The 72,089-nt window shown below is 37.6% G+C and overlaps 1 protein-coding gene across 1 annotated transcript; it reads right to left on the bottom strand.

The window, feature by feature from the left end:
• Nucleotides 1-32,483: 32,483 nt before the first annotated feature.
• Tbx18 (T-box transcription factor 18) lies at nucleotides 32,484-66,717 on the bottom strand. The gene is made up of 8 exons (XM_048353886.1): nucleotides 65,711-66,717; nucleotides 64,431-64,635; nucleotides 62,351-62,452; nucleotides 58,410-58,581; nucleotides 48,726-48,893; nucleotides 45,179-45,243; nucleotides 37,395-37,489; nucleotides 32,484-35,231 (listed from the first exon to the last, which is right to left on the bottom strand). Exons 1-8 carry the CDS (start codon nucleotides 66,015-66,017, stop codon nucleotides 34,507-34,509), a joined length of 1,839 nt encoding a protein of 612 aa, XP_048209843.1. The 5' UTR covers nucleotides 66,018-66,717; the 3' UTR covers nucleotides 32,484-34,506.
• Between the last annotated feature and the right edge of the window lie 5,372 nt (nucleotides 66,718-72,089).

The raw sequence follows: 72,089 nt of genomic DNA, 5'->3' as shown, positions 1-72,089 counted from the left end.
AGAAAATCCTCACCCAGGCACATAACAATCAAGACTTCAGATCTCAAGAATAAAGAGCAAATTTTGAATGCAGCCAAAGCGAAGAAAGAAATTTATTACAATGGGAAGAGGATCCGAATAACAGCAGACCTCTCCACACAAACCTACCACGCACGAAGAGAATGGAAGAACACCATCCAAGTCCTACAGGCCAACAAATGCCAACCTAGAATAAAATATCCAGCGAAGCTGGAGTTCATATTCGAGGGGAAAACCAGATCTTTCCATAGCAAAGAGGATCTAAAGGAGTATGTGAATAATAAAAACCTGCCCTACAGCGAAATCTAAGAGGGGAACCCCACCCAACAGAAATTGTACAGGACACACAGACAGAAACAGAAAGAAACTATAATAGCCAGAGCCCAACAGAAAGAGCAGCTCACTAAAGACAAGAAAAAAAAAAAAAGAGGAAAAACAGCCTAACAAGAAAATTGGAGAAAAAACACTCTTATCCTTGATCTCTTTGAATATAAACAGTATAAACTCTCCGATAAAGAGGAGCAGACTGGCAGAATGGATCTGCAAACAAAAAGTTGCCATCTGTTGTCTACAAGAGACCCACCTTACAGCAAGGGATAAAAACAGGCTCCAAATGAAAGGATGGAGCAAGATCTTCCAAGCAAACGCCCCTACCAAAATGGCAGGAGTAGCCATCCTGATCTCAGACAAGCTGGACTTCTCATTAAAATCAACTCAAATAGACAAAGAAGGGTCACTACATTTTAATACAAGGAAAAATCCAGAATCAAGACATCATGGTGATAAATGTATACTCACCGAACAAAAGAGGCCCTACATATGTCAAGCAAATTCTCACAGAACTACAGAACAAGATAGACCCAAACACAATCATAGTGGGTGACCTTAATACCCCACTCTCTCCAAGAGACAGATCCAACACCCAGAAGATTAGCAAGGGAGCTGAGGACCTAAGTAACACCTTATCCCAAATGGATATGACAGGTCTATATAGAATCGTCCACCCTACAGAGAACCAATACACCTTCTTCTTAGCACTCATGGATCATACTCCAAAATAGACCATGTCATAGCCCACACAAAGAACCTCAGCAAATACAAAAGTATTGACGTCATCCCATGTATTGTATCTGACCACAGTGGAATAAATGTAACCCTCCATAACAACGGTTGCCACAGAGGCTATACACATTCTTGGAGGCTAAACCCCACACTGTTTTCCAACACTTGGGCCACAGACCAAATTAAAGATGAAATTGACAAATTCATAAGCGACAATGACAATGAAAATACATCAGAAAGAAACCTATGGGACACAGCTAAGGCTGTACTAAGGGGCAAGATCATCACCCTCAGCACTCAGATTAAAAGAATGGAAACAGAGCAGGTGAATAACCTCACTATGAAACTAAAACAACTGGAGAAACAAGAAATGATCCAATCTAAAATGACTAGGAGGAGAGAGATCACAAAGATAAAGAAGAGATAAATCTGATTGAAAATAGAAAGACCATTCAACAAATAAATAAGACTAAAAGCTGGTTCTTTGAGAAAATAAATAAAATTGACAGACCCCTCGCAAGACCTACAAGAAAAAGAAGAGAAGAGACTCATATACCTAAAATCAGGGACTCCATCAGAAAAATTACAAGTACACATGATATTCAAACAATCATGAGGAGCTATTTCCAGAACCTCTACTCACTAAAAAACAATAATTTTACAGCAATGGATCAATTCTTAGAGAAGTATAAACTGCCCAAACTGAATCAAGAAGAAACAAATCAAGTAAATAAAGCAATCACTTACAGCGAGATACAGGGGGTAATCAAGAACCTCCCAACAAAGAAAAGCCCAGGCCCAGAGGGATTCACCAATGAATTCTGTAAAACCTTTAGTGAGGTGCTAATACCAATACTCCTCAAACTCTTCCGTGAAATAGAAACAGAGGGGAAAAATCCCAAACTCGTTCTATGAAGCTAATATCATACTCATTCCCAAACCAGGCAAAGACCCAACAAAAAAAAAAGAGAACTACAGACCAATATCACTAATGAACTCAGACGCAAAGCTCCTCAATAAAATATTAGCTAACAGGATCCAGAAACTGATCAAGAAAATTATACATTATAACCAAGTAGGCTTCATCCCACAGTCACAAGGATGGTTCAACCTCTGTAAATCAATCAATGTAATTCAACACATAAACAGAACTAAAATCAAGAATCACATTGTTATCTCAGTCGATGCCCAAAAAGCCTTTGATAAAATACAACATCCATACTTATTAAAAGCTCTGGAGAGAACAGGAATAGATGGAACATTCCTCAAAACAATAAAAGCCATATACAACAGACCAACTGCCAATATCATATTGAATGGAGAAAAACTTAAATCATTCCCCCTAAACTCAGGAACAAGACAAGGATGCCCACTCTCCCCAGGTCTTTTCAACATAGTGCTGGAATCCCTAGCCATGGAAATAAGGCAAGAGGAGGACATCAAAGGGATCCACATCGGCAAGGAAGAAATCAAGCTATCCCTATTCACAGACGACATGATCTTCTATCTGAAGGACCCAAAAAACTCAGTCCCCAAACTCCTACACCCAATAAACCATTTTGGCAAAGTAGCAGGATATAAAATCAATCCACAAAAGTCAGCAGCTTTTCTGTACACCAGCAATGTACAAGCAGAAAAGGAAATTATGGAAACATTTCCGTTTACAGTAGCCCCCCCCAAAATAATAATAATAAAGTACCTAGGGATTAACCTAACCAAGGACGTGACGGACCTATTTAATGAGAATTATAAAAATCTAATAAGGGAAATCAAAGAAGACACAAGGAGATGGAAAGACCTCCCATGTTCATGGGTAGGCAGAATCAATATAGTGACAATGGCCATATTGCCCACATTGTTATACAAATTCAATGCAATCCCTATCAAAATCCCAGTTACATTCTTCACCAAAATAGAGAAAACAATTCATAAATTCATATGGAACAGCAAAAGACCTAGAATAGCCAAAGCAATTCTAGGCAAAAAAAGCAGTGCAGGAGGTATCACAATACCAGACTTCAAGCTCTACTATAGATCCATCATAACAAAAACAGCCTGGTATTGGTATAAAAACAGACTGGAAGACCAATGGATTAGAAATGAAGATCCAGAAATAAAACCGCACTCTTACAGTCAGCTGATATTCGACAAAGGAGCTAAAGACATACAATGGAATAAACATAGCCTCTTCAACTACTGGTGCTGGGAGAACTGGGCCATATGCAGAAAACTCAAAGTAGACCCAAACCTATCACCATGCACCAAGATCAACTCAAAACGGATCAAGGACCTCAATATCAGACCTGAATCCTTGAAACTACTGAAGGACAGAGTAGGAAAGACGCTAGAAATTATAGGCACAGGAAGGAACTTCCTGAATATAGTCCCAGGGGCACAATAAATATGGGAGAGACTCGACTAATGGAACTACTACAAATTAAAAAGTTTCTGCACAGCTAAGGATGTAGCCACCAAAATAGAAAGACAGCCAACCATATGGGAAAGGATCTTTACCAGCATAACAACAGACAAAGGCCTAATATCTGTCATCTACAGAGAACTCAAAAAACTAAGCCCCTCCAAGCCCAGTAAACCAATTAGGAAATGGGCAAAGGAGCTAGAGAGACTTCACAAGAGAAGAGATAAAAATGGCAAAGAAACATATGAGGAAATGTTCAACATCCCTGGTAGTAAAGGAAATGCAAATAAAAACAACTCTGAAATACCACGTCACTCCAGTTAGAATGGCCTATACTCTGAACTCAGGCAACAACAAATGCTGAAGGGGGTGCAGGGAAAGAGGAACCCTTCTCCATTGTTGGTGGGAGGGCAAATTCGTACAACCACTTTGGAGAACAGTATGGAGGTTTCTCAAAAAGCTCAATATAGACCTACCCTATGACCCAGCCATACCACTCCTAGGCATCTATCCTGAACAGCAGGTCCCAAGATTCCAAAAAGACATTTGCACTTCCATGTTTATTGCTGCACAATTCACAATAGCCAAAATATGGAATCAACCCAAATGCCCCTCCACAGATGAATGGATCCAAAAAATATGGTACCTATACACAATGGAATACTACATAGCGATTAGGAATGGTGAACTATTGTTATTTGCAGGGAAATGGTCAGAACTTGAACAAATAATGTTGAGCAAGACAAGCCTAGAACACAGAAAACAAAGGGGCATGATCTCCCTGATATATGACTGTTAAGATGGGGTGAAGGGGAGACAGTAGAGACCAGGTCTGTGAAATAAAAAACTTCTCATCAAATGGTATTTCCCACAGGATTGGGTCAGCGACCCAACATTATGTAACTAAAACCAAACAACTACTCAACATATAAAGGTCAAAAATTGACCTCTCAGTGGAATACAATAGCTCAAAAGCTATGTATGTACGTTCATATCAGACTATTGTCGACATATTGTCTAATGTCGACATTACATTTAAAGCCCTAGGCGAATTTTCTTTGGCGTGGGCCACATGGCTACTGTATATGTTCTTGGTACATTGTGTATTGTATATATGTCTACCTGACCTAGGGAAGGGAAAGAAAAACAGGGTGTAAGATATCACAAGAAATGTACACACTGACCTACTATGTAACTGTACCCTTTATGCACAACACCTTGTCAAAAAATTTTTGTTTAATTAATAAATAAATTACAAAAAAATCTATATGTGCACTAACATTCCTTTATAATGAAGACACAATGGTTCCAGAAATAATAGAATAATAGCAAACATTCACATGGAAAATTGTCAGCTATTTTCTTCTGAATCAATCTACTGAACATCCTAGAAAATTTCATTACTTTTTATGTCTAGTGACCCTCAAATTTCTCCTTTGTAGAAATACTATTGTTCAGTTCATACTCCTGTATTTAATGTAATGATGCTGTGATTATACAATGCTGATTACATGCCAAGTATTGTAGTAGATGCTTTACATTTATGAGATAATTTAACCTCACAATATCTCTATGAAGTACGTGGTATAGCCATCCTCTTTGTATAGATTAGGAAACTGAGATCTACAGTTATGGAACCACCTAATTTTACAGCTCCAGAACTCAAGGACCTGGACTCACTTTTGGCCTAAAAATATGACAATAAAATCATACAGTAACCACATTGTCCCCATGCCTATAAAAGTGAAACAACTATCTCAGAATGCCACATAAAAATATAATAACTTAGAATTCCATTCTCTATATGTACCACATTTTCTTGATCCACTCATCTACTGAGGGCCATCTGGGTTGGTTCCATGTTTCAGCAATGACAAGTTGTGCTGTGATGAACATTGTTGTGCTAGTGGCTTTAGTGTGTTTTTGTTTGTAGTCTTTTGTGTAGATGCCCAAAAGTGGGGCTGCTGGGTTATAGGGGAGCTCTATGTTTAGCCTCATGAAGAATCTCCATACCGCTTCCCTGAGTGGCTGAACCAGTTTACATTCCCACCAACAATGAAGTAGGGTTCCCTTTTGGCCACATCCCCTCCAGCATTTGTTATTATTAGTTGTTCTGGTAATGGACATTATTACTGGGGTGAGGTGGAATCTCAGTGTTGTTTTGAGTTGCATTTCTTTTATGGCCAGTGATGTAGAGCACTTACTTCTTCATGTGTCTCTTGGCCATTCTAATTTCCTATTCAGAGAAGTCTATTTTTAGGTCTTTGGCCCATTTGTTGAGGGGGCTGTTGGTTCTTTGAGTATTTGTTTTGGAGGAAATTAATTTTTTGAATTCTACACATATTTTAGATATGCGGTCTTTGTCTGTTGTATAGCTGGTAAAGATCTTCTCCCAGTCTGCGGGCTTTCTGTTTATCTTGTATCCTATATCCTTTGCAGCTATGTCAAGCTTTGCAGTTCATCGCAGTCCCATTTGTCCAACCTTTCTTTGATTAGTTAAGTTTCTGGGCCTTTATTAAGGAAGTTTAGTCCTGTGCCAAGGAGCCCAAGTGTTTCTCCTATTCCTTCTTGTAGTGTTTTCAGGATATCTGATTTTACTTCAAGGTCTTTGATCCAATGGAATTCTATGCCTCTGTCCAAAAGAATGATACTGCCCACTCATAAGGAAATAGAAGGACTTGGAAAAAATCATACTAAGTGTAGTGAGCCAGACCCAAAGTAACGCAGACTCTATGGTTTCCCTCATAAGGAATAATTAGTACATTTATAGGATATTCATAGCAGAAGATCACAGTAGCTCAATAGCTATGTCCATATGAACACATTAGATGATGCTAAGGAAAATGAATTCCAAGTTATGGAAATAAGTGGTATATCATTGTTTTAGTTATTTTCAACATGCCACCTTTTTTTTTCTCTTGTATTCCCTTCCTGTGGTTTTACCCCGCCTATTACTATAACTGGCCTTAATACCCCAGATGCTGTGTGTACATGTACTGGAACTAGGGAAGGGAAAGGGAATACCAAAATCGAGAGACAAAGGATAAAAAGAGAAACCATTGCAATAGCAATACTTACAAAACCAATTGGTGTAAACCAACTGTACAACTCAAAGTGGATTGAGGAGTGGGGGGGGGGGGAGAGAGACGAGAAATATGAGGAAGGATGTAACAAGTTGGATAAGAAATGTTCTCACTCACTTCCTTACATATGAAACTGTAACCCCTCTGTACTTCACTTTGACAATAAAGAAGAAAAAATATAACTTAAGGCATGTTAAGTAAAAAGCATTCATAAAAAGTTAAACTCTTTTTTTTCCCTTCTCTTATGGAGACTTCTGCACTTCAAGGAACAGTAAATCTGTGAGGATCCATATGAAACTAATGCAAAGTATATTCTCTTCTTCCTGTTGAAAATCAGAGTAAAATCAATATCATTATATTATTATTATTCTATACAAAGAGAAATTTCAGAATTTGTCTTGTTGTATTACAGGGTGAATAACAGTTTCTCTCATGGATAAAAGTTGGGCCACCCAACTCTCACAGTTTGGGTTTAAATTTTTTCTCTTTAAAAAAAAAGATGCAATGATAAAACATATACTATGGTTTGAGTTTGTACAGAAATTTCCCATATGCTAGGCCTGTGATTTTCTCATTAACCTCTTTTCATTCACCTTTTATTACGTAAGTAGTAGTTTTGTTGTCTGATGGTTGAGAACCACTATCATCATTTTACAAAAGCTTTAGTTATCTCAGAGATTAGTAACTACTACCATTCAATTTAAACTATCGTCCACATTCTGAGTTCCATTTTGCACTAAAAAATTTTGTGTAGGGGCTGGGAATATGGCCTAGTGGTAGAGTGCTTGCCTCACATACATGAAGCCCTGGGTTCGATTCCTCAGCACCTTATATATGGAAAAAGCCAGAAGTGGCGCTGTGGCTTAAGTGGCAAAGTGCTAGCCTTCAGCAAAAAGAAGCCAGGGACGGTACTCAAGCTCCACGACTGGCAAAAAAAAAAAAAAAATGTGTAAAAGAAACAAGGCAATTCCAATCTCAGTGGCTCACACTTATAATTCTAGCTACACAGGAGGTTGAGATCCGAGTATTGTGATTTAGAGCCAGCCTGGAAAGGAAACTCTATGAGACTTTTATTTTCCATTAAGCACCAAAGAATGTGGAAGTGTAGTTCTGACACAACTTATAGAATACTAGACTTAAGCAAAAAACTCAGGCACAGTGCCTAGACCCTGAGCTCAAGCCCGAGGACCAGCAGAAAAAAATAATAATAGTAATCTAGAAAAAAGAAAGAAGGCGGAATAGAGAAGCTAGGAACAATTTCAGTTTATTATAATCATATGTGTTTAATATAAATGTATACCATATATGCAATATATGGTATATATAAACTACATATATGCATATAGCATATATAGTGTAGATATAGTGTAAATAGTATATATTTATAGTTTAAATATAAATTATATATACTATTTATACACTATGTACTCTATATTTATACTGTATATAGTATAGATATGATTATGTATCATATACAAGGTTATATATTATTATTATTATACTAGGTTAGACACAGTTCCAGCTTACTAAAATCATATATATATGTATAGGTCTGCATATATATATACACATACATTGTATATATACATATACTATATGTGCATATATAAATTATGTATATATATTTCATGTATGTGCAATTAATTTCTAGATTAGTCAAAATTTATGTTCAATATGAAGAAGTTAAACAAGAAGAAATATTTACAGATTTCACATGTAGACAAATCATGAGGAAGAGAAGAAGAGTAAGTATTACTCAAGACTAAACATAATGGAAAATCATAACTCAACACTATCTAGAGGAAATTTTTCTTGAGAAAAAGATTTCTAAATGGATTGGGATTTGGTTTAGCAAGACAATCAACAAGAGGTAATCTTGAGAGGCCACTTCATCCTTCATTCCAGTGGAGGCCAAACTGTGTTGATGTATAAATGTACCTCCTGGTTTCCAATTGTTGTTCTCACTCCGCAATGAAGCATGAAGCCTGGGAAACCACAGATATTTGAATCTATGAAGGTATTTTATTTCTACTCTCTGGAGCTGTAGAGTGAAAAATATACAAAGGCACTTTGTCTTAGTCTCAAAGGCTTGAACCTTCTCCTTTTTAGCTTCAGGCTCATTAACTTGATCTGTACATAACTCAACTACCACAAAGAGTTCCTTAGCATACATATTGTAGGTCAGGTAGAAGATAGGTGGGATTTCTTCCCTCTTCACAGGCTATACACCTTATGTTTCTATTCTTAACATTGTAAAGACAAAACTATTATGATGCAAAGCAGCAACAATCTGTCTTGTTAGACCTTAGCCTCCATTCTGAAAAAGAAAAAAAAATGCCTCCTCATTTGCCCAACATTCATACACAGACACACATACACTTTTTCTTTCTGAGATGATCATAATAATTTTGATTTCATCAGGAGTGAATCAGTCCCAAACCCTTCTGTTGGGTGAGGGAAAAAGAGGCCGAGTGATGAATTCAGGGCTTCCTAACATGATTTTTTTCTATCTCAATTCCTTAGAGACCTTCCTCTACAATTTTTTTCCCAGCTGTACTTAGAAGCTGTAACAGATCCAGAGACTATTTTAGAACCTCATTTGTATTGTCCTGACACTCAGGAATCTAGTTTCTGTTACAGAGATGTCATCAAAGTTGGTGGGCTCAAAACATGACCTACTTTTTTAAACCCGTCTGTTAGAAGCCTATAGATTTTCTTGATTTGTTTGTTTCTGACTGTCTACTGAAAGGGCAACAGCAACATTCTCACTTTCCAAGCCCACCCTCCAAATAGTAATAAACAGAATGCTCATCATGAAGGGGCTGAGGTCTTCCAAATATGCAGCAAGCGCACACACACACACACACACACAAAACACACACTTTCTTCTCATCTTCAGGAAGAAAAGTGAGAGAAATGTTTAGTGTTAAGTTTAATTCTAATATTTTATTAAAAAATATCTAGGCTGTTTCTTTACAAAAACCTCACACAACATCAGAAAGAAAAGCCATTTAACTCGTCCTGATTTTGTCACTTTGGGGTTATTATGTTATTATTTCCACTAGCAATGAGGTTTCTAATGTCACATACCCAAAGAATGCAGATTGGAAGGTTGTAAGTTGAAGTTGATGAAATACTTAACATTATTCACTACTGCCTTTGGGTCGGTGAGTCACTCTTAGATATGTCTACTCCAGTGATGTTATCCTAGCTTCATGTTAGAGTCACACACCCACTGAAACTTTAATTTGAAAACAGGAAGAGAGGAAAAGGAACAATGGAGGATAGAAGAAAGGATAACACAGAAGGGAAAAAGAAAAGAAGAAAGGAAAAATAGAATAATTCAAATGAACTGGATATTCAGTTAGTTTATCTACCTGAAAATCAAATCTAATACTTATCAACACTTAGTTTCTTAAAACGTTGGTTGAATCCATGTTTTAGTTATTGATTCTGCACAATGCAGGGTGTTGCAAAAATACTCTGATAAAAATACTCTCTTTTAGATTCTTTTAATTAAAGCCTAGCCTTTAATCTATGATTCTGTAAAGAATATCCTCTCCTAGCACTGACCCATCACTCTTGCCAGGTAAGGGTCAGCACTAGTCAGGGGCTCTCTCTGGCTTTCTGGGAAGCTTAAGAGTCCATGATATACTTTTTATGACATACAAAATTCTTGGTATCTGATTCAAGTCTTCAATTTTAAATTCATCTTTCTATGCCTCAGTTTGGATGTTCATGAAATGTCTCTTCTACCTTCAAGACATGTATATTTTAGGTAAGCAATGAGAAGTAAGAAATGGGGCTGGGAATATGGCCTAGTGGTAGAGTGCTTGCTTCACATACATGAAGCCCTGTGTTCAATTCCTCAGCACCACATATATAAAGAAAGCCAGAAGGGGCACTGTGATAAAGTGCTAGCCTTGAGTAAAAAGAAGCCAGGGACAGTGCTCAGGCCCTGAGTCCCAAGCCCCAGCACTGGCAAAACAAACAAACAAACAAACAAAAAACAGTAAGAAATTAAACCTGTACTATGAAAGTAAAAGGTTTTCAGGAAATGTCTACTATACCGCAACTTATTTTATGGGCTGATCATAGTTATATGAATCATAGTTTGAAGGGAAAATATTGTGGTTAAATAAACCATATTCTACATGAGACTTTGCCTTAAAACTGAAAATAAAGGGGGCCAAGTCAAACATATGAGAATACACGTGTATTTTCTCAATCCTCTTCAGACAATTAGCTGGAGGGATGAGAATGAATAGAAGCAGTTTTCTTTGTGATTGTCTGAAAGTCTTTTGGTGTACAACATTCTCTGTGTATAAGTACTCAAATAGGCAAAATATGTTTAACTGTTCAAATAAAGTCTTTTAATAATCACCATAAAATATGATAGAAGCATTCCCTTTAAAGGCACCCAGGAAAAGTCACTCTCTGCTTTGCATGACAGATAAACTTCTGGTTTGTTCACTTATTTATCCAAGCCTGCTAATTTGGGTTGCTTTACTAATTTATTTTTAGTCTTATTTGGGGGCTCCTGAAATATTTTCACCTTAAAAGATTGGACTCCAGGAGTCTGTAGTTTTTATTTTATTTCTTAGCAGCTTTTAACGAGCACCGAAAAAGTCTCATGCCCAAATCTGATGAAACCAAGGCACAATCTAGGAGCTCAACTTTTACTTGCAATAGGCTTTAGACAATTCAACTGTCTCCTTCCGTGCATTCATTTCTGAATAGGAATAATAACAGGCATCCTCAATTATAGCACTGTTTCCTCAGTCATTAAATATTTATTAAGCTTCAACATATATGACACAAAGTTGGAAATGTATACCACACCAGACAGATACTGCCCCTAACTTTAGAGTTTTAATGTAAAAGATAAGTGGAGTGTGAACATGTGAGTGAGGTTACACGTATGAAAATTTCTTGTGTGTGATAAAGAAAAAAATGTGTGTGAAGGGGTGGGTGTGTGCTGAAGGAAAAAGCTAAAGGTAAGAATGGCACAGAAACATATGAGGGAATGCTCAACATCTTGGGCCATAAAGGAAATGCAAATCAAAACAACTCAGATTCCAGCTCACTCCAGTTAGATTGGCTAACATCATGAACTTGAATAAGAAATGCTGGCAGGGATGTGAGAAAAAAAGGAATCCTATTACACTGTTGGTGGGAATGTAAACTATTGTAACCACTAGGAACAGCAGTCTGGAGGTTCTTCAAAAAATGAAACAGATCTTCTCTATCACCCAGCCACACCACTCTGGGTATCTACCTAGAACATCAGTATATTGAATATCAGAATATCAGTATACCTAGAACAAGCCAGTATATTGTAAAGACAACTGCACATCCCTGTTCATTGCCACACTATTCACAATAGCCAAGTTATGGAAACAGCCCAAATGCTCTACAATAAATAAGTGGATCTAAAAAAAATGTGGTACCTATGCACAATGGAATTTCACACAGCCATTAGAAAGAATAATATTATGTAATTTGCAAGCAAGTGGATCAACTTACAACAAATCATATTGTGTTGTAAGCCAAGTTCAGAGAGACAAATGGCACATTTTTTTGTCACCTGCTGAAGCTAGATCTAAAAATATAGTAAGACATAAAATCATGCAAGACTAGGCGTTCACACACAGTGAGACTTAGGGGAGGAACACTAAGGTGCAATATGCCTATATGCCTCCAATCATATACACTATTTATCAAAATGTACTCTAAGAAATGGAAGCAGGAGTTTTTTTTAATTTTCTTGTTTTCTTTTTTTGTCTTGTTTGTTCATTAATCTGTCTTTGGACAGGTAATGCAGGGCACAGAAATGAAGGTACAAAGGAACAAAGAGGAAATAAATGCACAGTAGTGATGACTCACTAGACACTATACTGAGAATAAAACTTTTGGGTGAAGATGGGAGGGAAAATGGGAGAAAGCAAGGGGATGAGTGATATTATCCAAAAATAAATGTATTCATTACTTGACTTATATAAATGTTACCTCCCTGTACATCATTTTTATAACAGCAATTTTAAAAACTTTTTCTAAAAGAAATAGAAAAAAAAAGCTGGAACTAGATCCCATTTGCCTTGATTTTAGGTTACCTTTAGTCATGAATAAATAAAATACAATTGAATTTCAAAACTATTGGATTTCATACTAAGGGCTAGACATATTCTGCTTTTCTATTTGTACAAAGGACATCCACTAGCATATATGCCCAGGAATATTTGCACAGGTGATACACAAGATGACCCCCACAGGAGAATCAAGAGGAGATTAACATTGACAACACCCATGAGATTCTCATTTGTTGAGAATAATTTTACTACCTAAGTGCATAGCACTAGTATCGCCTTTGTTCTCTATGGTAGAAGTCAATGGGAGACTCAATTACAATAGTTATTTCTACTTAGAAAATACTTTCTCTGAAAAGAAGAATACACTTAGGTAACTTACAGGGTGCAGGATGGAATTTATACTATGTTAATATGCTCCAGCTATGAATCCTCGGGGTTTCCTATTGACTTTCTGTCAGTTTATATGATGAAGTGGCAATCAATTATGTGAGCTCCTTTATAATTTTTTAAGTGAACAATAGCTGTGAGTATTCATCTGAGCCCTAACTGTGTCTCTCTTGTTTGCTAAATCTAGGCTTTTCATCTTCCTGAAAGATGAAAGTCTACCATTTTAGCCTCAATGCTCCATAATATATGTGTTAAACTCACCACTCCTCATTATTTATTAATGTCAAGTTATTACACTTCATTGGATGATGGGGACTGAAGCCACACAGTGACAGATGCTCCAACGGATCAGCTTATATAATGAGAAGTTGGGTCAAAGCTGTCGAAAAGGGTGTTTTTTTAAAAAACATACTGACTTCAAAGAAATGAGTTGTGGCATCTGCAACATTTACGGAATCGTGCCAGTGGAGGCGAGCAGTCTGCAGACGGCAGCTCAAGACATGCGATGATTGGAGCTTGTGGCGCAGGGACTGGAACAACATCTGGACTGCAGCATGCGAGCCAGGACATTTTAAAAGAGCTCCTGTGGTGCCTCAAACTTTGATTTTACAGAGCTGTGGGGAAAGAAACAGGCTGCACTGGAGAGCTCATGTGTTTTGGCTCACATCTTTTGTCCTCAGTCACTGTGGAGGGCCCCACTCAGTGGGAGAAGCAGAGGGACACCAAGCACAGTCATTCTCTGTCCCCTGCTAGCTCTGTGGGGCTGTGCTGGGGTCTTGGCAGGCAATCCCTGGGAGGAAGGAGTGTTGAATCAGAAATGGGCCTCACCAATCTGTGAAAATTACAATGTAATTTTCTCAGTAAGAAACTTTCAAGGGATATGGGGTTCTGTTGTTGTTGGGGTTGGGGGGCATTGCACCAGTACTGGGGCTGGAGGGGTGCTTGCTCTCTCATGGTTTTATCTTCACTCAAGAGATAAGAGTCTCATGGATTTTTCTGCCCAACTATGGCCTAGAAATTATGAATTTTTATTGCTAGGTTGGAGATGTGGTCCAAGTGGTAGATCACCTGCCTAGCAAATATTTGAGGTACTACAGTTAAAACCTAGTATTGCAAAGAAGGAAGGAAAGAAAGAGAAAGAGGAAGGAAGGAAGGAAGGAAGGAAGGAAGGAAGGAAGGAAGGAAGGAAGGAAGGAAGGAAGGAAGGAAGGAAGGACGGAAGGAAGAGAGCCAGTTGCTGGTGGCTCACACTTGTAATCCTAGCTACTCAGGAGGCTGAGACCTGTGGTTCAAGTGGTAAAGCTCTAGCCTTGAGCTGTAGAGCTTAGGAACAGTGCCCAGGTCCAGAGTTCAAGCTCTATGACTGACAAAAAAAGACAGAGAGGAAGAATAAAGAAAAGGAAGGAAGGAAGGAAGGAAGGAAGGAAGGAAGGAAGGAAGGAAGGAAGGAAGGAAGGAAGGAAGGAAAGAAAGGAAGGAGGGAGGAAGGAAGGGAGGGAGGGAGGGCAGGGAGGGAAGGGAGGGAAGGAAGGGAAGGGAGGGAGGGATGGAAGGAAAGAAAGAAGGAGGAAGGAAGGAAGGGATGAATGGAGGGAGAGAGGGAGGAAGGGAGGGAAGGAGGGAGAGAAGGAAAGAAGGAAAGAGAGAAAGATATCCATTGTTGAATATCCTTGTATCCATTCTCAGCATCATGCTGTGATGGACTGTAAGATGGTATGCAAAAACATTTATTCACTATTTCCTTTCTAGAATATTTTCTTGAATACATATATTGTGGAGCTATTGTGTATATGTTTATAATAGAAGTACTCTCGGAGAGAGGAAAAGCGTCATGAGCATCGCATACTTATTGGATACTATGAAACCCTAAAGTTCCATGCCCTGGTGTAGGTGTGGGCAGCAGAGATCTTGGGTGCAGAACTTGACTATTCATCTTACAGGCTATGTGATCTTGGACACATCACTGAATCTCTCTCTGTTACTTAGTGCCTACATACACAAGATGGGATGCAAACAATAGGACCTGTGACAGCGGCCTGTTATTAAAAACAACAAATATAATAGTGCATATGGTGAATTCAGAAGTTTACACATAAAAAGTTTTTTATATGCTTTTAAATCTTTCTCTCCTTCCCCCTCTCAAATGAAAAGTGATTATTTCAGAACTGAAGTCATGAGATGTGAAAAGCCAAATCCTTCCCTTCATTTCTCCACCCTTCTGTCTTCCATCCGCACTTGGCCAAACTCTGTCCTGAATTTTCTGATGCCTGACTTCCTCCAAATTTTGGTGTGTGTTTTAATCAATTAAAACTATTTCCTCCTTTCTATATTCTATAAACTATAAATTTGGATAGTTTTGCCAAAAAAATAATTAGCTCAACTCAACAGCCCATGGCAGAAGTTGCGGTGTAGCTCAAGTGGTAGAACAGCAGACTTTAGAGAAAAGGCCAAGCAAGAGGACTAGACCTTGACTTCAAGTCCTATTATTGGCACAAAAAAAACAATTTATGGCACATGTTAATTCAGAAAAGGGAAAAAAAAGCCCTGGTTTCTGAACAGAAGTCCCTAAGTAGAGGAGAAGCCTGTGGTGGGGGAAGACTGACTGTTTAAATTTTCGATGACACCTGCTAAAATTTATACACTTAATAAAGTGGGCTTTGATGAATCAGATACACTGTGCTAGAGTCCATGCTAAGTGACTATGTGCTCTTGCCCTCTCTCTGACTCCCACACCTACTTCCCAAGGTGACAGTGGCACACATGTAAGTCAATTCTCAGGCTTGGATCATATCGAAGAAGTAGTATAAAGAAGAACAGGCCTACAGCAATAAGAAGGAGGCAAGAGGGTAACCTCCTAGCTCTTTGCTTTTCTTCAGCTTAACAGTCAGAAAGTATCTACTCTTCCATTCCAGTAGAAAACAAATGAGCCCACAGCAAACCCCAGGCTATTTATTCAGCAAAACAGACTTCTCCATAAAGACCAATTCCAAAGAAATCAGGGAGAAAAATACTGATTTTCATAATGACAACAGCTAGAGACTTCTATATGCCTCAAAAAAAGGAAGCCAAATATGCCTGCAAGAGCAAAGTGAACTTTAAACATACTTTAACATGATCACAATCTTTGTAAGAAATAAAATCTGATTCTATCTCTAAAAGTGACAGTCATCATGGTAGACCTTTTCATGTTCACATGTTTTAAGAACTGAAGAATCACCCCAATGTAGAAGCCCATAAATGAGTCACTTTGGAAACAGCACAGTTTTCTTTTCTTTTTATAAACTCTACAACAGCAGAAACAAATCATAGCCTTGAGAAGCCATAGTGATAATTCTTCTTATCCAACCTATTTTCACTTCAGGATGAAAGATAGTATGGGGCCCAGTGGTTTTTTTCTTGGAGTTTATGGTGGGTCAGCTAACCAGACAAGCTCAGCCTCCTCTTTGATATCTTCTTTTATCCCCCTTATCTAAACCAGCCTAACTTCAATTTTTATTGGATTTCCATTACTTCAATGTTCCTCATGGAATCTCAATTCCTGTCATTGTTACAGCTTATGGTAGTTTAGTACTTTGAACATCATTAATTATATCAAATTGCATCACACAGTCAGGCAAACTTCCATCCAAAGTTGCTATCTTGCCTGTCAGCCTAGAAGCATTGGCATGGTTCCCTCTGAGAGCCTGGATCATATCTAAATCCATGTGGCAGCAGGAAAAAAAAACCCAATCAGGACATGTGGAGAAGACTCAAAGCTCCATGCTTTAGAAATCAAGTAATAAAGAACCAACCATCAGGGTTGGGAATATCGCCTAGTGGTAAAGTGCTCGCCTCATATACATGAAGCCCTGGGTTCAATTTCTCAGCCCCACATATATAGAAAAAGACAGAATGGCACTATGGCTCAAGTGGTAGAGTGCTAGCCTTAACTAAAAAGAAGCCAGGGACAGTGCTCAGGCCCTGAGTTCAAGCCCCAGGAGTGGCAAAAAAAAAAAAGAACCAACTATCGCTGGGCAGCCTACAGGTTCCCATTTTTTGGAAAATTCCCTGTTGCCACACCACCTACCCAGCACTGTCCCTTCCATACGTCTATTACTTGCTAATTAAATGCCAAACTCAATGCCTTTTTATTTTCTTACACACATGTAACTCTTGCTTATTAGGTACACAGCAGATACTTATTATAAACCAAAAATAATTTACATGAATAGCAAAAAAGTAAAATAGGTTCTCTTAAGGAATGGGTTTATTTATGTACATGAAAATAAAAAAGAAAACTGAGATTGTTTTAGAAGGGAGAATGATAGAGAAGAGTTTGGATACACTGATCTGGATACACTGATGCATTGTATACATATGTGAAAATATAAAGGTGAAATCTTCCTTGTAAAAATTGAGAAATCTGTTTTGAACCCTGTGGCTCACACATGTAATCCTAGATACTCAAGAGGCTGAGATCTGAGGATCATGGTTCAAAGCCTGGGCAAGAAAATCCCTAAGAGTCGTATCTCCAATAAATTACATCCCCCTCCCCCCCAAATACCAACCAGAAGTGGAGCTGTGGTTCAAGTGGTAGAGAAATGGCCTTGAGCAAATCAAGCTCAGGGACAGTACCCAGGCCCTGAGTTCAAGCCCCAGGACTAGCAAAATAAAAAATCTTTTTTTAGAACCTTATGCATTGAGGGAGGGACAAAGAGAGTGATGGGAGGGATTTTTATTGAAATACAATATAAACATATATGGAGATGTGAGAATGAAGTGGTCCCTTGAGCAACTAATGTAACCTAATCATTTAAAACAAAACATAAGCACAGAAAATCTGAAAAAAATCCAAAACTGACTGTGGTGATAGCTTTACATATCTGTGAATACACTATAAACTGCTGACCTTATACAATATGAATAGGTACATTGTATTCCTTGTGTAGTATGTCACAATAAAACGTTTTCAAATGAAAAAAAAATCAGAAAATAAAACAGATTTTCATGGAATATGAAAAGAAGTATCTTTCCATTGATGATCATTTAAATTTAAAAACAAAAGCAATTAAACTATTTTTCTATTTAACATAACTTTACCATTTTGAAAAGGCTGCTTTGAAAATTTATTATCCAAACTTAAGTGTGTCTATAAGTACAAAAGTGATATTGCACTCCCCTCAAGACTTAACACGAATAAACAAAGTACATAAAATACCTTGTTAATAAGTTTTACATTAGTTACATGTTAAAATAATGTTAAAGATCCACTGGATTAAATGTTGTTAAAAGTTAATTTTACCTATTTATCAATGAAGCCACTTAAACATGTGGCTCCTGTTATAGCTCTACCGATCAGTGATCCTCTAGAAAGAGTATTACAAGAACTTAAACAATATTTTCAATATTGAAATACAGTGCGTAAGAAAATGAGAAAATACTTATCTAGCACAGCTGACTATGAAAAAAAATCTTTCCTGGGATTGACAATGCACTTATAATTCTCCATAGGTTCAATTTTCCATTTCATGTTCTTAATCAAATTTGACCTTGGGAAATGATACACTCGCAGCTTACTGGCAATGAGATGGGTGTTAATGCTCACTATTCAGTATCAATACTCAGTATCTGAACAAGATATCTGTTCATTTTCTCATCAGAATGCTTGAAATGGCATAGTACTAATAGTATTAATACTATAATAGTACTAATAAATGGCATATAACTAATAGCATTAAATGTCCCCCTCTGTAGTATTTGGAGGGGAAGGTGCTTAAACAGATGGACAGATTACAGAAAAAATTTATGTCAAAATGGTTCTTTAAAGTGGGACCATAGATCAAAGTTCACCACTGCCAAATATACAACTTGAGAACAAACTCAAGTGCTGCTATTAATCATGGTTTCTAGGGTTCTGGTGACACAGATTAAACTGCTGTGAAAAATACTGCTGTGCATCAGGCTCTCACAACTGTCATCAACACTTCTGCCAAGTGTCCATGCATCAGGAGAAAAGCTGCTGAGCATTTGCTGAGGGGCCTCTCACTGGGCTTAGTGAAAACTCTGGACAACAGTTTCAAGTTCATGACAGCACCTCAAAGCTCTCTGCAAGCCCCTTGCTTTCTTAGGTAAGAAAAATCTCAAAAAATTTGAGAAGTAGAATGTGGGGGCAAGTCAGATGATTGCAAGTACCACATTAAATTTTATCTACATTTAACTTACAGATAGGACTTCCCATAAGTGTTCTGCAAATTTTTTAATAATTTGTAATGTATCATATTCCAAGAGCATGCAGCAATGTGATTTTATTTTAATAGCCTTTCAAACAGAAATGCATCTTAGTTGATGACATCTCATGAATAGCATAGAGCAGAGAGAACCAAGACAGGACAGATAGCAGTGAGACCCGACAGACAGCACCAGAACAGGACAGACAGAAGGGGGATGGGGCAGATAGAATAGAAGAGACAGTGCGCTGTTCCATTTTTAACTTGAGTTCTTTATCCACTGTTAGAATACGAATTGACTCTAACTGCCAAATAAAAATGTCTTTTAGAAGACTACATGAAGACAAAACATTGCAACAAAGGCTAGCTATTGTACACACCAAAAGAAAGGGGAGGATGGGCCATACAATTGTTATCAGTCAAGCAAATAGTGACCATTGAAGGAATGTCATTCCACATTTGCTTACCAAGCAACCACTAAGACTTTATGAAAATAAGTGAGAAGAAGCCATGCAAGAAACGTTCTTTCTTAATAAAGCAAATATATTTGACCTTCAGAAAACAGGGACTTGGGAAAGTATTGCTATTTATATTATGTTAGGGGTGGCAGTATACATATCCAGGACTCAGTGAGCCTTTTTTCAACTATACTCCTCACCCAACCCAAGGGCATGCTCTCATCACACTGTCAATGTTCTTTCTTTGGAGAGCACTTACACTGCAGTAATTTCATATTTAGGTTTAGGGAAATTATATTCCTTATTCACCAACTGTTTCCATTATCTAGAATCAGGTCTAATTCATAACTGATTCTCAATAACTATGTTAAGTATTGGAAGAATGGCAGGAAAACTTATATAATTTATTTTCTGAAATCTATGAAGAATTTTAAGTCTCTATTACTAAGATTGATAGGTATAGCACTATGAAATTAATAACATGTATTGGACATTTGTATTGGCTTGGAATGTGTATCACAAAAATTGACCTTTAAATTACATTTAAGTGTATTTTTCTATGGAATTTAAATAGAGTCAATGTTGATGTGCATTCCCCACCACCATCTATCTCCAACTCTTTCACCAAAGCTCAGGAAACACGTACTCCCCATTTCCCAGCCTCTGGAAGCCATTACTCCACTTTCTGTCTCTATGAATTTGGCTACTCCAGGTACCCCATGAAAGTACACTCATACGATATTTGTCCTTTTGTATCTGACTGATTTCACTTAGCAGAATGTTCTCCAGTTTCACCCATGTTGTAACATAGACCAGAGTCTTCATCATTTTTAAGGCTGACTATATTCTTTTGCATATACAACACTTTGATTACCTATTCTTCCCTTGAAAGATGTACTTGTAGTCCTTCCATTTTCTGGTTACTTAGAATAATGCTTCCATGAATGTGGTGTACAAATATCTGTTTGAGACCTCCTTTTAGTTCTTCTAGGTATATACTCAGAAATGGAATTGCTGAATCCTATGGTGCTTCCATTTTTCATTTTTTTCAAGAAATCACCATGTTGTTTTCCACAGTGGTTACACCATTTAGCATACCCAACAGCAATGTACAATGGTTTCAGCATCACTAAATCCTCATCAATGCTTTTACTTCAAAAAGATATGGTATGCATGTTAATGGGTGTAAAGTCATTCTGACTTTGATTAGAAATTCCTAAACTAATCCTGTCGAGTATCATGCATATGCTTTACTAGTCATGTGCATATCTTCTTGGGAGAATACATTCAAATTCCTTCCGCATTTATATTAAGATTGCTCATTTTGGGTTCTTTATGTGTTCTAGATATTAATCCCATCATAGATACATACTTTGTAAATATATTCTCCCATTCTATGAGTTGTCTCTTCCTCAATTATTAATATTCATAGATGTACATAAGATTTTTTGCTTTGATGAAGTTCAATTTATCTTTTTGTGTAACATGATGTTTTCTAGCATTGAGATTACTGTGAAAACAATTCTAGAGTCAGGTGGACTTTAATTCACACTGGTTTTTGCTTCTTTACAGCTGAGTAGTACTGGATAGTTTAGTTCTTTACTTTCTCTCATTTATTTATTTATAAAGTTGAACCTAATAATATAGTATCTGTTAATTAAAATATGTAAAGGAGCTTTGAAACGATAGTATATGTTGTGGTATTGATCAATAATGACAATCATAAAATTTACATTTCAAGCTGTAGGATATTTCTTTGAGCCAGTTTATCTGTAAGATCCTTGCACTTTGAATGAAGTAGATTTGACCTTTAGGAGTTTATATTATTGTTCCCTTAAGCTTTTACTATGACAACATAGTTTCACAGAGAACTGGAAAAAAACTAATTTTCTCTGAAGACCTCACTATGAGAATTTTGAGGGTTTTGACACATATCTCCAGGAAAACCAACTTCATAGGCTAGCAATTTCATTCCTCCCCTTTCAATTTGCACAGAAAATTCAGTATCATCGAGACTTCCCACTGATCTGAACTCCTCAAGAGCCCACTCATGGGAGGATAATGTTCACTGGAAGCAGGTGGCAAGAGGAAAAAATGTTGTGTTGAAGGATCTGTTGTAATGATTGTTACTGTCAACCAATTGCTGTCTCTGACATAAACTTCACCCTAAGAGGACCTGGCAGCTGGGTCAACAGGCATCCACCTGGTTTTTCTCAGATTTTCTCTCATATGTCTTGCATCTCTACCAAAACAGAAAAGAAATCTGCAAGGAGTATTTTCTTTTTCCTTTTCTTTACTTTTTCTCTTCTTTCTTCTTTATCAGAATTATTTTCCTAATGATTATTATTGCTCTAGTTTCCTCTTTTACATGTTGCCAGACACCATGTAGTCCTTTATCAAATGGCCTCTCTTTTCACAGCTCGCTCTTTCTTATTTATTTATTTATTTATTTATTTATTTATTTATTCTAAAGGTGATATACAGAGGGGGTACAGTTACAAAGGTCAGGTAATGAGTACATTTCTTCTTTAACAGTGTCACCTCTTCTCTCATTTATTCCCAGTCTTTTCCCTCGTGACAGCCTTCCCCCAGAAGTTATATAGTTCATTTTCAACGTACTGTATAGTATCACTGCTACATTTGTTCACCCTTTCCCTCCATTTCTGTGCCTCCTTACCCTCCCCACCCCAACAGATAAACTTACATACAAGAAAAAAGGTACACATATCAAAAACAATGATGAAGAAGAAAAAAAAACCCCAAAAATCAAATTAACAAAATCTCTTGCTTCCATTTCTTGGAGTTCATTTCAATAAACGTCACTTTATATGATTATATGTGCATAGCTATTGAGCCTTTGTTATCTTCTAAGAATATCCTCCTTTGGTCTCACTGTGTGTTTACATATCTGTTTCATTTTTAAGATCCAAGTATAATTTTTTGCTTTTTACTATCCATTGTGTCTACTTGTAGATTTATAGGCATTTTATAATTACCACAAATGAAGGTAACCATGCAACCTATGTTTATTTGGGTATGGCTTACTTTAATTAATATAATTTTTTCCATGTTTTTCTATTTTTTTACAAATGGTGCAATATCATTCTTTCTTGTGGAAGTACAAAATTGCACTGTGTATATATAACACATTTTCTTGACCCATTCATCCACTGGGGGGCATTTGTGTTGATTCCTTAGCTTGACTTTGGTAACCTGCTGTGCTGAACCTGGTTGTGCTGGTAGCTTTAGTGTGGATATGTTTGTGATCTATTGGATAACTGCCCATGAGTGGAAGTGTTCACAGATCTTCTAGATCCATTCTGTCTATCATATAATCATAGTCATAACCTCTTCTTTAACATTTTCCACATGTAACCAGATGGTCTTCTGATGTGGCTTTGAACTGCCCCCAAATAAACACCTGTTCTTAGTCATCACATATCCAGCCACAGAATCTGACACACAGGAGTTGTTCAAATAGTGGTATGAAAGACAAGAAGAATGACTGAACTGTGAGCAGCTAAGCAAGTGGGTGTGTCAAGGCACTGAGAGGTCATTTTCAATGTCCTCTAACCTAACCCCTGACATTACAACAGATGCATTACATACAAGAAAAATATAAACACAAAGGTAAAAAAAGTAAAGTAATCTAGAGAGACAACTGATACCTGAAATCAAAGCTACAGTTCAAAGCTACACTGTGGAACTTTGGAAGGTCTCTTGCTTTTTCTGTACCTCCTTCTCCTCTCAATCTATGCCAGTTTTATCTCCAACCTCTTAGGTGACTTTTATCACTAGAATCCAAGGGTAAACAAACAAGATGATTCCTACATGTTTCTGAGAAAAAGAACAATACATGTCCAATATACAAGTGCTTTATTGGTCTTAGCTTCTCACCCCGACATAATGCCAGGGGCCAAGTCAGTAGCTATTCACATAGTGTATCTCCAAACAAGGAATTTCTCCAAAGCTTTTTGGATTACCATCAAGAAAGGAAAGTGAAAATTACCTGAAATAGTTCTCCTAACCCGTGGAGGACTAGAGAGATCTGTAAGTACTTTTTTAAAGCTTTATTATTCTAGAGAGCAATGCTTTTTTCTAGATGAAATGATATTTATTGCAGTGTCAACTCTCTTACCCAATACGTTAGAGTTGAGAGTATTGGTAACCTAATACAACAATCCTTCTGAGTCCCTGGCCTCTAACCACTAGGCTGTAACATATGCATCTCTTAGACACCTGAGCTTCTCTATCACTATCTCACTGTAGTCAACAACACATCTGTGGCTAGTGGGGTGTCCTAGGATAGAAAAAGACTCACTGTCCTTATGTTGTTCTAAACTAGACTGTAGAAGGTACTGGCAACAGAAATAGTCAACTCCTCAAACTACACTTAGTGCACTAAAGCTTCAAATTACTTGTGATAATTTCTTCTTTGAAGAATAGTTTCCCCTTTGGATTCACAACACATTCTGATACCTTTGGACCATGTTGATGATCAAATAGCCCCAATCTGCAGATGAGTATCTTCTATAGAAACCAGTCCCAGCTCTCTGTTCTTTTTTTGGGGGGGGTATTTTTTTTCTTATTTATTGTCGAAGTGATGTACAGAGAGGTTACAGTTTCATACGTTAGGCCTTGGGTACATTTCTTGTACTGTTTGTTCTACACAGGAGAAAAAACAAAGGAAGAAAAGGAAAAATCTTCCCCTTTCCTTTTTTTGCAAGAAAATGACAAAAATTCTTCACCAAGGGAAACCTCCCAAATCTGAGGTTTCATTCTAGGACTACAAATTTCATTTACTTATTTATCCAGCCACACATTTATGCATGCATTCTCTCCTCTATTACTCACAATTTATCTTTGCCAGGTACTGAGGCAAAGATAAATGAGATCCAGCTACCTATGATAGGTAGTCTGACAGTGTTACAGGAAAAGCATACAGAAAAATATACAGAGGATTGTGACAACCCCTTAGAGAAAGAATTTTTTATCTCCTGGTGAAAGGTTGATGGTAGAAACAAATGTTGGAAAGGAAGTCCTTGAGTAAGTCTTTGAAATTGAGAGTGTAGGTAGGGAAGGACAATGAAGACTGGGACAAGTATGTGGAGAGTGTACACTGTCACCATGGAACAGTGAGGAATGGAAATCTGAGAAATGCATATTTTTGCCTCCCCTTTTACTGTCTTAGAGATATGAGCTGCTACCTTTTTATCATGCTTAAATTTATCTCCATAACTATTGTATCTTAATATTTGGAGTATTTTAGCCACCAACTCTATCCTCAAGTCTAAGAATTACAATGTGAAATATAAGATCCTAGATTATGTATGAAGTGACGAAGTGAATATTGCACACAATTTGTTGCCACCGTTTGTGAAGATCAAGAGGTATAATGTGAATTTTATTGTAATCATTTGTGTGTTACATATGATCGTTTTCACATAGAAAGCAAATTTTAAGAGTTTTCTATCAATATGCTATGGAAATTTAGCCATTTAAGTAGCCATATGAATTGACCTTATTTTACTGCTTTTACTTTAACAAATACTACCCATAGTATGCTTTCTTATTTTCCTGCTTGTTATTGATTTGAAAGCTATTTAATTAAATATAAGTCAATCAACTGGTTTATTGTATTTTAAATATAAGTTGTACCTAGTCTTTGCCCACTCTTGTCTTAAGTTGTACTCTTCTAAATAAAATAGAAAATCTGAAAGTTAAAAAAAAAAGAAACCTTGCAAATGTTGGCCTATGGGGACTATCAAGGAACCTGCTGCTGAATTTTCTGAGTATCTTTTTCAAAGCTCCTAGGGAAGGTCCAAAGTGCCACCTCCACTGCAAGCAACTCTTACTGCCCTCTCTTACTTAATCTCAAACAATATTTCAGTTTCTCTGTGTGTGTCTGTGTGTCTGGGTGTATGTTTGTGTGCTAGTAGTTCCAGAGCTTAAACTCAGGGCCTGGGCACTGTCCCTGAGCTTCTTTACTCAAAGCTAGTACTCCACCACTTAAGCTACATCTCCACGTTGGAAGTTAATTGGAGATAAGTGTCTCACAGACTTTTCTGCCCAGGCTGACTTGGAACTGGAATTCTCAGACCCCAGCCTCCTCAGCAGCTAGTATTCTAGGCTTGAGCTATTATTGCCCTATGGCTTTAGGTTCCTTCCTTCCTTCTTTCCTTCTTTCCTTCCTTCCTTCTTTACTTCTTTCCTTCCTTCATTCCTTCCTTCTTTACTTCTTTCCTTCCTTTCTTCCTTCTTTCCTTCCTTCCTTTCTCCCTCCCTCCCTCCCTCTCTCCCTTCCTTTTCCCTCCTTTCTCCCTTTCTCTCTCTTTCTTTCTTCTTCCTTCTTTCTGTTTTCCTTGTTTTTTTCTATATCTTCAAGATAAAACTGAGTATGTAGCAAACATTCATAGAATTTCTGTCTTCTTTTCTATATACTAGGATTATCGAACTGAGAAAAACAAAATGAACAGAAGCTTTGAAGGGTCTGCAATTACATTTACTGATTGCAAGCCTGAGAGCATTGTCACATTCCTGGCAAAAATGCCTTTAAAACTCTTTATTGATGCAAAATGAGAGCTTCTATTTGATTTGAAAAACAGGTGGTTCAACTAATTTTATCTTGAAATTCAATTAAGTAAATTAAAAAAAGGAAAGCCACTGAATACTTCTAGAATACAGTTTCAAATGTAAAAGTTGAAAAATGTATCGTGTATTAAATAATTCACAATTCTGATTAGATCATTTTTCCCTCATAAAAAATGAATGCAAATCTCTGCAATCCATTTCACCAAATACATTTTAAGAAAAATATATTGAAGTTTTCTAAGGTTCTAAACAAGCAATGTCTTCCTTACCTGAAAATATTAGACAGATAACTTATTACAGTTCTATAAACAGCCATGAAAAAAAGGAATGCTGTCAATTCAATGAATGAACAGTGCTAGTATTTCCAAAGAAAAACAAAGCAAACTTGGAGTGAAGGCAATAATGCATCCCTCTTGTCCCTTGGCAGGCGAACAGTTTGCATTGATCAGCTGGGATGCATCACATAGAGCTGAGAGACTGCACCTGTGTCCATGCTCGCTGTGACCGATTGTTCTGTGACTCTTCAGCAATTCACTTCTCCACGGCATTTGTAGATATCAACAATGTTGTTTACTTCTGAACCTCCAATGTCTAGTCTAAAATAATACCAAGCAAAACAGTGAATCTTTAACTGAGTAAACGAATACTGAAGGTGCCAAGCATTTTCCATAGGTTTTCAATGGTTCAAAGATCTCCAGTGATTTAGGTTCCTTTCATCTTCCTTGACAAATACTAAAGGGACATTACAGATGTATTAAGAAAAGGGGGTAATTTATCAAGTATTATCAAATTGATATACCCTAAAAGTACTCTGTTACTGCTACTATGATTACGAATATGAAATGGTAGATTAAATGACTTCAAAAATCTCAGTCTTGCTGGGAATATGGCTTAGTGGTAGAGTGCTTGCCTAGCATACATAATGGCCTGGGTTCGATTCCTCAATACCACATAAACAGAAAAAGCCGGAAGTGGCACTGTTGCTCAAGAGGTAGAGTGCTATCCTTGAGCAAAAATGAAGCCAGGGACAGTGCTCAGATCCTGAGTCCAAGCCCCAGGACTGGCTATATATCAGTCTATGAATATATTTATCAGTCTTCACATCAATAGCACCAGAAACTAAAGGGAAAAATAAATAGGACTTACAAAAATGAAAACTGTTTTTTTACTACAAAGCACATCTTCAAGTATGCTGACCCAGGCTGGTGATTAATGCCTGCCATGCACACTACTTGGGAGCTGGAGATCAGGAGAACTGTGGGTTGAGGCCAGCCTAGGCAAAAAATTTGCAAGATCCCATCTCAGCAAATAAACAATGTATAGTGGTTTATGCTTCTGGTCCCAGCTAGGAAGAAGGCATAAGTATGTAGAAGGACTGTGGTCTGAGGCTGACTCCAGGCCAAAAGTATGAAACCTATCTGAAAAATAAAATTTAAAAAATGGTAAGAGGAGAGGGTAAGAGAACGGCTCAGGTAGCAGAGTATATGAGGCCCTGATTTAAACTCCAATACTAACAAATAAATAAGGAAAAGAAATTTCAAATCCCACAAAATGTGAGAAAATATGTCTCTGGTAAGAGACAGATATCTAAAATATACTTTTAAAATTCTTACACCTCAATAATACAAAAATAATCCATTTAAAAGGTAAAGTATATGAATATATGAATAGATATTTCCCCAAAGAAAGTATACAAATAACCAAAAAAGCAAGGAATTCGTGACGTATCATTAGTCACTGGGGAAATGCAAATCACAATAAAAAAGACTGATAAAAACTACTGCTGCTGAGGACGTGGGCAAAACTGGGGCCTTTGATTGCTGGTAAGCCAGGGTGCAACTACTTTGGAAGACAGGAAAGATTACCTTGGCATCTACCATTCTAACGAGAGAAAGAGAGACAGACAGACAGACAGAGACACAGAGGAAAACATATTCCTAACTGGTGTAAAAATGTGTATATCAGCATCATTCACAATAGTTATAAACTGAAAACAATTCCAATGTCTAACAGATGATGGAGAGATATATAATTATGGCATTTCCATGTAATGGATGTAGTCAGCATTAAAAACAAAATATCAATCCATTAAAAACGCATATTGCTGGGCACTGGTAGCTCACACCTATAATTCTAGTTACTCAGGAGGTTGAGATCTGAATATCGTGGTTTGAAGCCAACTTAGGGAAGGAAAGTCTGTGAGACTCTTTTTGCCAATAAACTACTCAGAAAAAGCCAGATGTGGCAGTAAAGTGCAAGCCTTGAGAAAAAGAATCTCAGGGACAATCCTCAAGCCTTGAGTTCAAGTTTGAGGACAAGCACACAAATACAAGCATATATACATACATACATACATACATACATACATACATACATACATACATATATGTTAGCAAACTCTGAAAACATCATGCCAAGTGAAAGAAACCAGTCAACATAGACTGCATATTATGTGAACCCAGTCCTGTGATATTTCCAGAACAGAGAAATATAGAGAGATAAAAAGTATAGTCATAATTACTGGAATGGGGGGGGGGTAAAAGAGTAGTGGTGGAAAATGGGGGAATATTAGGTGATACAAAGCAATGGTTGCCTAACTCTATATTAAAAGCTCTTAAATTGTTCACTTTCAACAGGCTGAATTGTAGTCAAGTGTGGTAGCTCACATCTGGAATAACTATTTTGGAGGCTAAGATGGAACGGATGATGTTTTGAGAACAGTGTAGGAAGTTTATGATGCCCCCCCATCTCAACCAGCAATGGTCTGCACTTATCACACCTGCTGTGTGATAGTGTGGGATCAGAGCCCATATTCCAGGCCAATCCAGACCAAAAAAAAAAAGTTCATAAGACTGCACGTCTACAGAAAACTATGGCATACATATCTCATTTCAGCTATGGCAAGATTTATACATATAAGGATCACAATCCGTGCCTTCTAAAGCAAAACCAAAAAGGAAGTGAGACTCTATCTCAAAAACAAACCAGAGGAAAAAGGCTTGGAGGCACGGTTCAAGCAGCAGAGCACTTGCCTAGCAAGTTGCAGAGTGTTAAAGTCAAACCCAGACCAATAAAAAAAAAGTAGATGAATTATAGGTTATGTCATGTAGAAAAAAATATTGTCATTTTTTCTAGTGACCAGAATAATGTTTCAAAACATAGATACAGAATGTCTGTGTTGAACTAACCTTGTATAAACTCAGTGGATTGCATAATAACTGTTTCATATTATGTTACTTGAATTTCAGAAGGAAAAAAAAACTTTCCAAAAGGTGAATTCAAAAAGTTTCCTCAAGAATTTAAACATATTTTGAATGTACATGGAATACTCTCAAGGTATTTTACTAGACTGTATGCTTATTCCATAATGGTAATTAATGTCATGCTACTAAAATCATCATAAAAATACATTCATATCTTTTTATGCACACTATACAGTAGCAAATGCAGTATGATGTCTAAATTCTTTTTTGTGTTTGTGTCTTTACTGGAGCTTGAATTCAGGGCCTGGGCACTGTCTTTTAATGTTTTTCACTCACATATGGTGCCCTACCACTTGAGCCACAGCTGCACTCCTGGCTTTTTGCTGGTTAACTGAAAATAAGAGTATCATAGTCTTTTCTTCACAGGCTGACTTTGAATCAAACTTAATCCTCAGCCTTCTGAGTAACTAGGATTATAGGGGTGAGCCACCAACACCCAGCAAAGTATAATTTCTTACAAATAAGAAAATCCTAAATTTGTCCTACATATTACAACTTAGTAAAACACAATTTCACTGAAAAGATACATTCTAATTAACATGTTGTAAATTACCCTGATATTGTTATGTTCTTAGTGGAAATAAAGGTATACATCCCAAAATACATACATTTGAAGAGATAAAATAGCTTTATTTTAGAAGTAGTTTCCTGATATTAAGCTATAAACTTATATACACAGAAATAAACATAATCTTTTTTCTTTATTGTCAAAGTGAAGTACAAAGGGGATACAGTTTCTTATGTGAGGCAGTGAGTTTTGAGGAGAATAAAGATTATCATCCTACCACTCATTGAACAGACAATTTTCTTGAGATATAAAGGGGCCAGTTTTTATTCAAAATCATGACTGAGAATTATGTAGTTTAAGCCCAATTTCCATAATGCCCAAGACAATGATGTTTCATCCTATCAACAAATTCCTCTTCCCCAGGGAGGATGGATAACTTGTCTGAAAAATCTGTGTGTAGAGAAATACTAAGTGTGTTATCTGCCAGATGTCTCTACCCTTTGAATATACACATCTTTTATTCATTTCTATCAGAGATCCTGTTCATTTTTACACTTTAAGCTCCTAAAATGGGATAATAATGTGTTCACTTATTCCAAATCTTTAGTAACCACTATTATACTTTCAAGTAAGCTATTTTTTCTAGGAAAAAGACATAACTATAGGGACTTTTATATTATTCCTTCACTTTTGATGTCCACATTTTTGATGCAAATGACAAATTTTATTTTTATGGCTCAGTAATACTCTGTGTGCAACACATTTTCTTTATCAAATCATTCATCTATTGTAGGGCTTAGCTACTGTGAATGGTGGTGCAGTAAGCATGCGACCTGCAGGTATGTCCTTAGTATGCTGATTTTACTTTCTTGGAAATATACCCTGAAGTGGAATGTAGGGAAGATACCTTTTTAGTTTTCCTAGGATCTTCCATACAGTTCTCCATCTGGTTATATTAATTTCCTTTCCCACAATGGCATATTAAAGTTTCTTTTCCATTATATTCTTATCAGAATTTTTTATATTTTTAGTGTTAGCCATTATAAATAAGGTGAGATGATATTTCATTATGATTGTAGGAAGGACAACCACTTTAATAAATGGTGTCAGAATACTGAATAGTCTTATGCATAAGTTTGAAATTTTTCTATTTCTCACCCTGTACAAAAACCAAATCAGCATGTGTTAAACATCCAAATGTGAGAATCTGAGACAGCTAAAATATTGAATAATACTTAAAAAAATATGTGTTTATTCAACTGCTCACATATTTTCCCTCACATCAACTTATTACAACACTTATTTTAAAATGAAAATGATCAATAAGATTAAAAATATATCATGACAGTAATTAAACTCCCAACAGGAAGCTTAGATGTTTCTTGTAGATGAGCCAATAAACGCTCTCCACTGATGCACATTGAAATAAAAAAATTCCTGCAGACTTCTCTAACAATTGGAGTGAACATTAGTGTTGCAGTCACCAGCTCTACTACAGCTACTCAAGTAATCTCTCTTCACAGGAATCAGCAGCGAGGTTACTGAACTCTCTTCATTAAACTTCTTGCCATGCAAATCCTTCTAGAACTAGCCTGCTATAAAAAGATTATTTTTTCCTCCTCATCTGAGCTCTAGCTATCTCCAAACCTGGTGTTTATTTCACATTAAAATGTGATTTAAGGCTGGCCCAGAATGAAGAGCTACTTGCATTTTCGATGGGAGGTTTCTTCTCAAAATTGTATCAATTCACATAAAGTTTGTCTTCCCAGCGCAGGCTCCACTGCTCCTCCCCTGACACCTACCAACATGTCTTGACCCCCTACATTCCAGAAATCAGGGGTCAGCAACTGGGTGCCCCACTTGTGAAAAGTTGTTGACCTCTGGGAAGGAGCTTGTAAAGGAAGCAAGTGTTAATTTTCAGAATGTGACTGGTCTTGATAGCAGCAACCTCATCTCATCTCAATGTCCCTTGGAATGTTTTCCAGCCAAGGAGCCTCGAACCAATCTGTCATCACTGGTCAACAGTGCAAGCGGCTCATTCTTGCCTTTCTCTCCTGGACCTGAAACCAAACATCTACCCTCCCCTCCTCCACTCACAACCAAGATTCATGTGTTCAACATTTGTCAGGGCCTTCATCGTCAATGACATGGTCAACACACCAACAAACTATATTTAACGCATGAAAAACAAACAACGGCTCCATTTCTCTCTGCTTTGTAATTGGGAGATACAGAATTGAAGTTTGAGGTCTACGAGTGTCCTTATTTTTGTAATAGTATTTATAGACATCTAGAATAATAATCTTCCAAAACCATAAAATGTTTAATAACACATTTTAATATACTTTTCTTAAGTACTTTTTAATAAAATACAGACATAATTATCAATGCATGTATAACAAGAAAAGGCTAGCCTTTCAAGTGAAATGGGGATTATTTACAGTAAAATCTAAAAAAACAGAATTTGTTTAATATTGTAAATTTTACCAAAAAAAGATTAATGAAAGAATTCTACTCATGTTGCTATGGCATTATCTCAAATTACCAACAGCAAAAGGGGAAATTCTCTACTTACTAAGGTTTATCAGTATTGGCCACTGCTTTGCATGTTTCCTCAAAATGGAAAATTATCCTCCTTAAATTATTCTCTAAGCACCATGACTGGGGGCAACTCATTATTAAAGTCTTCTTCACAAATAATCTGTTCTTCTCTTAATACCACACACAAAAATCTTGCATAGCTCTACCTATTGCAAATATTTCATGCCTCTTCCTGTTAATCTTAAATTTTAAAATGAATAAGTGATACTCAAATCGAGTATTTATTAACTGCCAATTATCTAGAAACAGACACTCCCTGCATAAATTCTTTTCACAAGAATATTCCCTTAAATATATATAACAATGATATTGTTAAGTAAAGAGTAAATCACCACTGAACTAGGAATAAGTTAAAACTATTATGCTGAGCAAAAACATTGCACTCCATTTGTCCAATATATGCAATGTAATAAGTAGATGAAAGACGCATCATTTCAGTTCCTCAAGAGAAGGGCAAAGCACATCTTCAAGCATTCTTGGCCTTTCCTATTTCATCCGTAATATGCTAAGAAACTTCCTTGTTTTGTACTTGCAAGCCATGTATTCACGGACTTTTAAAAAGTAATGCTGCTTTTCATTTCTTCAGTTCCAAGGTTAAAAATGCTGTTGGGGTTAAAAGTTTTATAGTTCCTTTATCATAATTAGTATCTTCCTCCTCAATCCTCCAAGAAAGTCTTTATAGTAATGGGCTTTGGCCTTTGACTACAACCCAGCAAGACAGATTACTGGAGATAACCCCCTGGAATTCCTTGTAGTGTTAACACCATAAAGGACTAAGATCTGTCTATTTAAGAAAAGGAGGCAGAGAGATAAGGAAAAGGAAATGTTTCGATCTATAGAAGTTATGAGACATAAGTAAGTAGCATAAATGCTTTTTCCTTACTCATGGCTCAGGAAACTTAAGGCCAGGGGAAAATTACCCTAATTGGAAAACCAAGCTTCATAAAAATCTAAGAGATAGTTGACAATATTATTACTCTGGACTTAAAACATTTCTCACTGAAATCAAACAATCTGAGGAGGATTTATTTTCTTCTTGCCATCATTCATTATTATATATCCCTTCTCTGGTTTAATAAAAACAAACAAAATTTAAAAATGTTTACAGAACATGCTTTAATTGCCTACATGATAAGTTAAGTAAAATGAGCAAAAAATCCAAAATACTAGAAATTTATTCTCTGTAGATGAATAAGGACCTCTATGTCCAACAGAAAGGAAAAAAAGTCACAAACTTCTTTTACCTACCTTCAGGAAATAAAAATTATGTTATAAATTTTATAGAACCAAGGTCTATAAATCTGTGGTAAATAAAAATAAACAGGAATACAAAACTAATCCTTCATGATTACAAATACCTCAGAACTAATACTAACACAATGAGCTTTTGCAGGTTTTCACACTATGTCCAAGAATAACAAAAAACATAGATCTCTACATGCTCATCATCAACACTCAAGTATAAACTATTTAGAGCACTTTTCTGATAAATTAAGTACAAGTTTTTGCTTTGTATCACTGACAAGTTTTAAATTTAGTTTTGAAAGTCTGAGATTTTAGCTAAGTAGACTATGCATGTCAATACTGGGTACAACTGGATAAGCAGAGGAAAAGCTTCAATACGCTATCTGTGATGTATATACAGTGTACACATTTACCATAGATTATTTCAGTCTCACCTTGAGAAAGTCAAAAACTCTTGTGAGCCTTCATTTTCTATTGTATGTACATTTTATGAGCTATAGATCGGTTCTTTCCATATTGCTTGGCAAGACAAAAATTAAGAAAATACACTGGATTCATATTGTCTTCAAGGCTTCATCAGACCATATGTGCAGATACTTGAGATGATGACAGAGTTAAGCTTCCTAGGGTTCTGGAGTCAAAGAAACTCTGCTGACCCCCACTACTGAGCAGGTGCACTCCTTCCACAGGGGGCAACATCTGCCGATCAGTCATGGTCCCACTTGGTGAGGAACCCAAGAAACTTCCTTGGGAAGAGACAATTTTCTCAGGACTGGCAGCCAGTTTGGGGGATGTCGAGAAGTTATATCCATACAATGCACAGGGGCTGTGTAACCTGAACGTGTTATAGGAACTCTGATGGGTCTGATTAGTAGTAAAGGCATTGCTGGAGGGTGATGGCATGATGTACTGGAGCTGGGGAGACATCCCCGAAATCTGCATGGACAAGCTGGTCTGTGGGCAGCTAAAGGCGTCCCCATCAGTGCCACTCATGGACATGTTCATGGAGGTGCTGCTGCTCACACCTACGTAGGAGGGAGTCCTTGGCGGGGCAAAGGTTTCACTGGTCTGGTTGGTGAGCCTGTTGTATGTCTCTGCCAATGATGTGCTGTACCGGTTGAGGGTGAGGCCTGAGCGGGCACAGGCAGAATAGTCAGCTGGGGCCAGACTACATAGCTGGCTGGTGTTGGGCCCCAGATGGAAGGCAGGAGAGGAACATGAGGAGCCAGACAAAAGGTGAGGGTGCGTGGCTGGAACACCATTCCCAGTACCTTGGAGCAAAGTGGAGGAACTTGCATTGCCTGTAAAAGAAGACCAAACATAAAGAGACATCTTTACCTTATAGTTTGGTGAGCACATGGAAAATATAGCTTGCTGCCAGGAATGAGAGGCTATAAAGATGGCAAGGAGATGGTCTTAGTGTTCAATGAGTTTATAATGTCAATGAATTCAGACTGAAATAGTTTAAAGGCAATCTCCTCAGCAAATGTGGATACTACCACTAGAACTTCTAGACATTCTCCCTCAATTAGCTTTCCCAGCGTCTTCTTATTTACTACAATAAATATTGCAAATACTGAATGTACTAAAAACTTTATATAACAATTTGATTTATTGTTCCCTGAGTTTAATAAGCCATATTTTGGTGGCACTCAGGACCTCAGGCTTTATTAGGCTGGCAGGACTGTTGAGCCATGCCTCCAGCCCTATTTTTTTCTAGTTATTTTTAGGATAAGATCTTTTTTTTTCGAACCAGTCATGTGCCTGAGATGCAACCTGACTATTATAGCCTACCCAGTGTTGCTGGAATCACAGGAAAATGTCACCACATCCAGATTTCCTTCCATAAAGATGGAGTTTCATGGACTTTTCTGCTCATTCTGGCCTATTACCAACATCCTCCTAATCTCAGCCTATGTAGCTTAAGCTGACAGGCAGGTGCCTTGATGTCCCACTATGAGTAAAGAAAGCAACTCTCAAACTGTTCAGTTTAGACTATTCTTGATGTAGAACCTTCCTGCTCTCTGCCTCCCAAATAGATAGGGTTATAGGCACAAACCACTGAAACTCTCCTGTAATAAGCAACCCTTCTATACCCATGTCTTATGCTTTTGTCAGCAAAGCTTGTTCTGAATGAATATAGCTTCTTATAAAGTAAAAGAAGTAATCCAAAGGAAAGAGCAGAACTGGTCCAAAGCACTTCCTACAGCAAGCATATTTGCTTTTCACTGACGCTTGTATCCATCCTGACTATACTACCCAGCTCTCAGCTATGTAGGAAAGCAATAGTCTAGACCCTCAAAAATCTCATTTACAACCAGAAAACAGGTTGGTGGACCACATGATAATGTAAGAGCAAAGGTTAAATAAACAATGCTATGAAACTAAGGGAGTGGCTAATCCTTTATTCAGTCAATAACAGAGATGGTATCTGATTCCCCCTCTTTACACCTGCTTGGCAGATTGATGCTTGTAACTCTCAGGGAGCCAAAGAGGAGAGGAGAATCCCAAAGGGCTGGACAGGTTGTAAAACCTTCATTGTTCTAGAAACAATATTTTATATAGCATCTCAAAATAATCTAAAAACTTAATACAAGCAGTGATAATAATACAAAACCCAGCATGTGGAAGTCTCACTAGAAGCTGGAAGATTCTTGGTCAAGAGCCTTCCTTCAGGAGCAAGCCTAGAGTCCCACACTGAGTAGACCAGAAGAAAGGTTCCTCCTTCTCCTTCTTTGAGGAAACACAAGCCCTGAGCTTATGGGAAATATTCAGAACGAAAGCAATTCAAGGAGATCTGCCCTATCTTCTTAGCAAAGACCCAATGGCAGAATCCTGTTAAGAGACTATTCTGCTTTAAAAAAAAATCTGTCATGAAAGGGTGGATTGGAACCAGTACCTGCAATTTCTTGTGAAGCATACTTGGCCTTAGAGACCCTAGTCCACCTCTAATTACAGAAATGTGCTGCCATATCCAGTTGTGCTAAGGTTTTACACTCAAAATATGCTGTCTTAGAATAGGCAGGGTATAGTGTCTGTTTATTTACTAATTTAATTAATTAATTTATGTCCTCCCTCAATGAGGAGCATGCCTGTCTCATCTTAATGACAGCTATGTCCGTGTTTATATGGGTTAGCACATACAAACATATTCTCTCATGTTTCCACACCAGGACCTGACTCATAGGCTCAGCTATATATATATATTGACCTTCCCTCACTCTAAAATTATATATGTGTGTGTATGCATGTGTATATACACACACAATCTGAAACATCCAAGATTTAACTTAAACTTGACAACTATTTTTCATGAGCTATCTCCATAACCATACAAAAAAGAAATAGATCTTGAGGAAGAAAAATGCTAGTGATAAGGTCACTGTTACAGATGGTAAGTGTACATTTTGTAGTTCTCGATCCTTTTAGCAGGAAGTGTCTGCCTCTGTGCCTTTATGAATTACCTTGTTTGGAAATTCCAGGGATATCTTCAAAGGTGAGAGTCCGTAATGAAGGCCGCCAGAATGCATAGGATTCCACCAGGGCTTCCAACCCCATTCTAAACAGCATGGTCAGGATGGGGGTGGACAAACAAGGCAAGTTAGGAGCAGCTGGATCTTTCACCAGTCATAAGCATCTCAGAAAACACCACCCATATCGAGAGTAGCCCCACAGTGGTAGTAGAGAAATGTGCCACAGGGGTGAACAAATAAGAGAACATCTACAAAGATTGTTAATGCAAGGATTGTTGGCTCTAAGCCAACTTGGAGGATGAAAAATGTTCTTTTTGTGATAAGGAGCCAAAGAGAGAGTCCACCCCGGCTAGTGTGAAGCCAAGGTTCTGCTGTGATCTGGAGCAATCTCCCTCCTCCTCACAGGACTTCTTCCCCTGAGCAAGACGGTTGCCAAAAAAGCATCCTCCCATATAACCTTTAGAGGCATTTCTGCCCATCATGTAGTACTGCAGCTGCCAGCTCATGGAGAAGTAGAAAAGAAGTCTGGTTTCTACTCTGGGACACAATCTCCACTACCAGCCAAGCTAGCAAGATGATCTCAAAGGTTTATTTTGTGTCAGGGGGTTAGTATTAACACCACAAATTATTATAAAGCTCCAACATGCTTAGTGAATAAATACTTGTGAAGAGGCATATATACTCTAAAACAAAAGCAACTACTCTAAATGCTAGTGAAAGCGATTTATACCAAGAGATTCGGTCCTCCCCTCTTTGTATCAGGTAACCAACTCCTGTAGGTTCTAAGATTGAAGTCCTTCATACTCCTAGCCATTCTCAAGACAGACTGAGACCTTAGCACCTCTCAACAACCTCAGCCTTGTTCAATTCAAGATAGTACTATAGGAGCTAGTAGGGGTGGAGCTCAGTGGCAGAGCCCCTGTTTAGTATTACACACAAAGCTCATCTCTAGTACTGGGGAAAAAAATGAAAGGAAATGCCTGTTTCCTGAGATATCCAATCCTACTTTAGACATTTCTTATGATTATCAGATACTCTTAGTAATTTCAACTCAGGCACTATCTCCTCTAGATTCCCTAATGCCTAACCATGAACTCTGAAACTTCTCCAGAATCATACCATCTATAACACGGCAAACTCTCCAAACAGTAGAGAAGTGATATGTACAGATAAAATGATGTCAAGTGTTTTTGCTTTGTTTTGTTTTGTTGTGGTATTATAAGACAAGGTCTTGCTAAGGAGATTAGGCTGGAATTGATTTTGTAATCCTCTTGCCTCAGATTCCTGAGTGCTGGGATTACAGAAATGTGCTGCCATATCCAGTTGTGCTGAGGTTTTATACTCCAAATGTGTTGTCTTAGAATATGCAGGGTATAGTGTCTATATATTTACTAATTTAATTAATTATGTCCTCCCTCAATGAGGAGTATGCCTGTCTTATTTTAATGACAGCTATGTGCGTGTTTATATGGGTTAGCACATACAAACATATTCTCTCATGTTTCCACACCAGGACCTGACTCATAGGCTCAGTCACTGCTCATGGAAGTATGAGTATCCACCACAAATGTGACTGCCCGGCTGCCAAAAGAGAGCAGGGCACAAAGTGGACCTATACCTGTTTTACCTGGACAAGGACATAATCTGGCTCTGATACATAATCAGTGTGTCACCAAGTTGATTATTCAAAAATATGGACACAAAAGTAAGATCTGAAGTACTGGGTTGTAAGTATAAGTCACTCAGATTTGCTGTGTGATGTTAAGTCAATTTCTTAACTTCCCTGGACTTCAGTTTCCTATAAGGGATAAAGAAAGAGGCTTGGAAATCTTTTCAAGCTCTCAAGTTGTTTCATTTGAAGTGATTTTTTTCCCAAATGACATATCTTATCTGTAGTTAAACTACAAGTCCAGTCCAAGATCATGTCATGTGGTAGGCAATCTTTTCTGTGCAGTGAAGAATTGGCTTCTGTCCAGTTTGGTGTGCTCTGTCCATCTCAACATATAGTATGTTGCCTATGGGTTATATTTCTCACTGAATTAATGAATGCTAGGTGCTGTTTAGCTGATCATTCTTATTTACATTATGCAAACCGCAAATTTTTATGTCCTCCTAGAAATAAGATTGTTAATAAAAATTGATAAAATCCTATCCTTTATTATCACAATGAATTGTAATAATGGTACTTTGAGATGTTAAAGGTAATCAGAATATTCATAGATCAGTCATGAGAGGAGTTTATAAATATAATTAGCAAGAGTCTACCAAAATAAAAAATTTATTAACAATAGGATGTTCAATGTTGCTTACTTTCTTAAGCAGTATAAACTTTATTATGCTTCAAATACATAAAATAAATTGAGGCAATTCTTTATGCATAACAAATAGAAAAGCTTCGCCTTACAGAGATGGTCTGAGGGTGATATATCCACAAATGATCTGATTTGGAGCTATTGATATTTTTCCCAAGGCTGCTTTTTCACACTGCTAGTTCCAGAAAGGATCTCAGATATTTTGCAGGAAACAGTTATAAAATGTTTATTAGCTGAATCTGGACTTTTGTTTAAAAAGCCTTCATTTGCTCCAGTAATGGAGACTTTTCTCCATCTAGTTAAAGAAAAGATGAAAGGCACCTCCTGCAGGAGAGCAGCCAAGGCGATAATTTATACAAGGTGCTTTGAACAACTTCCACATTTTATCACCACCCTAATTTATGCTATCAAATGGCCGAGTTTATTTAGTAAAATGGTTATGTTTTTCCTGAAGTATTTAAAGAGAAGAAATTTTTGTACCTTCCTGAGTAAAAAATTTTATAGGGTCAAACCTAAGGCCTGACTGAAGAATGAAACTATTCTCAGCACATAAATTCGCTCTCACGTAGCAAATGTCTTGCAGCAGAGCTTTTAAGGACCGAAGCTACTGATTCGTATAAAATAGGATGCAGAGTCATAAATAGCCAGGAAAGGATAATTTTTAATTAAGGAAAATTGTTTTATAAAGTTTGAACCATCCCAATTCCATGTTCTTTTCATGTCATGTTCAATTTATTTCCTGTATAAGGAAAAATAAAAACAGCATTTTTGCTTTAAAAAGCAATTAAAACTGCATGACAGATTCTTGAGTAATAAAGAAATATAAACTTAGCAGTATGGAGATTCCTCAGAAGGCTAAATATAGAACTCCCCTATGACCCAGCAGCCCCACTTTTGGGTATCTATCCAAAAGAACACAAACAAAATCACAGTAAAGCCACCAGCACAACAATGTTCATCACAGCCCAATTTGTCATAGCTAGAATCTGGAACCAACCCAGATGCCCCTCAGTAGACGAATGGATCAGGAAAATGTGGTACATATACACAATGGAATTTTATGCCTCTATCATAAAGAATGACATTGCCCCATTTGTAAGGAAATGGAAGGACTTGGAAAAAATTATACTAAGTGAAGTGAGACAGACCCAAAGAAACATGGACTCTATGGTCCCCCTTATTGGGAATAATGAGCACAGGTTTAGGCAAGTCACAGCAGAGGATCACAAGAGCCCAGTAGCTATAACCCTTATGAACACATAAGATGATGCTAATTGAAATGAACTCCATGTTATGGAAACAATTGTTATATCACAGTTGTAACTACTTTCAATGTCCCATGTGTATCTGTAGCTTCTATTATTGATGATGTTCTTGTATCACCTTCCTGTGGTTGTACCAACACTATCTCTGTAATCTTATCTGAGTATATTGGAAACCGTGTATACTGGTATTAGAACTAGGAAATTGAAAGGGAATACCAAAATTGAGAGACACAGGATAAATAAAGAGAAACAACTACAAAAGCAATACTTGCAAAACTGTTTGGTGTAAGTGAACTGAACACCTCATAGGAGGAAAGGGAAAGGGAGAGGAGGGAGGAGGAAAGAGGGATGAGATAACAAACAGTACAAGAAATATATCCAATTCCTAACGTATGAAACTGTAACCTCTGTGTACATCAGTTTTATAATAAAAATTTGAAAAAAAAAGAAATATAAGCTTTTCCTTTTATATTTAAGATATAAAAGAAATATCGTGTTTTTTTTATATTTTCCAAACCCCTGCATTCTTAACTGAGTTATACATATAACTTAGGCTTTTTAAAGAAATGAAAACAATATACTAGCTCAAAATGTTTAAAACTGACAAAATTCTCTTTTCTCTATATATGTCATCTTTATTTATCAAAGATATTTAAATCAGAGCTTTTAACAGAGAATATTTGGTTTAAAAATATTTAGCATTCTATTATAACCAGTGAAAAGCTCATCTCTAAGCAAGAAAAATTATTTCATGGGGAAAAAAGCATTGAAATATTATTTCAATAGCAAGAAAGCTGCTATAGACATACTCCACATATAATACTATAGTTTAGATATTTGGAAAATAAAAAGTTTAAATTTTAAAAGTGTTCAGTATAAACTCATTGCTACATGTTTATTAAAACATTACAAGTTTTTTTAAATAATTATGATATTCATTTTTTTCAATTGACACATAATTATGCATGTCTACCAGGTACATGTTCTGCTATATGCATTTATTGTTTAATGATACAATCAGGGTATTCACAATATATATCTCATAAAATATAAATTTAATTAAAATTAACTTTTTCATAGAAGTAGGTTAAATTGTTAATGTCTAGTCACTGTTGTCTTTCAAGACATTACATGTTTCAGTAGAGTTGGGCAAGAAATAATAGCAATTACCACCAGATACCATGTTCCACATTCCACAAAAAGCCAAAGGAAATACCCTTATCAAATCTAGCATTTTTTTACCTTGTCCTACCAAACAACAGGAAAAATAACTACTGTTAATTATCACTGATGCTACTGATCTTTTTATTGAGTGAATTTAAATAACTAATGTCTTTCTACTATGCTTCCCCAAATAGAATTCTTCCCCAAAACATGTCACATGTGTCTATGACCTCACTTTTACTTGTAGAAGTTCCAATCACTGTTATGATCTAAAACATACCTTAAGTATATTTTAAATTCATTGTTTCATAAATAAACTGAGAGTGTCCAAGCAGTGAGATCTCCAGCAATAATGGCAGTAAGAACTTTGCTGATGCTACGGACAGTTTCTTATGTCTTTTGCAAAGCCTGAGTTTTGCTGCTATCAGTTCCTGTGAGGTCTAGTAAGTTCCATGTCTGCTTGATAAACTGAAATCAAGACTCTCAAATGGACAAATTCTATGCTGATAAAATCAAACTCGTATTCTACCAAAGCATTTACCATGGTGGAAAAGGAGTCACCCTAACAATTCCCTTCAGTTGCCTCTCTAGGCTCAGTGATCAGCTAAGGTTGTAAATTATCGTTTCATTTGCATTCAAGTTCAGAAACTCCTCTGAAAAGCAAGTTAACCAGTAGCTAATGCAACATTAAAAAAAAAAGCCAAGCAAGTTTTCTGTTTTCTATTCAGACTAAAACAGACATCTCAAGTAACACAAAATAATTTCAACATAGGAGAGAATTCGTAATGTTAAAATTATTTGCATAACTTCCTACAAGATGAATAATCTCAGAGGGAAGCCCTCCTGTCTTACTGTTCTACTGTTCTACATTTAAGGTCACTCTGCTTTTAATGCATTTTACTTGCATTTGACAAAGGAGTTAATGGGAGTTTGTTTGTTTGCGAGAGTCTTGTTATGTGACCAGGCTTACCTCCAAGTCACAATCCTTTCACTAGGACTGCACCACCACACCCAGCTTTTAGTAGTTGCACGTTCGTCCTTACCCTGCATGCTGTTTAAGTGATACGATGTCATATAAAGATGACATAAATCTCAGAAAGAAACAATATATCTGAAAAGGTCTCAGGTACTTACCTTACCCAACTAGTCAGGTAAAGAGCTAAGAATCTAGTCTTATTACCTAACTGTTTTTCCCCAAAATTTCAGATGAAATTGTCTTTACGAATGGATCAGGAAAATGTGGTACATATACACAATGGAATTTTATGCCTCTATCAGAAAGAATGACATTGCCCCATTTGTAAGGAAATGGAAGGACTTAGAAAAAATTATACTAAGTGAAGTGAGCCACACCCAAAGAAACATGGACTCTATGGTCTCCCTTATTGGGAATAATTAGCACAGGTTTAGGCAAGTCACAACAGAGGATCACAAGGGCCCAATAGCTATACCCTTATGATCACATAAGATGATGCTAAGTGAAATTAACTCCATTTTATGGAAATGATTGCTATATCAGAGTTGTAAATACTTTTAACATCCCATGTGTATCTGTAGTTTCTACTACTGATGATGTTCGTGTATCACCTTCTTGTGATTGTATCTACACTATCTCTGTAATCTTATCTGAGTGTATGGGAAACAGTGTGTACTGGAATTAGAATTAGGAAATTCAAAGGGAATACCAAAATTGAGAGACAAAGGGTAAAATAAGAGAAACAACAACAAAAGCAATACTTGCAAAACTGTTTGGTGTAAGTGAACTGAACACCTCGGGGGGGAAAGGGGGAGGGGGGAGGGGGGTATGAGGGACAAGGTAACAAACAGTACAAGAAATGTATCCAATGCCTAACGTATGAAACTGTAACCTCTCTGTACATCAGTTTTCTAATAAAAAAAAGAAAAAAAAAGAAATTGTCTTTAAATTAATTGTAGACTTTCATTCCACGTAGACATAAAACAAGTCCATTTTAAGTTTTCATGGAGTAATAACTTTGAGCATAAAGTAACAAAAACTTCAAACACTTAATTAAAATATGCTTTGCAAAACATTTAAATCAGTCTTTGCCTGATAGGGCATTTAGCGAGTGTTGGTCTATTATTATCCTGCTTTACTATCTCACTTTAGAAAATGTTTTGTTGTACTGTATTGGAATAGAATCATATATTAATAAATTTGAAAGCCCTTGGCACACAGACTAGATGATCTCTTTTTTTTCTTTTTCTTTTTTGCCAGACCTGGGACTTGAACTCAGGGCCTGAGCACTGCCCCTGCCTTCTTTTTTGCTCAAGGCTAGCACTCTACCACTTGAGTCACAGAGCCACTTTTGGCTTTTGCTATATAAGTGGTGCTGGGAATCAAATCCCAAGGCTTCATGTATATGAGGCAAGCACTCTACCAGTAGGCCATATTCCAGGCCCCGATGATCTGCTTTTTGATAAAAGTAATAAAGTGGCATTCATTATTGCAGCTCTCTCACTTTTAAACAGAACACAGAGAAAATAAACAAGTTTATGGCTGTCAGCAAAGCCAAAACAAATTTGAAAACTAAAAAAAAAAAAAATCAGCTTTCTTGGCAATGGGAAGTTGTTTCATAATACAGCTGGAAGTATGAGTTAACAAGAGACTCCATCATACTCCTGAGACAGAATCAATAGACAATTGTGTCATCACTAAGGAAATTCTAAGCCAACAGCAGAGGCACAGAGGACACTGACTTGGGATGCTGAGGCCCCTGAGCCTGCAAGGGCAGCATTCTTCAAGGCCCCTTAAGAAACAACATACTCTGCAAACCCCAAGGCCCTACACTTCCACCCCAGCATCACGCATGAAAGCTCATGCATGAACCAGGGAAGGACACACCATCACACTCCAAAAGCTCCTTTGAAGACAACAGAGTTAGACAACTTAAATTCTCCTCAGAATTCATCTCAACATTATGTTGATAAATTTAACCTTTAGCTTGAGTGGAAAATTCACAATAAGATATCAAACCTACTTATCACAAGTAGAATACATTTCTTTACTACATACCTGTTTCTCCCAGAGTCTCGGAAGCCTTTGGCAAATGGATTCCTGTCTATCTTAAGGCGAGTAATCTGCAAAATGGGAAACACTGTCACATTAAATCTTACATAAATATCACATGATTGTAACCAACAGAAACAACAGCATTCCTCCATGTATTGCAGTAAATGGTCTAGCAGTAAAGCTCAAACAACATTTCAGAAATCATTTGCTTTGAAATGTTCTCTCATTCCTTTTTAATCTCTAAAAATAAAGATGTGGTTTACTTTTATAGTCCTCAAAAAAGAAATTCTGAATTATCTGTTCCCAGTTTGTCCAAGGTTTGACTATTCTCTCAGAAACAAAGATATTCCCTTTAACTCTGTGATGTAATTCAGAACTGACTCTATCACACTAGAGTTGATAGAGCAAGTAATGTCCAAAAGCATCCTTTATCAGCCATTCATATGCTTCAATGTTAAATTCCTCTGAGGTCTTTTCTTCAGAATTACGTGTTACCTATACAAGTTTTACTTTCTGCCTCTGTATTTTTCTTTCATTTTCCTTTAATCTCTTTGGGGCTCCCAGAATCTGAAAGTTTTATTCTTTCTCTCTTACGTGTGTAGTCCTAACCTTCTGGCTGAATTACTGTGAATGCCTAGTCAGAGATAAACTTTACTGAAAGCTTGCAACGGAATTAGTTTTTTGTAGAAGAAATAATACTGTTTTCATTTTAACTAGAGTTTCAATTTGTTGACTCATAACCAACCAACTTCTTGCCCACCAAAATAAGAGGATTTGAGGAGAAAAATTTTACAAATGTTCTAATCATCTCTATTAATTTTCCTGCTTTTATCAATACCATCTTGAACTCGACACTAGTAAATAATATCTTATCTGTTTCTTACCCAAACCTTTAACTTTGCCCAACCTATTTTCTTAGCAGTGCATTATGCTATACTTTCTACATACTTTGTGTGAATGAAATCTACTAAATTAATGAACATATGTATGATTACACTATCTTGGCTAAGGATGGAATGTGCTGTCTAACACCACGATAAAGAAGGCTGGCTCTCTTTGGAGTTTCCCTAGCCAGCTGTGCACATTCACGGCCATCCCTCAATCAGCCTTACAACACTTGAGACACATGTGCTCCATACAACATTGTCTTGGTATATGCACAGAACTACATTATAAAGAATATAATGAAAGAGTTGCTAATTAATTCACTATGTTGACCATCCTCTTACTGAAGGGAATTTTTCATTACAGATCATTACAATTCAGTTCTCTGTTGAATTCAGTGATGTTCCAATAATACTATCAAAAAATATTTATAAGAGTAAAGGTTATATAACAGTGCCTGTCTAAACAGAGATATATCTAATTGCTAACAGAAATATATCTCAATTGCTATTGTAATTATTTTTATCACTAACATCAACACCTGTATTAAATGGAGATAATATATACTCTACGAAGTTGTATGCCTATCACTTAATTATCATAGAATTGAGTGTATGGGTATCACTCCCTTATGTTTTCTTTTAAAATAAGGCTTTAAGGGGCTGGGGATATAGCCTAGTGGCAAGAGTGCCTGCCTCGGATACACGAGGCCCTAGGTTCGATTCCCCAGCACCACATATACAGAAAATGGCCAGAAGCTGCGCTGTGGCTCAAGTGGCAGAGTGCTAGCCTTGAGCGGGAAGAAGCCAGGGACAGTGCTCAGGCCCTGAGTCCAAGGCCCAGGACTGGCCAAAAAAATAAAAATAAATAAAATAAGGCTTTAAAAGTAAATTTCCTAAGTCTGGCAGGAGGAGAGAGGAAATCATGGTCAGAACCTTCATACCAGGGCGATGACTTTCTGAACAATTGAGTTTTCTGACCTTTTATTTTTTTTGGAAGGACTATGTACATGTTTCTAAAGATTCTATTGTGCAGTGAAGACATTCGTACTGTAAACATTTCCACAATACCTTTGTGTATTGAAATTATTATTTTCCATTAACAAAAAAAAGGGAGAAAAAAGTAACCTTCCTAAGGTCAAACGGATACTAGCCAATAGAAATGATGTAAGAACCAAGCCGGGCCTATGCTGTTTACAACCAGGTAAGCTTTATCAATTTTCCTCAAATTTTGAAAGACAGTAGTTGGGTTATACATGAATTGATCATACTTTATTGTTATCCATTTCCTTTCTAATTTCTTCACTCTCTTAATGGACTTGTCAGTGTCTGCTAACTGGTACAAAACACTAACATGTGCCAAAAATTCCCTGTATTAGACCTACTATATTACCAGTGGTGGAGAAAATACACATAGGACAGCAATGTGGGAGACAAAGAGAATTTATTAAAACCATACTAAATGTCTGCACTATTTTCTCTTCATACCATAACATTTCCTTAAAACAAGCATTTCAACTTGTAAGGTATCTTAAGAATATCATCCTATATTTCTCTAGACCTTCTAAGTCTACTTTTCACGTTCTTTCCTAAGGAATCTATGACAGAGTGGCAGTGTATTACAGGCCAGCTTCACTTATGGGACTGTGTCCACAGGGTGAAGAAGAGACTAAAGAGATTACATGGGAGAGATTCTCATCTCCCGTAACATTACAGACAGCAGATACTATGTTGAAAGAGCAAAAAATGTTAACTGCAATAAACACAAAAGTAAAAAGAAGAGGAAACCTAAAACAATTGGTCTGACTACTAAAATTCAAAAGTAATAAACCTAACACAGAGCTGTTTCTTTTGAAAACTGGCTAGAATTCCATGGATTAAATATGTGCCTTCAAGTCAACCTCATATAAAAGAGCCTTAAAGAAGTACAACTATTTACTAATATGGAAAGAAATATTTTACTCGTCAACTTATTTCCAACTCTAAGAAAAGATTACTTCACAATTACTGGTCTCCTGGGCTGTAACACAAACAGTTTCCATCACAACTTAAAGCACAGCTCACATATTTTGATATTTTTTTAAAAATGGACATACAGTTCAGGAAAACTGTGGCTCATGCCTATAATCCTAGTTACTCAGGAGGCTTGGATCTGATGATTGTAGCTCAAAGCCAGCCCAGGCAGGAAAGTCTGAGAGATTTATCTCCAACTAATCACCAAAAGAAAAAAGAAAAAGAAAAAGGCAGAGGTGGAGTTGTGACTCAAGTGGTAGAATGCTAGTCTTAAGCAAAAGAAGCACAGGGAGAGTGCCCAGGCCTTAAGATAAATGCTAAAATAGTTCTCATAATTCACTGGTTACAGTTTTAAAACCAAACCACATGTTATTATGATATAATTCCTATCTCAAAATAGATATGGCTTGCTAGTTTTAACTATTATCTCTTGTAACAGAAAGTAAACAAATTCTGTCAGCTATAAGACATCTCAGCTGTATTTGGGGAATTATGGACAAAGAATTGTTCTTTCATACACACAAACACACACATCCTGAATGTTACATATGATAAATGATACATAATAATTCTTAGCATTTAGATACAGAGATAATGAGAACTAGCTTTCTATTCACACCTGGAAAGTCTACAGAGGTCCCTGGAAACAATACCTGTTGATTCTGGTAGGCAGTGACAGTAGTGAAGACAGTTTCTGGGAAGGAGAACACCTTCACCCCCTCACCAGATGGAACAGGCTTGATGGGAGAAAGATCATCTCCACAGTCTTTACGGATCACATGTACTCGGGGTTGGTATTTGTGCATAGAATGAAGGATAATCTGTATCAAGCAAAGAAAACTCAGATTTAATCAGGAACATCTTCCTAATCTTCACAGTATGACTGGATATTTACTATTCAAAATAAGTTTCTGCTGGAAATGAAAATGTGAAAGGTTGTGATGTGCAAGCACTTCCCCTCTTTCTACAGTAACAAAGGTGTGAAACACACTACTAAGCCATGACTTCCTGCCAGGCTCTTTACTAGTTAGAGATGGGAGTCCCTTGGACTCTTCAGAGTTGGCCTTTAACAGTGAGCCTCCTGGATAAACCTGCTGGATAGTTAGGACTATTAAGTCTGAACCTCTAGTGCCTGGCCAGAAGTGCTACTTTAATAAAACACACCAAAACTGTGAGTGATCTGTAAAATCATAAAAACATAAAACAAAAAGCACTATTTTAGTGAAACTTTGGGTACAAACATGGCACTTCAATGCTAATTTTCTGTTGTTGAAAACAGAAGACTAAATTTGTAAGAATTTTATTTGTAAGTCAAATGGAATCATACATTCAAAAACGATGAAAGTAAAAATGAGATTTAAATTATTATTTAAATAGTATCAAATACATCTTTCAAAAGGAAATGCTGCTTCATGGTTTTCTTCACAGGGAATTCATCCACTCAATAACAAAGGTAAATTTTTAGACATATTAGTGTCAGCATTGTACATGGCTTGCAGAGTTTTTGGTTTGCCAGAAGAGCTCACTGTTGATTCTTTAATATGATTAGGATTCTTCAAAACTCAGAGGAGAATGGAAAAAGCTGCCCTCTCAGATTCTGCTGTGGGAATCCATGATGGAGTTTACTTTCTACTCAATGATTTCACTCTTTAAATTGATCAAATTCTGAAGTTTTTCAGTCATGAAGATGTACATCATATAACTTTTTATAGTGGAATGTTATAAACCATATATATGTACATATATATGCCCAATGTGAGTTAGATAAAAGAAAATTCACACCATGGGTTAAAGTAGTACTGAGCCATTGCTAATACTGATTATGAATTTTTCAACCACATAATAAAACATTTCTTTTTAATCATAAAATAAAAAGTAATAGGACCCCAAAAAGTCAAATATATCATGACTATATTAAAATAGAGTGAAAAGGACCCCTACAAAAGTGTGAACAGCAATTACTTTTTAAATCTGTGATTAAAGGTGATTTATTTTCCTTTATATCTATTAATGCTTCTGAGGCTGAGGCAGGCACAGTGGATGAAATAGGCTCATCCTATGGGTGCTAATCCTATGGGATTATCTACTTGCTGCTAGAGTTCTAAATTCGAGTTTCTTAAATTACATTAACAAATCTGTAACATTCCTGAGATATAAGATTTGCAGTCAGGTTTTTAGTTACTACAAAGTTGGAGAGAAAACATTTAAACAAAAGTCATGGTGGTTGATTGGCTTCATGTTATGTATATGGGCAGTGTAATATGTTAAACAGAATCTTCAGTCAATCCATACTCAAACAGTCCTATGCCTGGAGAGTGTTTGCTGACACATAGAGGGTGTCTTTAGCCTCTGGTATTTACACTGTAGTCACATGTTTTTTATGTGGAAAGTTTTCTGTCAGTGGAAGAAATTCCTTTTTTTTTTTTTTTTTTTGGCCAGTCCTGGGCCTTGGACTCAGGGCCTGAGCACCATCCCTGGCTTCTTCCCGCTCAAGGCTAGCACTCTGCCACCTGAGCCACAGCGCCCCTTCTGGCCGTTTTCCATATATGTGGTGCTGGGGAATGGAACCGGGAGCTTCATGTGTAGGAGGCAAGCACTCTTGCCACTAGGCCATATACCCAGCCCCCAAGAAATTCCTGAATAACATATCCAATAGTCATAGTCATGTTCCTGAAGGTGGCAGTACAAGAATGAGGAAAAGTAAGAGGAGACAACAGTTTTCATCATCACCCCGTGTACACACATATACATTCACACACACACACACACACACACACACACACACACACACCCTCTACAACCTATAAGAAAGTTTCTTCCTTTCCAGGCATAAGGGAATAATTTCAGTAATGCATTAGTGACTCACGAAACTAATTTAAATATTTCCATCAAATTTTTAAAGTAAGTAAATTTACAAGGCATAAAATAGAGTGTGTTGCTTACAGTAAGATAAATACTATTTTGCCAAAAAAATGTTTCATTAGCTATATCTTTGCTTTGCACTAGGTCACAGGATATATTCTGCTATAAATCAGGTGAAAACAAAACAAAATTTAATGCTAATAATTAATTATAACTACAGCATTTTCTAAATGTCCTTTTCTCTTCTTTCCTCAGTACATTACTGTTAGTGGTTAGGTCTATTAATTAAATACTAAGTTTATGCCCTTAAAATCCCAATATCTCACCAGAATTGAAAAATATCTTTCATTTACTTTTTCTTCCAGGGGCTTGAACTCAGGGCCTGGGCACTGTCCAGGTTTTCGTGCTTTACCACTTTGAGTGATAGCTCCATTTTTGGCTTTTTGGTAGAATTCAGCCAACAGGGTAGCTGGGATTATAGGCCTGAGACAGCCCCTAGCCAGGAGCTTTCTTACTTTCTTCCTTTCTTTTTGACTTCTGCTATGGAAGGAGAGTGACTGGGGAGGAAGCTGAAGTCTGCTCTCTAGGAACATGCCTCTGTCCCTCTCCTTTTCCAAAATGCAAGATGATAATTATATTTACATTTCTACATCTCATAAAACTGGTATTAATACCACAACTTACAGATGGAGAAGCTAAAATCTACAGAAACAGAAGATTTTTTAATTCTCAAGGCTGGATCTGGAAACCTGCTTCCTTGGCCCACAACTGGTTTTCTCACATAATCTATGTGCATAGTGTAGCTGGCCAAGCACAGCAAAGGAACAAAAAAGATGGTTCACAGCCTGTACACACAGTTAATTAAGCCAAGACTCATGTGTCAGTCAGCATGTGAAAATCTATGATAAAATGATCCTAGAATTATCTGAGTATCTTTCCAAATTATTATTATAGCAAGTTTTTACTTCAGCACATCGTTTTAAATACGAACATAAAACAGCACAAGATGTATCTTGTAACAGTAACTGTTCATATTAACTTAGCCTTTGCCCTCTGTCTTTATTTCCTACCTATTTTCTTTAGAAAATTGATATCAGCTTGATATAGAGAGTACAAAGCTTGAGAGAACACTGGTCCTCTTTCTCTTTGCAAGCTAAGGGACAAAGTTTTGCCAATAAGCAAATAATAGCATCTACAAACTCCCATAGATAGTCACCATTCCTTTTAAAAATGAATTTCAGAGCAGAAGAAAAACTTAAGAGAAGCTACTTTACATAACACAAACTTAGTACATAGCCAATCTCAGAGCACTAGAATGAACTTGCTTGAAATGAGGGAAATAAAATTTTGTTTGGGTTTTCTGTTTACTCGTCAATGAAAAGCAGATTTTTATTTTTATGAAGACTTTTTTTCAAGGTAGTGTCTCCAAATAGTTATATACATTTTAATTTTATATTTTATCCTATTTGAAAAATGACTTTAGATTTGGCATATTGGGGTATAATGCAGAAATAGCTGATACATGCCTATTTCTGCTCATTAAGAAATAACTGCAATAGTAGTCTGATGTTTATTCAAGTTAGGGGGTACTAATAGCAGGAGGCTGGCTAACAAGGAGAATAAAAGGGCATAAATAAGATAGAAGTAGATGGTTTGAATGTATGGAAATAAAACAAAAATTGGAATTGTTATAGAAAGAGGAGAAAGGAAGAGTGATAAGGGAGTGAAATTGATTGGAATACATAGTAAATATGCATAGAAATGCCATAAGGAACCCTCCCTCTCCATATAATGTATGCTAATAAAAAAGAAACTCTAAAAGAGAAAAGTAGACTTCTAGTGTTTCTACAGTAATATACTGTATCCCTAGAATTTTTAAGACACTGTTAAACAAGGTTCAGTTCTTTATATGACAGTAATATGCTATTAATGTAATTTTATTATTATTAAGGTATTGTACAGAGGGCTTACAATTTCATAAAGTTAGGTAAGGAGTGCAATTCTAGTAATATTTGATTTTTAATGAATTATCAAACTTACAGTAATTAATAGTCAATTTGTTTATTTAGTAAAACATGCAGCTATGGAGAATCATTGGCCTTATTTATCATTGATCATAATGATAATAACGTTCACCACTGAAACTAATAATTCTACCTGATGTCCATGTTCTATAGTCGTTGTTCTGCTTAGGCAAGGTTGTTCTTCCTTTTGTTCAGTCTTACTGACTAGCATAGTCACAATGACCTATGTGGCTAAGTGTTTTACCACATTTTTTTTTACATTTTTCTACTTTGAACACTAGATTTGAGGGCCTGGGGGTGTAGCTCAACATAGAGCCCTTGTCCTGGTCTAGATTCCTACACGCAAATAAGATAAAGTAAGAGATAGATCTAAGACCAACATTATTAATCAGATGTGCTGAAAATACCTGAGGTTTGACCAACAGGCAGCAGTTTCTTGCCTACAGAACAGCTCAAGAGTAAAACTGTGCTGCTGGGAATTTTCCAGAGGACCTAAATTCCCATGTTGGGATATGTCAAGCAAAGAACTTACAAGGAACAGAAAAGAAAGACTTAACTTCAGCTTTTTTGTGTGGTACCAGGTTCTGCCTCACTTTAAATGGTAATCATCAGCTCTGTAGCTTATTTTTCTTTTACATGTGATATTGCATATAAAACATCTTTAACTGAAAACATTATAGTTCATCAGCTCCCCCGAATCACTCAAAAGTTCTAGGATTCCAATATAAACATAAGAAAACCAAGCCTGAAAGATTAAACATGATTTGCCCAGTCACTTCTCCAAAGTAGAATAAATGTGTTACACTGCAAGCTCCTTCCATCTGTTTACATTCTTGTTTTAAAGGACTTTGGCAACCACTCTTGAAATTGGAAATGAGTCAGGGCATCCGTGTCACCGTGTACTCAGCAGCCCTCAGTATGGCTGCCTAGCAAGGCTCCCTTCCAGCACCGTGGGTACAAGAGCTGCTGAGGCTCAAGGTTCAGCATTTCTGATTAAATTCCCTCTACTTTGCAGGGAGATGCTCCTATCTATAAATACTGTCCTCTAGAGGACAAAAAAACACTTCCCCATAAATAAAAAAGAAGAAAAAATAAATAAAATCAAGTTCCAGGTCTACATGAAGTTCTTAAATCATAGTGCTGTACACTGAACTATATAAATGCTAGCGCAAGTAGGCTACACATTCCCCAATGATCAGGTTAAGATTTCTAAATGTTTTCACAATATTCAAAGATTAACTGTGGCACAGAGGACATGTCTACTATATATTCTCTCTAGCACATATTTCTGAACAACAGACTTTGGAAAAAATTAATGGCATATCATCTCTGTCTCACACGGATCTAGGTCTAGATCTAGGCTGAAAAAATGTAAATCCTTTCAATCTTCTTATTACTAAGAGTTTTAAAAGAAAATTGCAAGGAAAAAGTTTTGTAAAAAGATTTGTGTGGGAGACAAAATAAAAAGGAAGAAATATGATTAAAGTACATTATATTCAGTATGAAAACATCACAATGAAACCCCTCATATTGTACAATATAATATATGCTAATAAATAATTTAAAATAAAACCCAAGTGTAATTGCTAGAGCCTGTAGTCCTGCAGAGGTCAGGGGAACTCAGTTTGAAAGCAACTTGGGCATAAAAGTCTTTGAGACTCGATTTCAACAAATGGCTAGGTGTGGTTGTATGTGGCTTTATCCACAACACAGGGAAACACAAGTAGGGGAAAAACAGCCTAGCATAGTCAAGGCATAAATTGAGACGCTACCTTGAAAATAACCAATAGGGGATGGGGATAGAAGCATGACTCAAGTGGCAGAGCATTTGCACTGCAAGTGAAAGTCCCTAAATTCAATCTCCAATACTGCCACCGACCCGCCCCCCAGATCCTCCCCCCATAAAACACTTCCCTGTAAATAAAAAACAATAAACAAAAAACAAAATCAAGTAGTAGGTCTATGTGAAGTTCTCCAATCACGATGTAACATTCCCACATTTTTAGCACAGTTAAATGAGAACTAAGAAGGAAAGCAATTAGAAAATCATTTCTCAGTTGAGTTCATAATTGTTTTTCTTGTGCCAGTAATAGGACTTGAACTCCCAGCCTCACACTCCAGCTCAGCTTCTTCACTCATAGCTGAATCTTACCAGTTAAGCCATGCCTCCACTTCCACCTTTTTGCTGATTAACTGGATATACTGGATTAAGAGTCTCTCAGATGTCTGTATGAGTTGGCTTGGAATTGCAATAAGCAGATCTCAGCCTCTTGAGCAGCATAAAACACAGGAGCAAGACTGAGTCCACATTTTTTATTAGAGGCTACAGAAACTTTTTTAGAACAGCTGGGAGATGGAGGGATAGAAGAGGGATAAGTCCCTGAGAGGTATCTGTCAGGAAAGAGGTGGTTGAATCAGAAAGTCCCATCACAATGGTAACATGTCTTCTTAGATGATAAGCCACAAACAATAATAGAATCATGAGGAGCTTCATTATCTCTGATATAGTCGATTTAGGGCCATCAAACTCCGTAAATACAACAGACACTCTTGGAAGCTCTCCCCATCTTTCTTGCTGGAATAAGACCCCATCCTCTACCTCTCGGAGCCCACAGGATGGTAATTTGTGCACCTTTCCTTCTTTTTCCATCTAGGTTAGATCACATTTTACAAACTTTACAAAAATATTTTATTTTAATAAACAACGGAAAGGAGTTCTTCCCCCTTTTATATCCTTCTCTGGTATATAGATATATTTTTACATTCACAAATGCATTTCATTTCCTTGCTTTAGATTGCAGAAAAAGAGCCCTCCTTGCTTCCCATATGAATTACATTCCTTTTCTAGACTAGGGCATCTGTCACCAGCTGAAGAGAAAAATTTCACAGTAGATAACATATTTGCCTAGATTTTGCCTATTTTCTGCTATTTCTTATTTCCCTAATAATAATACATTTTCATTAGATTCAAACAATTAACTTTCAATTTGTAACTGTACCTTTATGTTTGAAACAAATGCCATGAAATAATTTTATGTCAATGCCTATCTTTCAAAGATATATTTTTAAACTGTAGAATTCATAAATATATAAAACTCACTTCATGAATGCTCTTCCTGAGCTTTTTTGCTCAAGACTACCACTCTACTGCTTGAGCCTCAGCTCCAATTCCAGCTTTTTGGTGGTTAATTAAAAATAATTAACTTTACTGTCTGTTCTAGCAGTAAAGATATCAAACCACATCCTCAGATCTGAGCCTCCTGAGTAGCTATGATTACAGGCTTACTGTATTTTTTTAAATAAGCAATTCCAAATGCAATTTTATCTAAAATTTCCTATTTAAGAAAAAGAAGAGAATGGCTCCAGCATTTCAGTCAGCTCCTTCAATGAGAAAGAAGAAACTAATGTTCTCTCAGTGAATCCAAGTGAAAAACTAATTATTATAATTTGACTACATGACCCTGTAAAAATAAACACAAAGAGGGAAACAGAAGTCTAGATTACTTGGCTCAAGTCACTGCCTACCAAGTGAAAGGGCCTGAGTTCAAACCCTAGTATTGTCAAAAAAGAAAAAAGAAAAAGAAAACAAAGTGATGTACTAAATTATATGTTTTTTATTTTGTTTTTGTTGCCAGTCCTGGGGCTTGAACTCAGGGCCTGAGCACTGTCCCTGGCTTCTTTTTGCTCAAGGCTAGCACTCTGCCACTTGAGACACAGCACCACTTCTGGCTTTTTCTATATATGTGGTGCTGAGCAATTGAACCCAGGGCTTCATGTATATAAGACTAGGACTTTACCACTAGGCCATATTCCCAGTCTCTGTACTAAATTATATGAACAAAAGAAATTTGCTGTATTATTTTTTCTGAATCTGTTTTAAATTATAAAAGGTAACAATTAAACGAATGCACTACTCTATAAAATTTTATTAGAGGTAGCTTAAAATTCTAGACCCTACATGTGTGCTCCAGTCAAAATTAGTCAAGTTTTCATCAGGGTAAAGTACTAAAGATACTCTTGTAATGTACTTCATGTTTTAGTTTTTTTGTTTTGGCCTGGCCTTGCTTTTTTTATTTTGCCAGTCCTGGGCCATGAACTCAGGGCCTGAGCACTGTCCCTGGCTTCCTTTTGCTCAAGTCTAGCACTCTGCCACTTGAGCCACAGCGCCACTTCTGGCCGTTTTCTATATATGTGGTGCTGGGGAATAGAACCCACCAGAGCTTCATGTATATGAGGAGAGCACTCTTGCCACTAGGCCATACTCCCAGCCCATGTGATGTACTTTTATTAACAAAGACTTACTTGTGGCTGGGTCAAGTGATAGAGCAAGTGTGAGACAAAAAAAAAAAAAAGATTATTCATAAACAGTTCATGTTACCCCTTTAGGAAATGAACAAATTGGTAGCCCTTTTGGGAACATTGTTTTCTTTAAAAGGTATTTCAGGCAGGTTCTTGACTATACTCCTAGATACTAAGAAGGTTGAGATCTGAGGATCAAGGTTCAAGCAACCCAACTAACCATTAAAAGCTGAGAGTGGAGATGAGGTTTGAGTGGTCTCAGCACTAGCCATGAACAAAAAAAAAGCAAAGTAAGAGCATTAAGGCTTTAAATTCAAACTCCAGAATTAGCACAATAATTTAATTAATTAATTTTAAAAAGCAAAAGACATTTTAGACCTGTTTCAATCAAAACTCTCTAATAACAGAAAATTTAACACAATAACAGTTTTAACAGAAATCAGCATATAGCCAGTTACTAATTAAAATAATAAAGCAGAAACCTCATCTAAAAGCAATATATAGGAAGTAGCACTGTGGCTCAAAATGGTAGAGCACTGGGGAAAAGCTCAGAGATGATGCCCAGGCCTTGAGTTCAAGCCCTATGATTGGGCAGCAAAAAAAAAGTAAAAACATTAATAAGATGTTAAAAATAACCACATTGTTGGAATGGTAGAACTTTGAACTTTAGTATCATATTTCAACAGTTTTAGGAATAAAAGGAATTATTGTTGTAACAGACTTCGACACATTAGTATCATTACAAAACAATGGGGAGCTTGCTGATGGAACACACAGCCTAAGCTTGGTCATTACTGAGAAGCAATGAGCCTCAGCTGGGTAAAAGAGCTAGCTGCAGAGGATACAATAAATCATTACCTCTGTTTACCCAAGTCCTCAGCCTATTCAGAGAATAATAATTAGCACCTCACGGGATCGGACACCAATGTTTTAGTTCAAAAGTTTTAGCTGTCTTTCCTTCCAACACAAATGCAAAATAAAAATTTAAGCCATTAATTGCCTTACAGGATTCTTTAGCATAGGCTAGGCATAGTCTCTGATGCCAATAAGATCTTAATCATCAGAATGTAGAAAGCAACAGTGTGATCTTAGAAGTATTCCAGACACCTGTGCCCTCTTAATGGTGGTGTATTAGAGGAGTGTTCTACTCACATGGCCTTGGTCATCCAGTTCATTGTTGGTGAGTTTCAGTTTATCGAAACTGATCACTTGTCTCATCCAAGTCTCCCCAGAGGCAGGCGAGTCTGGATGAATATACACCCTGGGTGGTACAGGGGAGTCAGCATTACCTGCCACCATCCATTTAGAGCTGTGGTAAACATACCTAGAAAGCAAAAGACAAGACTCTCAGTATATGAACTATCCTTTTCCTGGAATTTCCAACTTACAAACATCAGACAAAATGTGCACCCTTTCTAAAAGAAGTCTAAAATACACTGGTTTTCTCTTTGCACTTGAAATAAGCCTTCAAGCATTTCTCGAAGTTTCTGAAATAGTGGGGATACTTAGTGAAAAAGTATGTGTATTATCTTCCCGTCAAGCTTTAAGCAAGTATCTTAATCCTAAGGAATTATACTTACATTCGAATTTCCACCTGTATTATGATATTTTCTATTTTTTACCTGAATACCCAATTGATATTAAAAAAAACTATGAAAATTGGCAAGCCTACTTTTACGAAAACCTAAAACATTTGACTAGTGTATCTTAAGATATTCTGTTTCCTTAAAGATCATCTCCCATGTTAGATTATATGCAGGATGATAAGGTAGATGGAGCAGAGGAAATTTTCTTGTTTTTATAGGAAAAATTTTATTTGATAATACTTTGATTTTCCCCCTATTGCTCTAATACTATAAACTGGGAATAAGGCGGTTCAGTTTAATTTAAATTTTTGAGTAATTTTAAACTGTGACTATTAATCTATTTTCCTTTTTTCCTTTGTAAGAAACTTTTTTAAAAACTACTTTTCAACACCACTAATTAAAGTACAAATCACCCTTTGAAAATGACAGCAAATTGAATTATTGCTACTTTCCTTTTTCTTTTCATTCTTATTTTTATTTATTTTGTTTTTGTGCCACTACTGAGTCTTGAACTCGGGGCCTGTGTGCTATCTCTTAGCTTTATTGCTCAAGATTTGTGCTCTATCATTTGAGCCATAGCTCCACTTCTGGATTTTTGATGATTAATTGTAGTAAAGACTCCCAGAAACTAGCTAGGTCTTAGCTTCTGAGGAGGCTATAGGTGGATCATGAAGCCAGTCTGGATAAGAAAGTCTATGAGAATCTTATCTCCAACTAACCACCAGAAAACTGAAAGTGGAGCTATGGCTCAAGTGGTAGAGCACTGGCCTTGAGCAAAAAAGAAAAAGGAAAAAAAAAAAAAAAACAAAAAAAAAAGGTTAGAGACAGTGCCCAGGCCCTAGATTCAAGTTCTATGACTGACAAAAAAAAAAAAAAAAAGTCTCTCAAACTTTTCCTGAGCTAACTTTGAACCACAATCTTCAGATGTCAGACCTCCAGAGAGGATAGGATTACCAGCATGAGCCACAAGTACATGGGTTTAATGTTACTTTTCTACTTAAGAAAAAAGTATCCTACTCTATTTATTTTTATATGTCAAGTAAATCGAATAATAATAAAACATTTAAATAACAAAGTTCAAGCAACAAGTTTGTCTGAAAGTCTAACTATATTAAGGTGATAATTTATTAATGTTACACCAAAAACTAGGATCTCTGATCTGTAGGTATGATCTGTAGGTAGGTTATAGAATATACAGGACAGCCTGAGTTTAAACCCTGATACAACAAAAAAAAAAAAGAAGAAGAAGCAAACAAGAAATATTCTTAGATATTTTCTGTCCATCTATGTGTTAAACATTGCATACAGTTTTATAGCAATAACTTGCCAGTAGTCTTTAAAAAGTCTACTTGTGTAGTGTACAAATTTCTTTTTGTAAATAGCAAGAAACATTCTCATTATATCTCTAGTGAGCCTTTTTGCTTCAATTGCAGTTCTGTATTTCATTCTCTTGAGTCCAGTATGCTATGCAATATTTAATTCCTTTTCTTAGGGAAAATATACACTAGCACAAATGTTTAAACATCTTCCTTTAATTAGTATTCTGTAATTTTAACAAATAAGTTCCTAACAGAGGACTTCTATGGACATTAATTTTACATTACAATTGGCAATCGTTTTTAACTTGATCAAATACCATTGTTTGAGAGATTGTCAAAAATTTTCTAACAATGATGAAAAAGTTAGAAAATTAAATGAAAATGTTAGAAATGTGCAAAAGCTTATTTTATGTGAATTTGACTACTACTGAAATAGTTATGAACTCAGTCAAAAGTGCAAAATTATGCATATTGAACAGTTCAAAACTCCACATCTACTTAATGCTAGACATACACATTCTTTGTAAAACATTTAAATACTGCTAAAAATAATTTCTTACAATGCAATATAAGTGAAAGCAAATCTGTTTTACAATTTTATCTTTAAAATCTAGCATTTAAATACTGATGTATAAATATTTCTTACTTTCTTATTTTTTAAATCAATTTTACTTACTTCCTGTGAGAGTATATAAAAATTAATTTTGTAAAATAAGGTGTTGAAATTTTATTAAAGAGATTTAGAAGAAGAAACAAGTTTAAAACTCAGAAAAGAATGATTTCCAGCTCCATATAGAATTACAGGGACCACAGAAATAGAGAGGTAAAGGGTGAACAAAGGCAGCAGTGGTACTCACTAGACAATATGTTGAAAATGAACTATAGAACTTGTGGATGAAGACAGGAGGAAAAAACTGGGAGAGAGTGAGGGATGGGGTGACAAGGGGTGTCCAGAAAGAAATGTACTCTTTATCTGACATATAACTGCAACCTCACTGAACATCACCTTTAAAATAACAATAATTTTGAAAAGAGAATTACGTTATTTTTCTCAGCACAAAACACAAATTACAATGTGTTTTAAGTCATAAATATTTAATAAATCAATGCTTTTCAGTTTATTAGGCAGTAAATAATTTTAGCAAAATATGTAAATAATTAAAACAAATGGTATACCTTATATAAAAGGACAAATAAAATTCACTTTTTATTTTACTTATTTTTGTAGTATCTCATAGGTCTACATTCAAATTAAAATTTGTATACTTTCAAGACTGCAAACCTGCTTCACAAAAACAACTGAAAAAAATTAAGTGATTTTAAAAGTCTGATTTTGTTTTAAAACTTACTATACACTGTTTATTGTATGTGCATGACAGAGAGAGGAGAAAACCTTAAAACTCAACACTTCCTTTTAAAAAAGTTTTAGCACTTAAATGCTCAGAAAAATAAAAAGCATTGTCATTTAAAATTCATGATTTGCTTTTGTGCAGAAGTAAGAAAACAAAGTTTGGCTTGAAACTAAAGAACATATATATTTTCAAAGCTTACCTGATGTTTAAATAAATATAACTCTTCCTAAGTCCAAATATTACAAAATTTCTATAAAACAATTCTTAACTTCCAACCAAGAAAACAAGCCGAGATCAACAATGCATTACCAGTTCAGAGTTATCTTCATAACACAACAAATTAAGACATTAGGATGTAGTATTTTTCTAAATTGTACATAAGCAATTTTATCTATTTAATGGTGAAATGCCTATAACTATGTTTGATTTTGAATGTAACAAGACAAAGGAAACTAATGTGAAGATCAAAACCTCATGAAGAAAATCTAACATCCTATTTACTAGAATGGGTCTTTACAAACTTGACATAACATTTCCTCTCAAAACTGGAACTGAAATGTGAATTAGCAGAAATTTAGCTTAACTACACCAAATTAGCTTTTAAAGTTGCAAAGATTGAAGACATCTCTGCATCTATTAAAAGCAAAAATAGAAAACAAAAACAACTTTCCATGTTTGCTGTAGAAGGCACCATCTGGGTTGCTGGAACCTAAGGATCTGGAAAATCTACAAGGTTTGGGGGTGGGGTGGGGGGCAGATCACAGTTGTCACTGATAAAACAGGCAGTAAGTCTGCAAAGTCCTAGTGTTTTCTTATCCTGTATCCAATCACCGTACCTGTATCGTTTATTGTCCACTGGCACAATATCCATGGCAATATAATACTGCTGGTGAGGATCTAATCCTGAGATCTTCGCTCTCATTGCGGGAAACATGCGCCTGTTCATAAGGGAAGGGAGAAGAAGAGGTTTTGCTTCTGTTTGTGATTAAGAATAAAGAACGTATATACAGCAAAGATACCTCTCTAATCTCTATTCTAAATGTAGAAATGTTCATAGCATTCACTTTGGTAACAAAGTGCCAGAACATAGAGCATATCCAAAAGAAGCGTTTAAGTGCAATTTGTTGTACCCTGTGCACATGTTTACTGAAATGTTCGTACAGCTAAGAATAAATGAATTGCACATTTCAGAAATAATGGCACCCAAGAAACCACTTCTTAAAATCAATAAGCACATTTACTTTAATAAATACAAATATCAAAAATGTACCGAATGGTAGGAATAGAATTTTCAAATTTCTGAAAGGTGATAAAATACCTTATGATGTGAAATTTTAAAAGGGTTATAAAAACACCACAAGGAGCCAATGTGCCATGCTATAACTAAACAATATGTTCTTTATTGAGACAGGACTTCCTGTCTGCCGCATGGTGAAGGTGAAGTGCAAAACTTGCTCTAAATTTGAAAGGTATAGTAAAACTTCTTTATTGAAAACAGAAACTAAACACAATGTATATTTACCAAATCATACCTTCCCCCCATGCTACCACAAAAATGTTTCTTTTTTCACCAGTCACTTTAAAGGTTGCTAATGAAAGCAAATGAAAATTCTTTTTCTCTTGGCTTCCCTAAGATGCATATCAAAGGAAATTCAAAATAACTGTACCTATCCCTTCAAAAGAAATTGACCCCTAAAGAAAGAGGAAGGTGAATTCTTGTGAATATATATGTACATATAGTAAATATAAAACAAAATTTACTCTTTTTAAGTGTTCTTTCAATGCATATCTACGATCCTTCCATCGAATCTAACTTTGGTTAATTTAACCAAATAACACAATCTCCAGTAGTTATTTACCATTTTTTTTCTATGACAACGTTATTAAAGACCACATCCAAAGAAAAGAAAGCCCAGGATTAAGCATGAGAATAGTTTAGTATATTGGCTGTTGTGGTGTTACTTCAGTGCACCTGTAAGATAAAGAATAAAGGTGTTTAACTATATCCTTTATAAGACAACTGTTGCTTTGTGTGGTTGAGGACCAAATTTGGATCATTAACAAAAGCTCTGTAAAAATGTAGAAGGTAACATATGGATTCAATAAAATATGTTTTTGCAATTTCTAATAAGTTTGGATAATTTTTGCTTTCCAGGTTTTTACCATGTGTACTCCCTGAAAGAGTTGTGTGTTTTTTTTTTAAAGTTCCATTTAAGGAAACATTATTCACAGATCTCCTTACACTAAATGAATTGAAAATTTTTAAATGAAAATGTTTCCTACCTCCAATTAATATGATCTGGTCAACAAATCATTTATTTTACTAAGTGATGGCTGTGCAAATTCATACTTAACAAAAGCAAAACTATTCTGCTTAGCATTCTTCAAATTTAAGCAAACTGGTTGGATTTCATGTAGGAAGTGTTACCGTGTAGCTGCAAATGTATAAACAGGATGATTTTTAAAATCGGAGTTATTATTCTTACAGCCATAGAAGATTGAACATGCATTATAACGAAAAATCACACTTTTCATCCTGCTATCTGAAAACAGCGCAATATTTCCTGTTCTTGAAGTGATATGATAAAGAACTAACCTGGAATGTCAACTTTAAAAAAATGTGAGGAGAGATGAATCTATTCTGTAGTTCCAGTATAGATAACTAAAACCTAAAAAACTGCCCTAGTGTCTCTAACTATGTCGAATTGTGAACTGTAGCAATCGGGAGACCTCGGCCTGCCGGTGCCCTCCTGGACCACACTCAGGCTTTGCAAGTAATGCCAGCCTTTAGGAGTGAGGAGCCCGGGGCCAGGTCTCCTCCCTCAGAAGAAAAAGCTCCCAGCACTCCAGCCAGAGGAGTGGGGTGCTGCTGGCCCCGGGTCCTCCGCGCTGTCCTCCCTGACGGCTCCACTTTACCTGCCGGCTTTGGTGATGATCATCTCGGTCCCGATCTCGTGGAAGCGCTTCCAGAGTTCAGCCCCTTGCAGGTCTACCCTGGGGGCCTGCGGAGAGGGCAGTGGGGTGCCGGGCCGGGCCAGGGCGGGCGTCGGGGACACTTTAGGGGAGCCTCGCGGAGACCCCAGCGGGGAAGCGCCTTGCAAGAAGCCTTCATCACCGCCTCCTGGACAGCAAAGGGCAGAGATGGGGCACCAGTGAGGGCTCCCAAAGAGCAAGACGGCCGGGAAGACCGAGGCCGCGGCCGGAGACGGCGAAGGAAAAGGACTGGGGGGGGGGGGGGGGGGGAGGGGACACTGTGACACCTCCTGGGCCTCCAGACTGCCCGGCCCCTTCTGCCCAGAAGCGCCGGGCACTGAACGCGGCCTGCCCGGCCCCCAAGTCCTCATTCCCAGGGAGACACACGGGCCACCTCCACGCTACCCACTGCCGCCCGGTTTCTCCGCGCCGGGGGGGGGCAGGGAGACGCATTTCCGAAGACCGAGACCCCGGGAGTACTGTGAGTCTCCGTAGCGCACGCCGCCAGCGCGCCCCGGGTGCCAAGTCATGGGCCTCCTTCGCGACAGGCATCAGTGGGGCTGCTGGCCAGGCCTGAGGCATTTTCTAGAAACTTCTGCAGATCTGGCTCCCACCAGACACCTTGGCCGCTCTAATTCTGTCACCGGAGCAACTAGAAGGCAAAAGGCAGTGGCCGTGCCCACCGGCCATCGCAGGGGCCTTTACAGGGAAAGGACGTTTGCAAATACGCCGCCCGCCCTCCCCCACCCCTAGTTTGCACTCTCGGTGTAGGGCATTCGTTCCGGTTTCGGGGGGAGAGGGGGGTAGTCTAGGGCGTCGCTCATCACCCCAACCCCGCCCTAGGCTTTTAAAAATTAGTAGAGTAAAAACAGCACCCATTGGTCGGAACCCCAAAGGAAGCAGATGGGGAAATAACATCCGCACTGCCGGGTTCCCCGGCTGGCCGCAGCCCGCGGAGGGCGTGGGGCGCGGCGTGGGGCGACGGCCGTTTTCTATGCGAGGCTGGAACTTACTTGGGTCGTTTGAAGGGTGACCTGGTTGTGCAAAGAGCCAGGCACCGGACACCCGGGACCCAGGCGCCGGAGGTCCCAGCGGTGTCGGCCACTTAGGGACCCTGGGCGCGCTTGAGCCCACTGACGCGCAGAAGTTGAGGTTCGCGGCGTCGTGCTGACCCGGGCTGGGATGTGCGAGGAAAGAGGTTGGGTGGGAAGGGGCCGACTCACCCGCGGCTCCTCCGGAGCCACAGCTCCGCTCTAGGTCCGCGCAGCTCCGGACCGGGCCCGACGCGGCCCCGGCTGGTGGCGGGTGCGCTGCGCTCTCATCTCCCTCCGAGGAACTCTTTTCGGCCGCGCCCCCCGAGCGACTGCAGTTTCCTTCGTCCGCGGCTCCCGCTGCCTCTTCCCCGCCTAGCTTTCGCCGCTTCTTTTGGAGCTGTTGCTGCTTCTCGGCGCCGATTAGCGCCTCCACGGAGAAGGCGTGCGCCTTGAGACTGAGCATGCTGCACGGAGAGCCCCTCCGCTTCTCTGCCATCCCCGCCGCCGGGCGCCCGCCCGCCCCTCTCTCATATACACTCGCGCGGGCACACACACGCACTCGCTCTCCGGGCCCCACCACCAACTGAGCAACTCTCGGGGCCTCCCGAGATCTGTCCCCTTTCGCAGCAGCGGGCAAAAACAAATTTGGCGTTTCCTCTTTCTGGCTTGCGTTGGGATCCGAAGAACCAGCGGGGAGACCGCCAACTCTCCTTCCCTAGTCCCTCGCGCGCTTTCACTGCGGCACTTCTTCGCTCCCACCCCCTCCACCTCCTCCGACTGCTCCAAGATCTGCCTCGACTGATGCGCCAGAGAGGACTAACATGAGAAAGAAAAAAAAAAAAACACTCTGCGGACACAAATTAGGGATTGTAATTGAAATTTGTTGCCTTGATCTGTCAGCACTTCCAAGTAGGAGAGCGGTGGGAAGAACTTGCTCATTAGTGTCAATAAAGCGGAGAGGGGCGGAGCCCAGGGAATTGTCAATCATCGAGGTGGTTGGCCAATCGGAAGGCGCCAATCTGGGCAACCCGCGCCCACTTCCTTAGAAGGTTGGAAAGGAAAAAAGAAGAAAAAAAAAAGAAGAAGAAGAAGAAGAAAAAAACGTCCGGAGTGCAAAGCGCCGCCATCTGGCTCGGAATTGCCAGCCGCGCTCACAGAGCCCAGTTGGTCTAGCCACCGCCCACAAGACATTCCATCCCGAAATCTACAGCTTCTTCTCTTTCTTGGACCTGGGAAGACGGAAACCCTTGGCTTTAAACGGAGAAAAGCACCAAGTTAGCAAATCGAAAATATTTCATGGAACCTTAAATCACCAGTCCCGTAGCCGAACATTTTAGGGAGGTGGTGAGAACTCACAACCTTCAAGTTGGTAGTGTCTCATTTAAACATTCCTGTGTTTAGTAGCACCCCCTCTGCGCCAAGCGTGGCAGCGTGTTTAAATTTTACTCCGTGGATTTTACATAGGAAAAACGGGTTCGAAATATTTAAAGCCTTTATATTTAGAAACAATGTATTATAATTGTAGATATGTTCAGTCTCATATAAACTTAACTGGAAAAGCCACGTTTTTCTGGAGACTATCTTTCCTTTCAAAGACTTGTAGTTAATTTAAAGCGAGGTTGTGGAATTTTAACTGTATAGTTTACTTGTATAGACTCAACTCTTAAGCCCCCTGAAATCTTCAAGATTTTTTTTTATTTCGATAAATACCATTTTGTATGATCAGAGGCACAGAGAAAGTAAAATAAGTTTCAACTTCAGTTTTTTTTAATTTTGTGATTTAAAATGCCTTCTCACTTCCCACAGTTATATCAGGCTTTTACAAACTGTTTCTTTAAGATATATTGAAAACAACACTTTTAATCGAATGGCTACAAATATGCACATATGTACGTGAAGTTGGCTTTATACTTCCACCGAAACTTTTTTCATTTTACTGGGTGAACAAAAGATGTTTGGGCGTAAGTAGAGCACATCTCTGTAGAATAAAACAATTTTATTGTACGGAGATTACTTGGTCCTCAAACCATGTGTATAAAATGTGTGGCAAATGAGGGGTTCTTTGTTTTCTTTTGACGCCACCACTGGGACCAGTCCTTTTTTTTTTTTTTTTTTTTTTTCCTGTAGTTGGAGACCTTTCAGTTCCTACAGTGCTGTTCAGCACAGGTGGATGCCTCTTTTAAATACTTGAGAAATGGATTCAATTGGAAGATTTTAAATTCACACACAAAAAAAGCTGTGTCACTGTTTTTGGAGTTGAATTCACAAAAGAAAGTATTTGTCACTGGTGTTTTGGTTTTGTATTGGGTTTTTTTCTGGGTGGGGGGCTCCCTGGGGAGCCCAAGTTTAACTGATATTTTGTCCTAAAAAACAACCAAAACGTAAAATCCTGTTTGTAAAGTTTGTGGGGAATAAAAACGGCACTACAAGTAGGGGCCGCCTAGAGAGATGGGCGGAAAATATGTTAGCTGAAAGGAGAGGTCAGCCCTAGCCAGGGTTTATACCCAAAGCTCAGAAGCCCTCTTGCGCAGGCCCTCTGGTTGGAGCGCCCGACCCCAAGTCCAGTCTCCCCGGAAGGCGGGAGGTGCGACCCACAGCTCCTCCAAAACACCCTTCCGCCTTGGGGATTTTGAAGCATCATCGCACAGAATGGAGTCGCTGGAGCCTTTGGGCCCACTCGGGCCTAGAAAAAAAAAATTAATGCCGTTTCCACACGCGAAGCCCGTCGATTTCAACCTATTTAGAAATCTGATCAAGATCTCAGCGTATTCTTAGGACCAGACATCTCCAGATCTGCTTTTCTAAACTCCGCCACTTCTTTCTCCTTTTCCCCGGTAGCTAGAGGAACAAAACACCCCAGAACTTGGGAGACCTGTGCTCACACAACAAACAAGACAGAAAATCGAGGGGGGGTGGGAATAAGGGAGGAGGTAACAAACATTTTGCTTCACTGACTTGCACACGGTCAAAACAAACAAACAAACAAGAATCCTTAGAAATCCAAGAGTGCGCGGGTCGCCCGGGCAGGACGAGGGCGCTAGCTGCCTTGGTCCGGGTTCAAGCTAGGCTTTGGGAGCCTTTCCATATAGGACCGCACAGGCGCTGGCTTCCTCTTACTTTCATGTTCAGAGTCTCAGGTTTGTGGGCCAAGCAGTACCAAAGGTCTCCGTTCCTACCTAGCAGTCATCTCGGACTATAGTTCACCCCTGCCATGCCTCCCAGTGATGGAGAAGGAAGCTCTCCGAGGCACCTGAGAGAGGCTAGCCTCACGCTGGCTGGCTTCGGTGTGAAGGCTAAGCCCAGGCCTTTCCTCAACAGTGTGACCCTCTGTACTGGGACCGAGCCAGATCTGTGAGCTTTTCCAGCAAAGGAAATTAGGATAAAATGCCTATGCATGAAGCAGAATCTCTAAATTAGTGATCGCGTGTTTCAAGTGTCTTTCTGCATAGGCACGTTTACGTGCCCCGTGCACATTGTGTGTGCGTGCAGATATACTCATGTCCACCTCACACAGAGTAACCATGGGAGAAGTGTGTGCCTCCTGTCTCTTGAAGGGAGAAAAACTTTCCCCAGTAGGAGCTACGTTAAAGAAATGATCGAAAATGAATGCAGTATTAGGCCTCTTGCCAAAAGAGACATTCTGTTTCATAGAAGTCACCCAGCGCAAATGAGTCCGTTTCAGGAGGGAGGGGCAGACGATCTTGAGTGTGCAAATGCAGCTGGATTGGAATTTATTCTTTTATTTAAAATAATTTTCGAACCTCACCGTGTCGAATGGCTCCTTAGGAAACTTCTCGAGCCCCCCCCCCCCTTTTTTTACACATCATGGATTATGCCTATAGAGTTTTAAAATTTCCTCTCCTGTAATTTGGAAGATAGTTGGGTGCTAAATAATTGGTTTTCATGTTCTAAAACTAAAGGTTTTGTGGGACGGAAATTCACTGTTTACACAGATTTTGGTTTTTGTTTTGTTTTTGCACTTGACAATCGCTGTTCAGAATTTTCAGCCCTTAGATTTCACTCTAGGATTAAAAAGCCGCCACACGGAGGTGGTCCCTAACTCACGTCGCATACTGTGGTCCCATACTTCCTTCCCATTCACAAAGAGACATTTATTGTTAGCTGAAAGACATGGAGAAAATACAGAAACAGGCAAATGAGTCGTGGGTGAGCCAGGGAAAAGCCGAAACACCAGGAGAAGTCGTTATTTATTTCTTCGTAATTTCATCCGAGAAGAGACTTGTTTTAATATCAGACACCACCGCTTTGATCTCCAGGCAGCATCAGAAATCAAGACCTAGGTTCCCTCTCATTCTTTTGCCTCTCCCTTTAGCTGGGTTAATGAGAACAATAATCACAACGTGCACACATTTACAAGGGTTAGGGGAGAAAATGCAGGCAGCAGGAGCTCCCCGGGACCTCATTCCTGCCAGGTCTAAAGCTGCCAGGGCTACAAAGCCAGGCTGGGAGGAAGAGGAGATCAGAGACTGAATCCCTGGCAGCTCCGGTAGCTGGCTCCGAGACAAATACCACACGAGGTTAATCACCCTTCTTTACTTGTTTGCTTACTTGTTTTGTCTTTTAGTTTTTCTTCCTTCTCCCCCCCCCCGCAACTGCTTAGATTGAGGCCAAGGCCCACTATTTAAGGATCCTAGAAAAACCCCACGCTTAGACTCAATTTCTCTTCTAATGTTGAGTTTTCTTTCAGTCAATATGCCTTTCTCTAGACTTCTGAAGAGATGCTCCATTTGGGGAGAGACAAATGAGTGGAGTTGGAAGGTAAGCCTGTCTTTATCCATCTCTCCTCATCTCCCAAGTTTTTTGTTTTGTTTTGTTTTTTTACCTTGGAGAGGAGGGTCTTCCTAACTCAGCACACAGAAGACTGAGGAAGAAAATGGCTTGCCAGGCATCCAGAAGAAAACACCTGCTTTAGATGAATCTTTTCTCATCCGGTTCAGTTTTTAGTAAGATTTCCTTTAGACCCTGATGCAATTCACTGTATTCACCCTCTGCCTCTACCCTGTGCTCCTCTTTCACTTCCATTATCTATGAGAGGTCACCGGCAGAAATGATGGAGAAGGCCACATGACCTCCATCACTAATATCTAATCCAAAATAGTCAGGTTGAAAAGGATAATAAAATAAAAAAAAAGAAGTAAAAAAATACCACAAGACAGGTGACGGGGTATGCTAATACCAGTACTGCAACAAGATAATTTAGGTATAAACCAAGACTGTGAATGTGAAACTTAAGCAATATTCTCAAACTAGCTAATGGACATTCTAGTAATCTATGCTGTATAAAATCATGGTCGACTTGTTGCGCAAATTTCATAGTTTCATATTCTTTGAATTAAATAGTTCATTTTCTTTTGCTTCTCTATACATAAGAACTGAAAATGAAACTAAACAGGGCACCATTTAAGAAAGACTAAGTGTTGTGTTTAGGGTTTCTTTTGTTGTTGTTGTTGTTGCTTAAATTATTATTGGCTTTCTCTCTCCCTCTTTTATTTTTCAGAGGAGGGCTTTGGAACACAGGCTAGCCTCAGAAGCCTGAGCTCAAATGATCCTCTTGCCTCTGCCTTTAAAGTAGCTGGGACTACAGGGTTCTAGCCACCATTCTGGGCTTTAGTATTCACTTTCAATGAGAAAAATTAATATCCTCTTTAGTTGCCTAGGAAATTGGGCACTTTTCCTGTATTTTATATAAGTGGAAAAACTTTTAGTGAAAATTTTGTGCACATTTCATATAATCTGCTGAGAGATTTAAAATGAAGAGTATGAATATAATTTACTCATGTTTTTCTTCTGACAGAGGAGACATTTCATTTTCAGATGAATGACAAGACTTTTTATTTGATTAAAGATACCACTAGAATTGGAGGGGGGAGTGAGTCACTGAAAATAGTATTAACATCAAGAACAAACACTACACTTAAGCATGTGGCAAAAATTTGACAAGAAAGAATCACTTTTGTATATAAGCTTGTTTCATGTCTAATTGGGCAAATTCGTTTCTCCTTTAAGAAATGTATTTTGAGTGAGAAATGTACTTGAGTGAGGGTCCTCCCCTCCTTTTCAATATTAAAAACTTTCAATTTTGTCTCAAATAGAATAGCTATTCTGGATTTTCAGGAAGAAATATCTTCAAGCAAGAGGTTAAAGGGGCTAGTAACAAGAGGAACTCAACTGAATAGTTTATACTTTGATATTATACTTATAAAGAACCTTCAGCAGGCAGAAAATTGTATTTCCAAATTCATTCACATGAAAAAAAGGAAGTACATGCACTGTATTTGAGGCCATGCATATTCAGTAATGTAAATTTAGAATGGCTAGCATTTCTACAAAGACTGAGCTTTTTTTTATGTCTCTCACTTTTAGTCTTTGGTATAGGTTTCTTCTCAAATTCCATATGATGTACTTTAAGAATCACTCACTACCTGCTACAGATGTGCAGGAAAGTTGAATTAGGGAAGTCGGAAACATATGGCAGTTGCCTCTTGCACAAGGAAGGTACATATGAAAGTTATAAATTTATTTCTTTAAGTCAGCATTGTAAACGCAT

Source organism: Perognathus longimembris, chromosome 9 (assembly GCF_023159225.1).
Source record: "Perognathus longimembris pacificus isolate PPM17 chromosome 9, ASM2315922v1, whole genome shotgun sequence".
Lineage (NCBI taxonomy): Eukaryota > Metazoa > Chordata > Mammalia > Rodentia > Heteromyidae > Perognathus > Perognathus longimembris.
Note: the sequence above shows the minus strand (reverse complement) of the source record. Positions and strands in the feature narration are given on the sequence as shown.

What these genes read in the sequence shown, in the direction of transcription:
- Tbx18 (XM_048353886.1), bottom strand. Translation starts at nt 66,017, where the DNA reads ATGGCAGAGAAGCGGAGGGGCTCTCCGTGCAGCATGCTCAGTCTCAAG. An exon ending in TGGCTCCGGAGGAGCCGCGG is followed by an intron (nt 64,636 to 65,710) that starts GTGAGTCGGCCC and finishes TTTGCTGTCCAG; the next exon opens with GAGGCGGTGATGAAGGCTTC. An exon ending in GTGGACAATAAACGATACAG is followed by an intron (nt 58,582 to 62,350) that starts GTACGGTGATTG and finishes TTTGCTTTCTAG; the next exon opens with GTATGTTTACCACAGCTCTA.